The sequence below is a fragment of the Camellia sinensis genome, chromosome 2 (genome assembly GCF_055761805.1).
Source record: "Camellia sinensis isolate YWXY chromosome 2, ASM5576180v1, whole genome shotgun sequence".
Taxonomy (NCBI): Eukaryota; Viridiplantae; Streptophyta; class Magnoliopsida; order Ericales; family Theaceae; genus Camellia; species Camellia sinensis.
Genome location: NC_138962.1, coordinates 96,566,786 through 96,638,874, shown reverse-complemented (window position 1 = coordinate 96,638,874; position 72,089 = coordinate 96,566,786). Strand labels below are relative to the sequence as shown.

The 72,089-nt window shown below is 35.0% G+C and overlaps 1 protein-coding gene and 2 long non-coding RNA genes across 4 annotated transcripts; 2 read left to right on the top strand and 1 right to left on the bottom strand.

Moving 5' to 3' along the window:
• Nucleotides 1-4,275: 4,275 nt before the first annotated feature.
• Nucleotides 4,276-8,389, top strand: LOC145820206 (uncharacterized). Its single transcript, XR_014361381.1, has 4 exons — nt 4,276-4,795; nt 6,289-6,366; nt 7,294-7,347; nt 8,112-8,389. It is a non-coding gene; the product is annotated as an uncharacterized LOC145820206 (long non-coding RNA).
• A 3,356-nt stretch (nt 8,390-11,745) lies between these two features.
• On the bottom strand, nt 11,746-13,576 carry LOC114268844 (uncharacterized). Its single transcript, XR_003631415.2, has 2 exons — nt 13,184-13,576; nt 11,746-12,131 (listed from the first exon to the last, which is right to left on the bottom strand). It is a non-coding gene; the product is annotated as an uncharacterized LOC114268844 (long non-coding RNA).
• A 27,346-nt stretch (nt 13,577-40,922) lies between these two features.
• Nucleotides 40,923-49,334, top strand: LOC114268837 (putative serine/threonine-protein kinase At1g54610). 2 transcript variants are annotated; one of them, XM_028210069.2, is made up of 9 exons: nt 40,928-41,224; nt 41,443-41,938; nt 42,405-42,479; nt 42,627-42,689; nt 42,807-43,124; nt 45,870-46,097; nt 46,959-47,059; nt 47,804-47,921; nt 48,731-49,334. In XM_028210069.2, exons 2-9 carry the CDS (start codon nt 41,552-41,554, stop codon nt 49,013-49,015), a joined length of 1,575 nt encoding a protein of 524 aa, XP_028065870.2. In that variant the 5' UTR covers nt 40,928-41,224; nt 41,443-41,551; the 3' UTR covers nt 49,016-49,334. The 2 variants fall into 2 exon arrangements, with proteins under 2 accessions (XP_028065869.2, XP_028065870.2); XM_028210068.2 differs by having other exon boundaries at nt 40,923-41,224; nt 42,405-42,689.
• The last annotated feature ends 22,755 nt before the right edge of the window (nt 49,335-72,089 follow it).

The following is a 72,089-nucleotide window of genomic DNA, read 5'->3' as shown; positions in this document are numbered from 1 at the left end:
GGCCTCAAACAAACATGTTTAGAAGCTCAAAACAAGACTTTTTTCAGTTTATGAAAAAGCCTAAATATGCTTGCAAACTAGGCTAAAAGATGAAGCAAAATAGTGCTACAAAGAGGGAAATGGAGAGTTACCCTTGTAGAGCAGACCTCCAGCAACTTCTGGACCAATGTAGCAGCCCTTCAACCTCTGAGAAACAGCTCCAAGGTGCTCGGATGGATGGTGGAAAGGTTAAGCTAAGGTTTGGTGTGTGATAGGCCAAGAACTATGGAGTTTTGGAGGTAATATAGAGATACCTGAGGGAGATATATGCATGTATGCTCCAGCACTTTTCTGACCCAAGGCCAAGGAGGGGAGGCCCTTCCTTTGTAGAGGAGAAGGTCTAAAGCTTCTCAAAGAAGCTTAAAAGCTAGGCCAAACATCCTCCATAGTGTATGGAGGATGCACCAAATGCCTCCCAACTGGCACAGCTGGAACACACTCAGAGAGAGGAAAAAGCAGATGGTTGGCCGACCAGTTCAGGTGGTCGGCCGACCATGCCCCCTGGTCGGCCGACCAGGTTCAAAAGGGTCAAGCTCAAAAGGTGGTCGGCCAACCCATATTGGTGGTCTCCCAGGTGAATGCAACTCAGTGGTGGTATGGGAGACCAGAAATTGTGGCTTAAAAGTGAGGGAGACCACTTACCTGTCAAGAAAATCAGCCGACCAGGAAAAGGTGGTCTCCAAGAAGAAAAGGTGGTCTCCCACCTTACTACCACCTTCCTAATAATGAAACTAGGGTCCATGCCAAAAATGAACCCACACCGATGCGAAACGAAGGTTCAGGGGCCAAAACGCGCAGCCGGGGGCCCCCAAAACTAACTATTAAGCATCGAAAGTGGCGTGCGACCATGAAGGTGGTCTCCCGGGCCATAGTGTCCCTCTAAGGAGATGAAACAAGGTGTGTGCCAAAAACCGGAGCAAACGGAGGTAGTTAAGCGGTCCCGAACCGAGACACACGGCCGACGGCTTTGAAAACCGGAAACTGGTCTCCAAACGAGAAAAATGGCCCACGACCACGAAACGTAGCCTACGGCCACTGAGAGATGGTCTACGAGACCTCTCCCTCCCTTCAGGAAGAGAAAACAAAGAAAACATGACCTAATTCGCAAACCAAGATAAGGCACGAAAACGTTCCGAAGCCCGGAGGCAAGGCTCTCAGCCGAGACTTTGCAACCTCAGAACGAGCACAATATGCAACATCACCGAGTGCTCAGTTGGTGACGTCTGTGTCTTAAAGTCGGTCAAAAATAGGGTGTCTACACACCTCCATAGAACAATGCCATCGCCATATTCTACTATGGAACAATACCAACATCGTTGATATACCACCAACGATCAGCGTTGATTGCCATTATCAATTTTTTTTAGAGAAGACATATTAAGATTCAAAGGAAGGGAGATTGAAGAGGCCAAAGGTTTTTGGAGGAGAGAGAAAGTCGAAACACATGAGAGAGAGAGAGATGACCAGTGTAATGGAAGAGAGAAGGATATTTAATGAAAGAGAGAAAGAAATATAAAATAGAGATGTACCCTTCAATGAGAAAGAGAGAGCAAATGAAATGAAATGAAAGAGTGGAGAGAGAAATCAATGAATTAATGGAAGAGATATACAAAGATTTTTTTTGGAAAAATGAGAGAGGTTAGATGAAACAGTGGAGAGATGGTCAGCATTTTGTGGGAAGATGAGTCAAAGGTAATGAATGCCTCAAGGAGAGAGCCATCAATGTTGAGAGAGAGCATGTCAGCTTAATTAATGTATATTGCAGAGAAAGGGTCGTAGTTTCAATGACAAAGAGAGAGGGACAGTCAGAAATTGGTGAAGATCCCTAGATTACATAAAAAAATAAAATTGAATTGCACCAATAACAATACAATAGGTGGGGGAAATGTTATATAATATATGGATATGTGTCTGTCGGGTTAGGTTCTCGAGTTTATTTATATAAAACTGTCATTTGACCTAAATCAACTAAAAATGTTCAATTTTACCCATAGCCGACTGAAGGGTTGTTTGGGGTGTCTTAAATAAGTATACTTTTTCACTTTTTATGAAATATGGGTTGGATATGGGTTGGGTTTGAAGTGATGTGATAGGGAGGTGATGTGACTTAAATAAGATGATGTGACTCAAATAGGATAGTGACTTTTTGACTTTTTAGATTTTTTTAGAAATGCCAAACTTGACCTGAATAGCTTTTCGAAATCACCCATTTTTGGTTGGGCCAGTCGAATTCATCGGTTTAATCAGATCTTTGCACAGCCCTACTGGGCATCAAGAGCTTGGTCTCTATTGTTCCGCTCTCTCTCTCTTTTCCTTATTTCTCTCATTTCTCTCATCTCTTTCTAGAACATTACTACAAACTTTCTCTTCCTCTCTTGATCTAACAAGATCCATTGAGTTTTTAACCATAGTTATTAAGGTCAAATTGAAGAACATTTTAAGAGTTTGGTTTTATGCCGTGGAGATATTTTTTGACACAATCAATTTTGGAGCTTTTCTTTCTTCTCCTCTTCTAAAATTTGAGATAGGAATTTTCTAAATATTATATATGTATTTTAACTTTATTATGTGTTATTTTAATAGTATGATATTTGAAAAGATTAAAGTCTTATTTGAAAATATTAGAGTTTTATTAATGGTACTTTCAAGTGGGAAGTTCTCAACTTTTTTGAAAATTCCTTATTAGTTGAGTATGATTTTGGTATGACACATGGGTTTTGAGGAATGTATTTTTTTTTTTTAAATGGGAAATTCCTAAATTCTAGTAAAACCATAGAAATTTAAAATGTTAAGATTTAGACTTTTTTGGTTAAGTTTGTGAAAAGCTTATAAGTGTTAAAAATATATGTTCATTTGAATAAATGAGAATTTGAAAGTGGGTGTTCAAAGGGATGAGATTGATGAAAATATTGTTAGAAATATTAGAAACCATTGAGGTTGCTTTTGGAAATTGTTTAATCTGAAAATATTGAACTCTTGAGAAAGATGAAAATATTTATCATGTTAAGGTATTAAGAAAAGTTGAAAGAAACAAATGTTTATTTTGGCATTATGAAAATTTTTGGTGAATTTTTGAGTTTGAATAAAAAGGAAAAATTGATAAAATTTTTGGAAGAATATTATGATTCTTGATTGAGTTGGGAAAAAGGAGATTGAACATGTGATTATTACTCCTATTTGAAATTATTTAAAATTTGAGACTATGAGTTATATTTGTCTCTTAAAATTGATATTTTGTCTCTTAAAATTGATATTTTGTATAAAGATAATTGTTTTGGCAACAGGTAGAGGGTTGTATTAATTGTTGTAAAAATTGCATGTGAATTAGGTAAATTGAAATATTTATAAATTCATGTATAGCATTGAACATTGTATAATCTCATGATTTAAGTCTCACATTGGATTTGAGAAATTAATTTTCAAATTGATTTATTGAGAATATTTGAAATATGTTGAGTTATGGGGTAAATACGCTTGGTAAGTGTGAATAAGGAGTGTAGATTGGTACTGTTTAAGTTTTCCTGAGTGTCCAGTGTGAAAGATCAAAAACACGCGCAGACTAAATACCACGTTCCTTCCGGTTAGGAGCCGATAAAGTGAACATTGGTAGTGCTAGTTATGCGTATTTGCAGACACCAACGTAGGGATTACCAGTGTCGTAGTTACCACCCCTTGCTCTATCAAATGGATGATTGAATTGGTTATGTTTTTGAGCAAGTGCATGTCATAAGAATTTCAAAATGAGGAAACCTATGATTGTGGCATTGTCATCTCATATGCATTGCACCTCATGATATTGTTAAATTACGTGCACTTTATCTAGATTATCGTTGTTGTGCTTTATGATCATCCCTTAGTAGAAACCATTTTTCAAGTGATTATGGTGCACCTTTGCCGAAGTGAAGGCATAGAGGATTTTTTTAGAGTACAAGGCCCAATTATTTATTTGTTTTGTTTTGTTTTGCAAGCCAAGAGTTATCTATGTATAGGTTTAAAAACCTTTTGTTGTAACCGGGCAAAGCCTTGGAAGTTGTAGTTAATTAGGTATTAATTTCTATTTAAATTGTTTTGACTTATTATCATCACCTGCTATAGATTCATATCTTAGGAATGATAAAAATATTAATGTATGTGATCACTCTTTTGTTAAATCTCACATTAAATATTATTAAGAGAATGATGGGGATTTAGCATAAATATTGGTTATGGAAATGTCTATAGTACTCAATGTTCTTGTATGTTAATAATTTGAAGTAATGGGGTTTGGACTGTATAAATGAGTTAATCTAGATATATCAGATGTCAATATTTTGGGAACGTTATAGTATTCTTGCGCTTTGAAGAATAAATAGTTTAGGCTTTTACGTTTTAAGGTCATTTTTTACTATTTATTTCAAAAAAAAATTCTTATTCTTATAACAGTCTCGCTACATAGCTCAAAATAACTCAGCTCGAATGGCCGAATGTGTTGGCAAGGGGTCTTGTCTTTCGCCCAATCACACACCTTCGTAGAAGCACGTGTTTGATTCCCAAAAACAGAGATGAAAAGAGAGTAGAGAGAGAGGACGAATAAATTGTAGCTTGCGACCTACTGGCCAACCTGTGTGCCGCTATTGACCACCGACCTGGTTAGTGCTGCTGACCATCGACCTGGGTGACCATCGACGACTACCAAAATTCTCCTTTTTCCGCCACTAACCATCGACCTATTCTAGAATCGCCTTTCGCCTGTGTGTGTCTTCAATTCCTTGCACAGGTATGTATTGCTCTTCAACTCCTCCTTACCCTCTTCTGTAATATGTATGTATATATATATGTCTGTGAAAAGTTGAATGTAAGCCCCTGGATTTTCTGCTCTCAAGGTGTTCGATGATTTGCTTGTGTTGAAATGGTGGGGTAATGACCTAGGATAGTTAAGGGTTACAAACATATTGATTAATGATCAGAAATTTGTGGGAGAAATCTTGAAACAAATTGAGATTTTGTGGGAGAAATCTTGATACAAATTGAGATTTTGAAACAAATCATGGTGGAGTAATGATCTAAAATTTGTGAGAGAAATCTTGAAAATGTTGATGATATACTATGATTTGGTAATGATTTGTACCTACGATATACTGTGTGATTTTGAAACCTGAATGACTAATATTATACAAACATATTGATCTGTTGGCGTTGGTATACAAACAAATTGAGACTTTTGGTTTAAACTGAATCTTGAAACAAGTTGTTTTTTTGCCTCTATTTAATTGTTTCTTTCCGTGGAAATAAAAACAGTTGTAAAGGTTTAGTTTTTGTAACTATTGTTAGATAGGTAGTTATTGGAACTGTTATCTGATTTGGTTGTTTGCGTACTATCAATTTTTAGTTGCAAAAATGTATTCATGGTTCCTGCTTGGGCTGCTTTTTACTTAATTTCTTTTCAAATAAAAGTGTGTTGATTGGATTATGCTTTATTGAGTACATAAAGGTTTGGCCTTATTTAGGATTGTATAATCTTTCTCAGTTTCTCTTTCTGAATCTATATTTCAATTGTAAGTTATAATGGACATTGATTCAAATAATACTTCATTCAATGGGATTGAGGAAGTTGAAGAACCAGAGAACAATCTTTCATTAAATGAGAGTGGTGAAGTTGAAAAATCGAAGAAGGGTATGTATTTTATCTCAAAGCAAGAAGTGTACGCGTTTTATGCTAAATATGAGAAACACCTTGGATTTGCTATAGCTTATAGAACACAAAATATTGGAAATCATGGAGAGGTAAAATACTTTGGAATTGAATGTACTCGAGCGCGGAAAAGAACAAAAAGATCAGAAGTAAATCCCATGAAACCATCTTTGTTGTGAGAACCCGAATATACAAATCAAGTAAATATTTAAATAATAATAACATTACAATCTCGAATATTTTGGTGGTGAATCCTAAAGTGCAAATTAAATATTTGGAGGGTCTTTCAATTAATTTTTAAACCTAAAATAAATTTATGGTGAAAGTCTTTAATTTAGAGGCAAGATTTATAATCTAAAAAATAAATAAATAAAGTAAATAGAGAGGAGGGTGTGACTTGAACTCTAGACCACAAACTTAATAAATAAGGCTTTACCATTTGAGTTGCATATAACTTATATATATATATTGTATATTTATCTATTTATTTGACTTATGTGTGCCCACCACTAGTATAAATAAAATAAACACAAACCCTAATTATTATGATATTGTTTTCCCACAACTTTTCTGAGCAGCCGTGAGAGGTAAAGGGAGAGAGAAACATCTAGGTCATTGGGTGAACATTGTTGAGTTTTGTGGTGGCCATTGGCAAGGTAAATCCCTTACTATTTTTATTCATTCACTATCTTTTTCTTCTTCTTGTGAGTTGCTGTGTAGTTGATGAATCAAATCGGTGAAGTAGGTTCATGTGTTGGGTATGGCTATGAAATATTTGGCTGATTGGGATAGTGCTTTATGTATAAAGAATGGTGTAATTCTTAGCCTAAAAATTCTGCACAGAATCACAAACTTTAAAAATCAAGAAACCATATCAAACGGATGAATTTTAATCTGAAATTTTTACAGTAGATTAATTACATATTGAATTGCATATTTAAATTTTTTCATAATTTTTGGGAGTCAAAATCCATATAAACTGATGCATTCAAATCTGTCTAGAAAACTGGTTTTAAACAGTAAATTCGGGAGTGTTGTTCTCTTTGGGTATAAATCTAAAAATTATCAAATCAGTGTCATTAGAACCGGTTACGAGTCTAGTTTCTTGAATTTTTGACCTTGCATTGATTTCTCATATATACTAAGAGAACCATCAATTTCTTTAAAGTGCTGCAGAAAACAACCTGTTTAGATATAATTAATTGTAGATAATTATTTTGATAAGCAAATCAAGTGAAACCAATTGGGTTTGAAACTTAGGATATATTAGTTGATATCTGGAGGTTTTTGGAATTTTTCGAATAGCGTGGAGTGGGTTTTGTAATTTTCAAAATTAGCGAATAGATTGGAAAAACTTGTTTAAAACTCTATTTTATCTTAAAGTTATTTTTAGTTAAGTTTCGATCGAAACCCATGTCTTGGGTGATTTTAGACCTTGAAGAATATGAACTTAGGTAATATTTAAGAGTAACAGTGAGTTGGGTTGAACCGTGTTAGTGCGCTTTAGTTTGGGATTACTTAGTTCTTATTCTTTAGTATTTTTTTAAATTAGTAGTGACGTGTAGTTTTCATACTTGGTTCAGGGCACTAGTTGGACTTTTATACTCTATTCGAGGATTATATTATTTCGGTTTCAGGTGAGTAGTTTCATGCTACATATTTTTATAAATGTTTCCCTACCCTGAACTGTTGGAAAATTAAATTGTTGTTTCATGACTAAATTGTTTTGATAAATTATTATATTATCAATTGAATCAAATTATTTCTGAAACATGTGTGAACTTGGCATACTGTAAACTATTTGTTTTGGTCTCATGTTTATAATGATAAACTACCATGTTTTGCGAAACTGACGTGTATTGATTATTAGGACCATATGTGTATTTAGTCCAGGGAAATTATTTCACTGTGTGTGGTGACTCTAGCCACTAGGGAATAGATCCGGGTTGGGCCATGATGACTCTAGTGCTGAACGATTGTAAGGAAAAGACCTTAAAAAAAACTAGGTGACCTTCAATCGGATCGTCTTTGAGAAAAGGCCCAAGTGCCACCCTGAGGATGACTTTTAGTTTGGTATTGGATCTAACGGGACTTATAGCCTTAAGAACTGTGTGGCATATTATTTGTTTTTATTGGTACCCAGAAAATTATTGGTGTTCATGTTATAATCTGTTTTAAGTGGAAAATGTCATTTATTATGTTCTTGCGAGACATGAGTATTTTAAGTGTTGAACTGTGGAACCTTTTTTTTGAAACAGATTATATTTGCCAAACTGTATGTCAATCTAGTTTCTGTGATATATATCTTATTTTGGAATTGAGTCATGTTTTCAAAACTGTATTTACTATCCATGTTGCTACTCACTGAGTTATCAGCTGACTTAGTTTTTATCACTTCCAGGTGTTAGAAGGACTTAGGGTGGACTCATGGCGTAGCTGAGACTCAATTGCATGGACCTCTAGGACATACATTTATTTTGTTTTAGATTGTTATGTCAAGTTTGTGCATATTTATTTATTTCTTTTTATTTTTATTGAGGTTCGTTTAGGATTATTTTGACATGTGGGCAGTTTATATCCCATAAGTTTGGATGATATTGATTACGGTTGGTTTTGCCGTTTATACTTGTGGCATGTCACTGGATTGAGTTTGGTTATTTATTACTGGACTTTTGTATAGTTGCTCATTGTGATTATGGATTAGTAGTTAGGCTTACGTGTGCCTTGGGCTGAGTCCCTGTGGGCCACGGCCGATCATACCCGGATTTGGGGTGTGACATTTGTCATAAAAAATTGAATGTAAAGTAAGGGTAAGAGCTAGTCTACAAAAGGATGGAAGATATAAGTTAACCATAGTTGTGCTTAAGCATACTCATGACTTGATTCCTAGCGACTCACGACATTTTGCAATGAATAAGAGGATTCTTACTCCTGTGAAAAGGAGACTAGAAATAAATGATGCAGTAGGGATAGGGGTGGCTAAGAATTTTCATTCTATAGTTGTTAAAGCGGGGAGATATGAGTCATTAACATTTGATGAACGAGATGCAGGGGATCACATTGAGAATGCTAGAAGATTGAGATGTGGGGTAGGAGATGCCGAATCAATTGCACTTTATTTTCATAACACGTAAAAAACAAAATTTGAACTTCTATTCTGCAATTGGCTTTGATGAAAATGATCGCATGCGAAACTTGTTTTGGGCAGATGCAAGGAGTAGGGTGGCTTATAAAGCATTTGGGGATGTTGTCTCATTTGACACAACATATTTGATAAACAAATTTGATATGTTGTTTGCTCCGTTTGTAGGAGTTAATCACCATGGACAGTCAATTTTGTTTGGTTGTAGGCTGTTATGTAATAAGAACACAAAGACATTTGTTTGGCTATTTAGAAAATGGTTAAGTTGCATGTCAGATGCTTACCCAAAAGTCATAATAACTTACCAGTGCAGAGCTATGAAAAATGCCATAGAAATTGTATTCCCACAGGCTCGACATCGTTAGTGCTTATGGCATATAATGAAGAAAATTTTGGAGAAATTGAGATGATATTCCCAATATGAATTTATAAAGTTCGCTTTGCAAAATGAAGTTTATGATTCTTTCATAAAAAATGAATTTGATGAAGAATGGCAAGCAATGCTTGCAAAGTTCAATCTATATGATAATGAATGGTTGGGGGTATTATACAATCAGCGACATAAGTGGATTCATGTCTATGTGAAAGACATTTTTTGGGCTGGCATGTCAACTACGCAATGAAGTGAGAGCATAAATGCATTTTTTGATGGATATGTGAACTCGACGACTACTTTAAAGTAATTTGTTAAGCAATATGACAATGTCTTGAGAGGAGACCAAAGGAGACGTCAGATCTCGTAACAAATTGCATGATTGGTTAACGGTGTATCGTTTTGAGAAGCAATTTCGTGAAGCCTACACAAATGCAAAATTTAAAGAGGTTCAAGCAGAATTGAAGCATCTATTGTACTGTAATGTGACTCTTCTGAAAAATGAGGGATCAATTAGTACCTATCATGTCAAGGAGGTTGTTCTAGTTGGTGGTTTGAGTTTAGGGACATTATGTGCGCCCATTCATTTAGTGTGCTCATTGAGAGGTGCATCTATGTGGTTCCAAATAAACACAATGTCGAGAGATGGAGAAAACATTTGGAAAAAGGGTACACATGCATTCCAATCACACATACTAACTTCGGGGTTGCTCTCAATGCAAAGTTGGATAACACGTATCACAAGACGTTAGAACTTGCTACCAATGATGATGGTAAACACAAAGTGATTCAACTTGGGTTGAAGGAAATCAAGAATAGAGTGAGAAAAAAAATATCGGGTTGTGCGAGTAATGTGCCACGTAGTAGTACTGTACCACCTCTTACTAGTGCACCACCTTCTAATACTTCCCTGAAAAGTTCACCTGGTCACAGTACTACAAAAGCAAGCATGACTCACCAGGTGCTGAGTCCTTTGGTTGCTCGCCAAAAAGGTTGTCCATGTATCAAATGGAAAGTTAGTAAAGTGAATGAAATCGTGAATCAGTTGAAGGGAAAGAATAAGAAGGCTACGAATGTTTAGGTAAAGTTTTAATTATATATTTTGTTTGTTTGTTTTTATTTTAATCTGTCAAATTGTTAATCGAATTGTGCTACTATTTGATCATAAGGTGCCGCAATCTCAACTTTACTACTTTTCTTACATGGATGGCATACAAGAGAGTATGTATGTACCAATATGTGTTGAAGATATGAGTACAAATATTTTTTGTAATATTTAAATTTCATATTACTCAAGATGTTTGTGGACAATATTTGTAATATGTACTTTGTTTTTATAGGTAGGGTTACCCTAATGCAAATGGTGGATAATATTGAAAGCACATCTCATACTCAATCAAGAATGAATATAAGCAATCAAAGTTCTACACTAGCTTCAAAATTTCTTAACTTTAATATAGATGCGAATCCAAATGCCCCATTTTATTCTTAGTGCCAAATCAATTATTTTATGGCTATTATTTGTAAACTTTGGATAGTTTGGTTTCATTTGCATTGGATATGTTAGCCCCAAGGTTATTTACATTTTAATTTTATTGATTTTGATTATTGATAAATATATTGAGCTTATTAAATTATTCAAAGTTTTCAAGATATTTCCATATCTTTGCTCTTCAAAGATGTATGCTTCTAAATTATTATATCCTCACAAGTATTGGTACCTCAAAGCAATAGAATATGTTTACTTGTGCAAATGTTACTCTTGCTTAAAACGGGTCAAAGGGTTGACACTAAGACATGTTAGGGTTGACACCAAAAAACAGTGAGCAAAGCTTTGGTGTTCAGTAGCAAAAGGTGACACCAAAAACATGACAAGGTCGACACCCAAAAACAGTGAGCAAAGCTTTGGTGTTCAGCAGCAAAATGTGACACCAAAAACATGACAGGGTCGACACCCAAAAACAGTGAGCAAAGCTTTGGCTATTCAACAGTAAAGGGTTGACACCAAAAACATGATAAGGTCGACACGAAAAGACAGAGAACAAAGTTTAAGTCTTCCAGCAACAAAGGGTTGACACCAAAACTGCAAGGGTCGACACCCTTAAATCTGGGTTTCAAAACCTAGCCGCCATTTCTAATCTATTAGCAGACTTTGCTAATTATGATGTGGGTTTATTTTTTTCCTATTTGTGATGTGGGTTTATTTTCTTTGTTGATGGTTATATTTTTTTTTCCTGTTACTCAAGATGTGGGTCATTGGGTTTATTTTGTTGGTCTCAACCTGTAAATAAAGTAGGTATTTGTATGTTTATGATTATAAATTCAAGCTCATTTATTTTATCAAAAATAGAGAGTCGTTCAAGCTCATTTATTTTATCAAAAATAGAGACTAGCTCTGAGGAACACAGCGACAGTAAATACTAGAGGATGATAGAACACTAGAGAAACAAAGGTGACCAAATAAATTTCTGACCAATTCTGGGGCTCCAACAACATATACTCCTAATCCACATCAACAACTATTGAAAATAGAACAGTTTTTTCATTACTGATATACCCACATTCAATTTATCACAACACATACACACAATCCATCAATTCAATCCATAAATACATTCATGAAATTCCCCAAAAGCTAACAACTCAGTAGTTTACATTATAAAGTACGAAACGATACAAAATACAAAGACATAAAACATCACCTTGAAATTCTTCTCCATCTTTCGAAGCCTTCTATCATGCTCATGAATTTCATTGTCCATCTCTGAAAGCCTTGTTCTTATATTGTTAAATTCTTCGGTTCTTATAGGTTTACAAGGTCCAGAATTTGAATGGATTATGGAGGTCATGTCGTCGTCGTCATCATCATCTGTGAACTTGAAGTAATTACAGTATTCCTTATTACTCTACAATGCACAACAATCAATTAATCAAATCACACTAATAAATTTCCTTACTGCTTACATATTTTGAAGGGCAAACAAAGAACAAACGCGCTTGATTTCTATTCTCATTGGTTCGTACAATATACATGGCAGTTGTTCTCCCACAATCACAAAATCTTGGTTTTAATCTTATGTTATTGTTAACAGATGAAGAAGCCATTTTTTAATATGCATACAAAATACAAAATAGAGACATGATACATAGATAGCTACTGTTGAAATTTTAACTAAAAAATGAAGAAAAAAAAAATGTTTCTTGGTTATAACTATGGTCTCTAACCCAACACTATGATACCAGTTCAACCTGATGATGGGATACAATTGAACAAAGACACTAAAAAGCAATTAAAAAGTAAAGACAAACCTACAACAGATTTATGACCTTAAGTTAACTACATTTCAACATTTCCAGATTTCAACCATTTAGGGATGTTCATTAACATTGGTCATCAAATTGAGTTAGAGAATAATGGGTAAAGAATAGATTTCATCAACAAATATCCACATTTCAAATGCACAGATTTTAGAACATTGTATTGTCCATGCTTTTGTAATTGAACCTTGTGGAGTAAATTGAAGTAATTAAAAAGTAAAGATAACCCCACAATAGATTTATGACCTTAAGTTAACCACATTTCAACATTTCCAGATTTCAACCATTTAGGGATGCTCATTAACATTGGCCATCAAATTGATCAGAAAATAATGGGTAAAGAATAAATTTCATCAACAGATATCCACATTTCAAATGCACAGATTTCAGAAGTTAGAATAATGGTTTACAATCAAAATCAAAATGACAATAAAAAATTGAAGGCAAAACCCATAATGCCCAAACCCTAACAATCATAAATTCATAAGTCCCAAAAACATGTTCTAAAAATTCAAGGCAAAACCAAAATCCTAACACAAATTGTAGGCAAAATCCAAACACAAGCAGTCTACTATGACGAATTTGTTTGGGAATTGAAGCCAACACATAAACCCTAGTTTTTTTGAGATTCTGGATTCACCTTTTGTTCTGGTAGGTAAACTACTTTCTGGAATCGTTAATGTATGAGATACATCGCACATCCAGTAGGTGAAGCGTTTTTGGTCGTCCTTCGCTATCTGTGAGTCGACACCGGTAGCTAAGCACCTTCTCTATGCTTTCACAGAGATGGATGTTTCATAGAGGGATGAGAGATGAGATGATACAAGAGCGATGAGAGGATGAGAGGATTTCGAAGAGATGAAGGGATCAAATGCTTTTGGAGTTTGAGAAGAGCGATGCTTTTGGAGTCTGAGTTTGGAGTGAGTAGAGAGAGATGCTTTTGAAGTCTGAGGAGGGAGAATAGTCATTGCTTGTGTTCAGGCAATTTGAGCTCATTTATTTCGAGCTACAAATCATTTTTGTTCTTACAAAATGTAAAATCCTAGGAACTTCAACTATAAATAAACATTTAGGTCAAGTTTAGCTATCCTAAATAAGTATATATTTTTTATCTTTTTATCTTTTTTTCATCACATTATCTCTCTATTTTTCTGCACATCTTTTCATAAAAAGACAAAAAATATACTTATTTAGGTCATCCTAAACAAACCTTTAATATGCTAAAATTCTAACATAAGTATATGAAGGGATGTATTCTTAATTTTCTTTTAAAACCCCTATTTTTTCCGAATTTCAATCCAAATTTTAATAAAACTGAATTACCTTGTCTCAATCCTATATAGTTTACAATTATACATTAAAGCCAAACACAAAATATCAAAAAATGAAATTGAAATAAAATATGAGTTCACTATACTTTATATCTCTAAACTATTGTCAAATTATCTATTTAGTTCATGAATTATTGATTGAATCTCTAAAGTGTATAAATTAAAATCTACTTAGTCCTTAAACTATCGATTGAATCTATTAAATATTTAATTCAAAAATTTACAAAAATAAAATATAAGCCCATGAGTTTTATAAATTAGGCAAAAACCCTACGTAGTTAAGATTTTATTGCATAAATATTTTAAATTTCTATTATGTCTTTAAAAAGTAGGATTGGGATAAGTGCTATGAGGTTCTGTGGGCGTGTATCCTAAACCTTTTTCGATGATTTAAACCATTTATATTGTAGGATTTGTCGAGTTTATTATTCATAAAAAAAATTCAAGTTAATTAGATATATGTAACCTCAAAATCCGTCCTAATTTTTTTAAAAAAAATTATTAAAATTAGAGAACATTGCTAAAAAAATCCACTCTAGCAATTGTCTCAGGTATTAGGTCCAGTGGATGTTTTTTGTTGGTGAGAGACCCACCATTTCTAAAATAATTTGGTGAGAAGTCGTTTTGTTCATTTTAAAAGACATTTTGTCTTCAAACTTATCCCTTAATTTATCTGTTGACTTTTTTTAACTATCTATTAAAATTTATATCTATCTGTTCAAATTTATTATCTATATATTCAAATTATCTTCTATCTGTTTAAATTTATATCTATCTGTTCAATTTTTTGACTATCTGTTCAATTTTTTCCCCTTTATTTGTTCAAATTTTGTAATCTATTTATTTATTTTTTATCTATTGAAATACTAAGCCAAACAAGATTCTACCTATTGAAATACATAATCAAACCAACCCCTATCTGTTGCAATAACAAGCCCTTATCTTTTTAAATTTTGAATAGATCTATCATATTATCTGTTCAAATCCTATTATTTGTTCAAATTTTGAAGTCCAACAATCTAGATCCAACAATAACAGATCTGTTTCAATGCTATTTACATATTTGTTTTATCATCAACTACAACATAAAGAGTTAAAAAATAAAAAATAAAAAATAAAAAAGGGAGAAATAAGTTCATCAACAACAACAACTACTGTTCATCCTTGAATGTCACCAACTCGAACCTCCTAAATCTGCCAGTCTCACGATCATTGATGATCTAAAAAACCAAATCAACCCACAAATTGATCAAATTTCACACATCTAAAAATAAAATTAAAACTAAAAAGTATGAAATCGGTGGTCACCACCAGACTATCACATCTCAAAACCTCTTTCATTTCATCCAAAGATCACACACAAGCCCTAAGAGAGGGAGAGAGAGAGTTAATATGAAATCAATTATTGAATCTAAGGGTTCGTTTGGAAAGTGGGTTAGCTTTCTGATTTTTTGGCTATTTTAGCATGCAGCTAAAAAGCCTCGTTTGGGAAGGTTTTTTGGGTTTTTTGATTTTTTTGTGAGAGAAAGAATGTAATGATTATGGATTAGATGTAATGTTTTGTTTTATTGGGCTAAAAAGCCTATTTTATTTTTTATGGCTAAAATAGCCAAAAAAAATCCCCAAACTTGGCTTTCCAAACAAAGTCTAAATGACTAAACCTAAGATTGTGGAAGCAATTAAACAGTGCATCGATGGAGTATGCGAATCTAGGAAGAGAAATCGACAGATTTAGGAGTTTAAGAGAGAGAAAGAGAGTTTAGGGTTTGAGAGATCGTACCTATAGAGATGCGGTGGTGGATCGAAAGATACCAAGCAGTGGTTTGAGCAGAGAGCTCTATGTATATGTATCTCGATCCTAGGGCTAAACTATATATGTGTGTGTGTGTGTGTGTATTGTTTGAATTGTGGAGGTCTGATTTGGTGATGATAGTGACAGATCCATCGTCGGTGAAGCATATGTGCGGCGAAAAATGAAGCCAATGCTGAAACAAATGGATGAAGAGGAGAGAGAGAGAGAGAGAAAGAGAGAGAGAGAGAGAGAGAGAAAGAGAGAGAGTAGGGATGCCAATGGGATTAGGCGGGGCCGGGGATCACGTTCCCCGTCCCTAATCCCCGATGATGGAAATTCCCCCCGATGGGGAACCTATCACCGCCCCCGCCTCCTAACGGGGATCGAGTTTTCTCGACCCCAAAAATTTTCCAGCCGAAATAAAAAAAAAAAAAATCAGCTCCAAATCTAATCAGATCCAAGCAGACTGTTTCTTGATTTCCAATTGTAGATCTAACAACACAATCACAAAATTCTATAAGAATACAAGAATTCATCAACAAACAACATCATTACTAAATCATATATGTTCATCATCATCATCATCATCATCAACAACAACACACCCATACACCAGATTTAACACGTATATTCAACAGATCTAAGAGATCTAGGCTCAATTGTAAAAAATAAAAAATTTAACTCATTAAACAGATCATCATTTTCTTTATCTTCATCAACAACAGATCTAAGCTCAAATCTAATATATATATATATATATATATATATTTAAAACATAGAGAGAGAGAGAGAGAGAGAGAGTGTGTGTGTGTGTGTGTGTGTGTGTGTGTGTGTGTGTGTGAGAGAGAGAGAGAGAGAGAGATGGAGATGGATGGGGCAGATTTGAGGGAAGAGAGTGGTGCGAAACCCTAGCCTTAAGTAGAAATGGCGACGGATCTAAAGGGGGACTCCTCAACTTGGATCTTGGCACCAGTGACTAGGGGTGTGCATAATACCGCCAAAACCGCACCGAACCGCACCGCCAAGGCAAATTCGTTATTATTTGCCAATCGAACCGCCGATTTTTTGTAAGAAAAATGGTAATTTCTAGTGACACATTTATCAATCTGCCGGTTTCTATTTTTCTTCCAAACCGCACCGACCCGCACCGCTATTAAATCATGTTTTGTAAGATTCTAAAAATTCTTTTTTACTTAAGTTTGCTTGTTGTTCTATACCTTAGAATATAGTATTACATTACTGCTCGAGGGGAATTCAAGATGTCAGTAATCCAAAATAAAGTTGGATTCCAATTCACTTTTCAATCTTTTTTTTTTCTAGCCATGTTGCAATCTTGCATCAGCTCACTTTTCAATCTAAACACATTTCAACAGTAAACATTTTCAATATATTGTAAACCCTGAATGATATTAATTTTATGTATTGTATTAGATCATTGTAGTTTCCACAGATGCTTGTAATGAGCTGATGGCATAGTCGTTGATAATATCATGTTGTTACTACACTTGCTGCATCAAAAGAAAGTTTCGCAAGATGCTTAACATCACGGTATCTCTCGTCTTTTTTTTACTCTTTGATTTAAGTTTTATAATTTGAATTATATTTTTTATAAACTGTCAATCCGCCCGAACCGCCAAGGCAAATCCTCTATTATTTGCCAACCGAACCGCCGGTTTTTGATAAGGAAAATGAAAAATTCTAGTGATACTTTTATCAATCCGCCACCCGCCATACGGTTTCTATTTTTCTCTCAAACCGTACCGACCCGCACCGCGCACACCCCTACCAGTGACCAGAACTTCCAAATCTGAAGAACAAAAGTAAAAAACAAAGAGAGGACTCCAATATTGATTTACAGTTTATTTGTAGATAAAAAGAGGACTCCAAAAATTATTAAAATTGAAAAAATAAATAAATAAATAAAGATAAGATACCTTTGAAAAATTATGTATGAATATAGTTTTAAATTTGATTAAGAAAATAAAAATAAATTTATAGATAATAAGGAGGACACCAAAAGTTATTAAAATTAAAAATAGATGTTTAATTTTTATTTTTTTTAAATGATCTTTCTCCCTAGTTCTCTCTCAATTTCTTTTTATTTATTTATTTATTTTTCATTTTTCATTTATTATGATATGTAATAAGAAGTTATATTATAAGATAAGGATATTCCAAAATATTTTAAAATTAACAACAAAAAAGAGATAGAATAACTCTAAGATTATGTATGACTAACAGAAAATTTTCAATTTGTTTGTTATATCAGATAAAGTTCAATTTATTTGTTTATTTTTTATATTTATTGATTAACAAGATTCAAAAAAAAATATTTAAAAAAAAAAAGGAGATAAGATACCTTGAAAAATTATGTACAAATATAGTTTTAAATTTGATTGAGTAAATAAAAATAAATTTATAGATAAGAAGAAGGACACCAAAAGTTATTAAAATTAAAAATGGATATTTAATTTTTTTTTCATGATGTTTCTCACAACATTATTTAAATTGTTCTCCAAAAAATAAAAAAATAAAAATGTTTAAAATATACTTGAAGAAAAATCTTTATTTTAATAATTTTTTTTTTTTTAAGTTGCACACACATTGTGTGTGTCTTGCTGCTAGTTCATATAGAAAGTTATTGCTAGCAATTATGATTTGGAAGTTGATCAATCTATTATGAGGAGATAATCGTCAATCGCGCAATAACTTTTAAGTTTTAGGATAAACTACCAATAGGTTCTAATAGTTGGATTTAATTCATATCAACTTCTATTAAAAATAAGTCCTAGTAAAATAGTACTAAAAATAATTTTTGTGACGATTTTTTACATATGTCGCTAAAAATCGATAATTATTGACTTTTTGCTGTCACGGTTTTTGAGTTAATCGAATATTTGTTTGTTCTAGGAAAAATCAAACTTATGGAATAATGAGATCATTACTCCCTTATATATTAATAATATAAAACATATAATAGAAGCCTCAAGGCAAAAATAAGGAAACTATAACTAATGACAGCTAACCAGAATAATAAACCATAATAACAAAGATATTATTTTAACACTCCCCCTCAAGCTGGTGCAAAAATATCTATCATGCTCAGCTTGTTAAGAATATCATGGATCAGTTTACTTACAACTCCCTTGGTGAGAATATTTGACAGCTGTTCTCAAGACTTCACAAAAGGAGTACATATAGTGCCACTAGTGAGTTTCTCATTGATGAATTGACGATTAATCTCAACATGTATTGTCCGATGATGTTGAACTAGATTATGAGTTATGTTGATAGCAGCCTTATTGTCACAGTATAGCCACATGGAGTCTGTCTAATCAATCCCCAGGTATGGATTCTGTTTGGGTTGTAGTTGATAGACTGACTAAATCTGCACATTTTCTGCCTGTCAAAACTACGTGTACCGCTTATAGGTTGGCTACTATTTATGTTGATGAAATTGTCCGTTTACATGGAGTTCCGGTATCCATTGTGTCGGATAGAGATCCGAAATTTGTATCTAGATTGTGGAAGAGTTTGCAGGAAGCTATGGGAACAGAACTAAGGTTCAGCACTGCATTCCACCCACAGACAGATGGGCAGTCAGAACGAACAATACAGACTTTGGAAGATATGCTTCGCATGTGTGCTTTGGATTTTCAGGGGAATTGGGAAGACTACTTGCCACTTGCAGAATTTGCCTATAATAATAGCTTCCACTCCAGCATCGGTATGGCACCATACGAGGCTTTGTATGGTAGGAGGTGTAGATCACCTATTTGTTGGGCAGAGGTCGGAGACAGAGCTTTGCTTGGACCTGAAATTGTACAAGACACCTCTGAAAAGATCAAAACTATTCGGCAAAGGCTCAAAACAGCTCAAGACCGACAGAAGAATTATGCAGACGTTCGGAGAAGACCTCTTGAGTATGAGGTCGGCGACCATGTGTTCATCCGAGTTTCTCCGATGAAAGGCCAAGTCAGGTTTGGGAAAAAGGGCAAGTTGTCGCCCCGTTACATTGGGCCGTTTCAGATTTTGGAGAGGCTTGGCCCAGTTGCTTATAGAGTTGCTTTGCCACCGGGATTCGAGCAAATCCATAACGTATTCCATGTGTCGATGTTGTGGGGTTACCTCCGAGACCCGTTGCATGTGATTGATTATCACCGGGTTGCTATTGATGAAAATATGGAATATGCTGAATGGCCGGAAAGAATTGTTGACCGACAAGTGAAAGAATTGAGAAACAGATCCATTCCAATGGTGAAAGTGGAATGGAAGGAACACTATGGGACAGATGCTACATGGGAAAAAGAGGAGGAAATGTGTCTACGCTATCCACATTTGTTTCCCGACGAAGGTGAATTAAGTTTGGAGGACCAAACTTCCTAAAGGGGGGAAGACTGTAATACCCCTGTTCCGTAATATGCTAATTGGTCCTTAACATGATGTGATTATGTATTTTGATATGATTTTGTGTTCCACTATGTGAAAATATGTGGTTTGAAATTTTATCTGTTCATCGTAGGAATATCTGTTTGAGTAGTCTGCTTTGGAAATTTAATTGAGGGCCTTATCGGCCACGGAATCCGAAATTGATTACGCCATTGTGGTTGGCATAATTTTTAGAGCCTACGGTGAAATTTAATTGAAATTTGATTCTGGTCAATTTAAACTGATTAAATTGATAAATTAAGTACCCCATTATTTTATATTAAAATATTTGTTAGTGGGGCTTGTTGTGTATTTGTATTGCACTCTCCTTTAGCTCTCTTAAAACTCAAAATCTGAGTTAGACAATTGAGAGTGAGAGAGAGGCCGGCCATGGAGAGAAAAAGGGAGAGATTTGTGTAATTTGGGCTCAAGACTTGGGAATTTGAAGATCTAGCTCAAGATTTGGCTAGAGCTTGAGTGTTGAAGCTCTTAGGTAAGTGAATTCATGGACTCTTACTTGTAATTTGTAAGTTCAAGGGTTGTTTGTGATCAAGAACATGTAATGAGTTGATTTTTGTTGAGTTTGAAGTCTTAGAACTCATGCATGTAAGAAATTACTTTGAATTTGCATGTTTGAGCTTGAAACACATGATTCATGTAGAGTTTTGGTTAAAGCTCATGTTGTAATCACCATTTGTACCATCTAAGTTGAGAATGATGAGCATCTCCCACATGCATGTACAAATCATGGGAGTATAAGTCTTGAATGTTTGAATTTGAGCATGTTGATGATGGGTTTGAGATATTTTGGGACATGCATGTAGATAATTCATGTAATTGAGCTTTCCTAATGTTGTAATCTTGCATTGGTAGCATGTTAGCATGTGTAAATGTGTAATTTGAACCATTGCATGCAAGAAATGTAGATGGAAAACCGATTTGGAGCTCAAGAACACGATCTGGGAAACCCAGATTTTTGAGGTCCGCTCGAGCGGGGTAATGGCCGCTCGAGCGGGAAAATCGTGCTCCCAGCATTTTTGCAGAGTTGGATGTCCGCTCGAGCGGGACACTCCACGCTCGAGCATGGATTTTTGTAGACAGGCCTTCAGCTCGAGCGCGCTATTCCACGCTCGAGCGCATATTTCGTGCAACCAGTACTTCTGCAGGCCTTAAGGGTCCGCTCGAGCGGAGAAGTTTACGCTCGAGCGGGGACCCTGTTTCCTGGAATTTTGTTCATGCATTCTGTGATTCGTTTTCCGTTCTCTTTCACTTGTAAGCACTCTTAGGCATATGTTAAGCATTGTAAATGAGTTAATGAGATAAGAACAAAGCCTAAAGAGGAATATGTGAATTAAAGAACGGATTGAACTGTTAGTGACCCTTTGTATTCATGAAATGTGTAGGGTCAAGCTCCAGGGCGCATCCACAAGCCGATCACTGTGAGTAATATCAACATTTGAAAACTTGTCAATGTCCAATTGTTATTCCCCTATAAATATTATGAGTTGTTAATTGGGATTGTGGACAAAAGTCTGACAAGAATAAATGAAAGAGTGGGCCGAAGGCCGTTTTGACATGAATGAGTGGGCCAAAGGCCGTTTTGACATGAATGAGTGGGCCAAAGGCCGTTTTGACATGAATGAGTGGGCCAAAGGCCGTTTTGACATGAAAGAGTGGGCCGAAGGCCGTTTTGACATGAAAGAGTGGGCCAAAGGCCGTTTTGACATGAAAGAGTGGGCCCAAGGCCGTTTTGACATGAAAGAGTGGGCCGAAGGCCGTTTTGACATGAATGAGTGGGCCAAAGGCCGTTTTGACATGAAAGAGTGGGCCGAAGGCCGTTTGACATGAATGAGTGGGCCAAAGGCCGTTTTGACATGAAAGAGTGGGCCGAAGGTCGTTTGACATGAATGAATGGGCCAAAGGCCAGAATGTTTGGAACTACAGTTACTTGACTTGCATTTCGTATAGTTATATATATATTTTGTTGTTAAACAGAAGTATGAATTGGGCCCAAGGCCGTTTGGAGCATGTTGTTCTACATATTGTTATGTAACTGTTACATTTGATATTATTCACTGGGCCATCGCTCACACTCATTCATGTATTTGTAGGTGAGCCAAGGGAAGTCCAAACCCAGTCCCAGTGAAGTCTGCTAGAAACAACAGGAGTTTTGGGAGAGTCAGCCTTGTGCCTCACGCATGAGACCACCCTTGCCCTTTCACTATGTACCTATGTTTTGTCTTGTTGGCAAGGACCTAGTGCATGTCTGTACATAGTCTGTTATAGGTTGACTCATTTTGGACGATCCTGTCTGTAATGAATTTTGTGAAACCGTACTTTTGATGTGAGTTATTAACGTATCTGAGTATGGTTTGTTTGATGTGCATATAAGCACGGCTCTATGGACAAAGTTTTTAATTTTGCTTCCGTTTGGCCCCCATTAACTCTGTTAAAATACGTTTACAACAGTTTGAGGCCGTAGGTAATCTCATGATTACTGGCCGGTTACGTCCTTAACCCACGGGGGCGGGTTTGGGTCGTGACACTTTTCAAAAGAATATTTTAAGTATCTAAGAATCCGCATAACTGCAGCCAGGTGTGCCTCATGAGAAGCATGCATAAATTGACTAACCACACTAACCGCAATGGCAATGTGAGGACATGAATGAGATAACTAAATAAGTTTACTCAATAGTCTCTGATAAATCCCCTTGTCAACAGAAACTCCTTGTCATAACCCAAACCCGCCCATATAGGTTTAGCATCGTAACCGGCCAGTAACCCGTGATTACCGAAGGCCTGATTAACAATAAATTATCAAACAATATAAATGAGCTGGCGGAAGCCAATCAATAGTAATCTACATCATCCAATGAGCTATGAAGACCTAAACGGAAAAACTTCCATGCACATGGCCATATTCATATATCACTTAAAAGAAAAGTGCAAATACATAATAGGGACATAACCCATCATCAAAGAAAATTGTACAATCGATAGTCTTAGACGTTCATTACATTAGCAAAGACCAAAAAGGGTGAATCTGTATCACCCCAAAACAGCCTTAACTCATGCAAGTTTGGGACCTCGATGTGAGGCACAATGGCTGGCTTAACAAAACTAGAGCTTGGGTCGGCGCCTCTAGCTTTGGTCCGGTGCTTGGCCACCTACATATATATATATAAATTGTGAGCTATAACCCAGTGAATAACAAATGTGTAAAGAGGTTAAGAATGATGTCCTTCAATTTTAAAAACAATCAATTAGCATTAGAACGTTTACAATCGATATCACTTGTCAATCAATCATTTAATTCAATCAATTCGATCTATCATATTCACTTAGGCCATACGTGGTACATCCACTAGCAACAATACACTAGGTCTTAAAAGACCAAACAATCAATTGATGGCCATCATACAATAACAATAGTTCTAGGATTTGGAACTGACAGAAATCTCTGTAACAATAGCAATATCAATAACAATAACAATAACAATACGCTATGGATGCCACGAATACGATTCGAAAGAGGATCATCATTCAATCGATAGGAAGTAACCATTTAGAAACAATATAATTTATCGTTCAAAAAATAGATGTAATTTGAACATATCTTTACAACATTGTTACTCACAGAGAACGGGGCTGTAAGCGGGCTATTCAGCTTCCTTGAGGCGCGTACCCTACACAGTTAAAGAACGAATGTTTACTAAATTACACACCCGAAATTGATAACTTGATCTTTCTACTTGTGTTGGTGTGGTTTTAATTCATTATCCTCATTTTAATGTCTTAAACATGGCCTAGGAATGTCTAGGATGAAATGAGGATGCAAAAATGTACTAGCCAATGTTTTTCAAAATTTACTGAAAACAGGGGTCTCGCTCTAGCGTAGCTTCCTTCGCTCGAGCGAGCATACCGAATGTAAGTGGTCGCTCGAGCGTAGACTCCTTCGCTCGAGCGGTCTGCAAAAATGTGAAAAGTTCTGATTGCATGAAATCTCTGCTCGACGCTCACTTGAGCGTAAGACACAATTCTTTACTCGAGCGCAACTCTCGTCGCTCGAGCGTGCTTCCAGACGCACCAACACCTGAGAGCATGCAATTTATGCTCAAGCCAACCTTTTTTCGCTTGAGCGAAAGTATGAAAATGAAGGGGGTCGCTCGAGCGTGGAATGCTTTGCTCGAGCGTGGAAGCAAAATTCTGGGTTTTCCAGATTTGCTCCCAAAGTTCAAACCATGGATTCAATATTCCAAAACTCATCCTTTTGGGTCAAAATTTTGGAAAACACTTAGAAACTCATAACACATCATGATTTAAATATCATTTCATAAAATCAAAGCCCAAAAGTACACCAATTGTACACAAATTCAACTTAAACTTTATGATTGTTTCAAAAGCATGACATGCAAGAATTTTCTTGCACTCCATTATTTCAAAACATGATCAAACTTGGAAATTTGATAGAAAACATGATGATTTCCTATAATTAAGCTCAATCTATGACATACATGAGAAAATTTCATGAACACAACTTCAAAACTACATGATATGGACATGCATGCATGAATTAATATTTCTTCCTACTCCTTAAGCTCAAGTCTCATATCTCATAGCTCAATTCACTTGAATTCATAGATGTTTCAACTTAAATTCAAGACTAGGGACTTGACTTCTTACCTTAGGTGTTCAATTTGGGCTTTAGGTGCTAAATTCTTGAGCTAGATTAACAAATCTTCAAAGTTTCTTCTTTTCTCCTAACAATTGCCTTTGTTTTGAGTTCAATTCTTGAGCCTAGGATCCAAGTCTCCCTATTCTCTCATTTCCTCACGTTTGAGCATCATAAATAAAGAATGAGATGTAAGGCTCAACTTAGTGGGGTCAAAAATGGCCTTATTGGTGGTAATTAATCATAATTAATCACATGGCATTAATTTAATCTAATTTAATCGTTCCGAACCAAATTTTAATTAAACCTACCATAAAATTCTATAAATCCTAATTAGCATATAAATCAAGTCAATTTCTGAATCGGTTGCTGATAAGGCTTTCAATTCGCAAATTAAAATCCAAAACATGAACAGATCTTTCTATATCAAACAAATAAGATTGCATTCAAAGCAACACACTCACACAATCAATCTAGGATTTCATCTTAATCATTTACTTAGTATGCTTAATCATGAATTAGTGTTAACCATGAGTCGGGGTTGTCACACTTCTCCACTATCATCACCAAGTTTCTGGTTTTGCTCTAGCAGTGTGTTACAAGTTTTACTTCCAAGTATATCCTAGTTTCCTTTAATAGGTCACGCACATATTTCCTTTGACAGATGAAGATTCCATCCTTGGACCAAACAACTTTAATACCTAGTAAATACCTCAAGTTCCCCAATTTTTTGATTTCAAACTTGCTTATTCCTTCAACCAAGAAATTTCTTCAACATCATCTCTTGTAAGTACTACGTTATCCACATATACAATGAGAACTATAGTCTTACCCTATAAGGAATGTTTAACAAATAGAGTGTGATTAGCTTGACTTTGTTTGAATCCATATCTAAGCATTGCTGAGTAAATCTCTTACACCAAACCCTTGGAGACAATTAAAGACCATATAATGATTTTCGAAGTGTATACACTTTACCCTTTGTTTTAAGGTCTTCAAAGCCAGGAAGAATGTCCATATACACCTTTTCTTCTAGATCACCATGTAAGAAAGCATTCTTCACATCAAACTGGTGAAGTAACCAATCCAAATTAGTTACAAGAGAGAGGAGTACCCTAACTAAATTCATCTTAGCAATTGGTGCAAATGTCTTTTGATAGTCTACTCCATAAGTTTGAGTAAAACCATTAGCGACAAGCTGAGCCTTATAGCGCTCAATCGAACCATCTGCCTTATGCTTCACAATATACACCCACTTGCATCCCACAATTCGGTTATCCTTAGGTAACTCTGTCAATTCCCAAGTGTCATTCTTATGAAGTGCTTTCATCTCTTCAATCATGGCATGTCTCCACTTAGGGATAGAAAAAGCATCTTCAAAATGACCAGGTATACTAACAGAGGAAATTTTTGACACAGAGGTTTTATATGAGAAAGACAAATGAGAATACGATACAAAATTAAGGATAAGACCTCACATCCTTTCGGTGGGTAATACGAATATCAAGGTCTGTGTATATATTTAGAGCTATTAGAGTTACCTAAACTCTCATCAGTTGAAGGAGACAACAATGGAAGATTAGGAGAAATGGTCTCTTGGATCCAAGTAATCTTCTGTCTTTCTTTGTCCCTGACATAACTTTTCCTTACTCTTGAGTGTATTAGCTTTCTATATTCCCAATAGCTATTCACACCATGGTTCACATGCTACATCCTTAACAACTGGAATAACTGGTAAGGATTCAGAAATAGGGTTCTCTTTACACCAAGGCTCCCTCTGAAGGGATGATTGGGAAACCGAAGAGGACAAGAACTAGGACTGGGACTCAAAGAATGTGATATCCATGGACACAAAGCACTTACGAGAACGATTATGATAACACTTATACCCTTTTTGAATATGTGAGTACCTAGAGTACCCAAAAAAAGCACACTTAATAGAACAGGGATCCATTTTACCACAAGAAAGAGAATGATTGTGAACAAAGCAGACACGTCCAAAAGATTTAAGGGGAATAGAAAACACGGACTAAAAGCCTAGGAATACTTGGAGACGGGTGTCATGACCTAAACCCGCCCCTATAGGTTTAGCATCGTAACCGGCCAGTAATCCGTAGATTACCGAAGGCCTCTTAAGCAAAAATCAAATTATTAGGGGTTAGCAAAAGCAAATAACAAATATACAATGTCCATTGAGCTATGCAGACTTACATGAGATAAAAAAAAAAAAAAAAAAAAAAAAAAAAAAAAAAAAACAACTTTATGTACATATGTCATACATCACCCTTATGACATCACATTTATATGGATAAGACAAAAAGGGACGTAACCTGAGAGAGTAATTTGTAAACAAATTGGGCTGAGCTAGGAAAAGTCTTCTTTGGAAGTTGGGCCACGCAATGAACCGAGATAAGGGCTGGTATAGCTCGGTCTTAGGCTAAGAAGACATCTCATATTACGGATTTGGGCCGAACTATGGGCCGAGGTGTTTGGGCTTCGCATCTGGGCCTCGTCCTTGTTAGTTCGGTTAGAGACTGCTGCAGTTAGCTCGGTCTAAACAGACAAAACCGAGGTAACATCAATAGCGAGAGCCGAGCTGTGTATAGCTCGGCAGGGTGGCATTCGATAGATTGGCTTTCGATCACACGGTCCGAATGGCAGGGGACTGAGATAAGGCAGTTTGGTCAGAAATGTATAACCAAGGTAAAGGGTTCAGCCATCTCACTTGGCTTGCAGTGATGAGACTCCTAGTAGGACTCTGCTAAGGAGAGTTAGAGTCCTACTGGGATTGTACAAATCATCTCACTTGATTGGCAGTGAGTAGGAGTATGACTCCTAGGAGGACTCTGCTAAGGAGAGTAGAGTCCTACTAGGATTGTGCAAAACCATCTCACTTGATTGGTAGTGAGTAGGGTGTGTGATTCCTAGAAGGACTCTCATAGAGAGAGTTAGAATCCTACTAGGATTGTGCCAAAGTAAAGTCCATAAAAGCTCATGACCAGACCTATGGACAGGTATCCCAATTCTTACTCTAGAATACACAGAGCTTATTGTCTATTGTCTAGTTGCTGACTTAGGCATCGGAGGGGTTTCTGGCACACACCCGCCGGTTAGCTCATGTTTGTGTTTTCAGGTGGCAAAGCAACATTGTTTGGAGGAGCGCAAACTTGATCAACAGGATCATACGAGAAGAATTACTTCGTGCTCGTACAATTGGCGCCATCTGTGGGAATTTCACGAAGAGCAAAACCTCTTGATCAAGTTTTCCTCTCTAGTTGAAAGCAATAGCGCACAATGAAGACTTGCCACAATCTGTTATTGATGGGCAAACACCGGAATGGGGTGGGAGGCGCGAAGGTTTACCTTCTATCCCACCCATGGCGGAATTAGATGCCCAGCGAAGGAATCTGCAGAGAGAATCAAGAGAAAGACAGGGCTCAAGTCCACACCGCTCTCAAAGCCCTGATAGACAGAGGCGGAAGATGGATCCACAGGTTCTCAAAGATCACATAAGAGAGCAAGACAAAGTAATAAGAATAATGGCGACTGACATAAAGTCTATGAAGAGCCATATAAAAGGCAAAGGGAAGAAAAAAATGAGTCAGAGATAGAGGAGTAGGATTCGAAGCAGAGAAAGTCGAAGAAGACGAAGACAGAGAAAGAAGATTCGAAGAAAAAGAAGAGCAGTGAAGAAGAAAGACGAGTTAAAAGACGGACTTCTTAGGATGATGATGATGGTTCTGAGTCGGAGGAAGAACAATTGCATGACCAAAGAGAGGGATGCAGCAGTAACAAGGAAGCTAGCTGAGCCAAAATTAACACAGAGGGAGGAAGAAGAAGCTGTTCAGAGGTCTAATGCTTTGGAGAAAGATGGCATTGGAGCTATAAAGAAAGTTTCAAGGCAAGAGTATTTGAAGAAACTGAAGAAGCTCAGAGATTATATAGAAGACGAGCAGTATCTATTTGATGGTGTAAAATTGACTGAAGTAGAATATCGTGAACTGAGTTGAGGGATTCAATGACAATGACGCTGCCCCTTACTATGGAAGCCTGATGGAGAGAGTGCACCAACACATCAGGGTAGAGGAAGATGGGGCACGCACCAATGCAGAGTCTGGCACAACAGCGATGTCGGACAAAACATCTTCGACAAAAGATAACACGATTGACAAGTAGGACCGACCACGCAAAAATCTTTGCCCAACTAAGGGCAAAGTGGGTTGGCAGGTTTGACTAACTCTTTCTGAAAGGTCTTTGCCCGACTGGGGGGGTAACAGAAGAAGTTGGCTGGAATAAACCAACACCCCTCCTAAGCCCAAGATAAGGATCCAGGTTGCAGGACGTTTGGTCGGAATAACCAAACACTTTACTCTAGGTTGGCCGAAACAACCAACTTAGAGGTTGGCTGGAAAAACTAACACTCCTCCTAAGCCCAGGATAAGGATCCAGGCTGCAGGACGTTTGGTCGGAATAACCAAACACTTTACTCTAGGTTGGCAGGAATAACCAACTTAGAGGTTGGCTGGAAAAACCAACACCCCTCCTAAGCCCAGGATAAGGATCCATGCTGTAGGACGTTTGGTCAGGATAACCAAACACTTTACTCTAGGTTGGCAGGAATAACCAGCTTAGAGGTTGGCTGGAAAAACCAACACCCCTCCTAAGCCCAGGATAAGGATCCAGGCTGCAGGACGTTTTGGTCGGAATAACCAAACACTTTACTCTAGGTTGGCAGGAATAACCAACTTAGAGGTTGGCTGGAAAAACCAACACTTATTATTCTTCAGCCGAGATAAAGATCTAGGCTGAAGAGGTTGGCAGGTTTGACCAATAAGTCTTTGCCCATCTGGGGGGCAATCAAGAAGTTTGGCAGGAATGGCCAAACATTTAGCTCTTCTTCAAGCCGAGATAAGGATCCGCGCTGAAGAATGTTGGCAGGAATGACCAACATTTAGCTCTCTTAAGTCGAGATGAGGATCTAGGCTACAGGAAGTTGGCAGGTTTGACCAACAAATTTTTTGAACTCTTTGGCCAGGATGATGGTTACCTCGGCCAAAGCAGGTTGGCAGGTATGACCAACAAATTTTTGAACTCTTTGGCCGGGATGATGGTTACCTCAGCCAAAGGAGGTTGGCAGGTATGACCAACAAAATTTTTGGAACTCTTTGGCCGGGATGATGGTTACCTCGGCCAAAGCAGGTTGGCAGGTATGACCAACAAAATTTTTGAACTCTTTGGCCGGGATGATGGTTACCTCGACCAAAGCAGGTTGGCAGGTTTGACCAACAAATTTTTTCCTAGACCGAGATGGTTATCTCGGCCAAAGCAGGTTGGCAGGGTTATTGTAAACAGAGTTAGTCTACTCGGCGAGACACAGAAAGAATGACTCGCCGTACGATTACAAACTCGAAGAATATATACGTTGAAGGCAAAAAAGTAGGGCTATTCAAATTTTTGGCATGACGGTTGTAATAGGAGAACGGGTCTAATGGGGGCACGTCATGTATCCTCAGAATGACATCGTACCAGATTAGTAGAAGAACTTGTTGAGCGACTGACAAGGCTTATTGGGGGCCGAACAAACTTTTTAGCTCGGCAGAATAGGGCGTTCTTAGCTCGGCTGGAGGAAAAATAATCCCAATCATGCTACGCAGATGGAATTAAGGGGCAATTGAGAGGGTAATTTGTAAACAAATTGGGCCGAGCTAGAAAAAGTCTTCTTTGGAAGTTGGGCCGCGCAATGAACCGAGATAAGGGCTGGTATAGCTCGGTCTTAGGCCAAGAAGACATCTCATATTACGGATTTGGGCCGAACTATGGGCCGAGGTGTTTGGGCTTCGCATCTGGGCCTCGTCCTTGTTAGTTCGGTTAGAGACTACTGCAGTTAGCTCGGTCTAAACAGACAAAACCGAGGTAACATCAATAGCGAGGGCCGAGCTGTGTATAGCTCGGCAGGGTGGCATTCGATAGATTGGCTTTCGATCACACGGTCCGAATGGCAGGGGACCGAGATAAGGCAATTTGGTCAGAAATGTATAACCGAGGTAAAGGGTTCAGCCATCTCACTTGGCTTGCAGTGATGAGACTCCTAGTAGGACTCTGCTAAGGAGAGTTAGAGTCCTACCGGGATTGTGTAAATCATCTCACTTGATTGGCAGTGAGTAGGAGTATGACTCCTAGGAGGACTCTGCTAAGGAGAGTAGAGTCCTACTAGGATTGTGCAAAACCATCTCACTTGGTTGGTAGTGAGTAGGGTGTGTGATTCCTAGAAGGACTCTCATAGAGAGAGTTGGAATCCTACTAGGATTGTGCCAAAGTAAAGTCCATAAAAGCTCATGACCAGACCTATGAACAGGTATCCCAATTCTTACTCTAGAATACACAGAGCTTATTGTCTATTGTCTAGTTGCTGACTTAGGCATCGGAGGGGTTTCCGGCACACACCCGCCGGTTAGCTCATGTTTGTGTTTTCAGGTGGCAAAGCAACATTGTTTGGAGGAGCGCAAACTTGATCAACAGGATCATACGAGAAGAATTATTTCGTGCATCGTAACCGGCCAGTAATCCGTAGATTACGGAAGGCCTCTTAAGCAAAAATCAAATTATTAGGGATTAGCAAAAGCAAATAACAAATATACAATGTCTATTGAGCTGTGCAGACTTACATGAGATTAAAAAAAAAAAAAAAAAAAAAAAAATTTAACTTTATGTACATATGTCATACATCACCCTTATGAAATCACAGTTATATGGATAAGACAAAAAGGGACGTAACCCTAATTACAGAATAAACAAAAACTTGAACTTTAATCACATAGCCATGACCACTTGACATGTCCGGAACCCCCACGGGAGGCACATAGATTGATTGACAAAAATAGAATCCAAGCAGAAGTTCTAGACCTAGTCACGCGCCTAATCGCCTGCATACATAAATAATATAGTGAGCTAGAGCCTAATGAATAACAACAAAGTAAAAGGTTTATGAATGATGTCCAAAACAGAGTCATAAATCAGAATTCATATCAGAAACAGATTCAAATTCTCATACTTATCCAAAAGTCATAAGCAATTATATGTGGTACATCCATTAGCTATCAAATCAAATTGGTCATAAGACCCACATGCATAGTCGGTACCGAAGACTATAAAGGTCCATATCTATCGTGCAAGTAGCCATGGTATTGTATCCCGCAGGCGAGGGCCATGTGAACATAGACCACGATATTGTTTTCCCCGGGCAAAGGCCATATGATCATAAGCCACGGTATTGTTTCCCCCGGGCAAGGGCTATGTGCATGTTGTCCACAGTATTGTTTCTCCTGGGCGAGAGCCATATGAACTAAGGATGCCACAAATAAATTTCAGAAAATAGGACATTCATTCATGATTCATAAAATAGCATTTCATAAAACAGGTCATATCATTTTAGTCAGAAAATACATATAATCAAGCATAGCTTCACAGGGTTGTTACTCATAGATAGCTCCAGAAGAAGATCAAACAATTAGACAGATTAGGTAGATGATAGCGCGTGACCTATACAAACACATAACATTTACACATTATAACACAATATCACTTCCTTGATTAAATTTGACTTCTCCTGTCTTTTCTGTCTAAATAATCCGAAGTTCTATTACGCTTATTCTTTCTTTATTCAAATAAATTAGGTTCTCATTTCACATATTATTTCATTACTAAATCTTTCTTTTATAAATAAACCAATTTCTTGCTTGGCTTCTTAATCAATTATTACAAGTCAATGATTTGTTCTTTGACCAACTAATTTATGTTGATTGTTAGTTTATTAATCTTCATTGAGTCATAAATCATGTCTAGAATTGCTTTGGAAAGAGATGAGATCGAAATATGAGCAAAGTGTAGTTTTTCAAAATATGCTGAAAATACTTGACTGCTCGAGCAACCACTTAGTCGCTCGAGCGGACTGTATTGTCTATAAAAATACTAGAAGCTTGTAGTGTTCGCTCGAGCCACTAATTGGTCGCTCGAGTGGTCTGTAATTTTTTTGGGTTTTCAAAACTGAAGATTTAGCTTCCAAATTTCATTTCAAATTTAGATTTATGCATGACTCAATTTAAACATGTAATATCATTAATAAATATGAACACATGACTAATTTCCAAATCTCAATACAAAAACCTTCTTAATTTGTCCAAATTTGAATGTAATTCATTTTATCCATATCAAACCTAATTTCAAACTCATAAGTTTGAAAATATGAATTAAGCTTTCAAAATATAATTCCAAAACTTAGGTTTAAACATGGCTTGTCTAAAAATATACAAACTCTTAAATAATTAAGAAAACTTGATCAATTTTAAACTCAAAACTCCTTTAATATAAAATTAAAGCTCATTCTTCATAAACTCATATTTTTTAACCCAAAACTTAATTATAGATTGTAGGAGAGGGTTCAAGAAAGGAGTTGAAAAATTCGAAGATCTTCGAAGATCTTCAAAGATCCTTGAAGAACAACTTCAAATTCTCTAGAATATGATGAGAGGCTTAGATTCTTCAATAATCTCAACTTAGGAACACAACAACAAAGGAGATGATGGAGATAAGAGATTGGGTGAAGAAGAAGGCAAAATGGCTAGAGAATAGAATAATGGCAAGGCTCTCCCATTGATCTCCCACTTTCACTTTCAAGGTTGATAATGGAGAAGGGAAATTAGTTCTTTCCCAAGAGTTAAAAATCTCCAAAATCCATCCCTTGTAAAGCTATGGGTGGGTGCTATTTATAGGCACCTCATGATGTAGGATGGAGCCCATGTGCAAGGCACATGGGGGATATTCTCTCTAACCACCTTGTCCGAGGAGGTGACCTCTCCGAGGAGGTGACTTCTCCGAGGATGAGAAAACCCCGAAGAGGAGATCAATCCCTCGGCGAACCCTTCTTCTTAGCCACACCTAACCAATGATCCCCAATCATCCTAAAGGGTCAGGGGTAGTCCCAGAGGACGTCCTGCCGCAAAATATTGCCGAGTCTCATGGACCCCCCGGGGTCGTGCCACCTCGACCCGGGTATAGGCTAGTTTAACCGAAGAGTGAATTTATCTCCACTCACCGTCCTCGGGATCGGGTCCTTTGTTCGAACTCCATTACGCCCATGGTTCTGGTGCGTAGATCCCGGAAAGCTCCGAGCCCGCAAGTGTTCTGGGACTCATTAACGGAGCGACTTCTGGATTGCGTCTAAATCCGTTCGAAGCCAAGTGTTTAGGACCTCTAGGTTCGTGGATCCGAACCCTTTCGAGTCCGAGTGCCTCGGATCTCTAGACTTGCTTAATACCCTTTCGAGTCCGGGCCCGAGTAAGTCTCTAGGTTCGTGGATCCGAACCCTTTCGAGGCTTAGAGCCATTTAGCCCGTTTGATGGTGATAAATTCGGGCCCATCAATCTTGGACTATTGGGCCTAATTAATTTAATGGGCTCAAATTAGCCCCTCTTACATAGATATTTCAAAATATGTTTAATTTGAATTAAGTATTTAAATTGAATTACACGCATGGATTCAAAATTAAAATTAAACCAATTCCTATCTTTCATAATAAAATCAAAACCTTGTCTAACTTTAGGTTAACCCCAAATTTCCATAAACTTGATTCTCACAAAATTTTTTCCTTCTTCTCTTCAAAACATGAAATTGATTATCTTAAATTCTTCAAAATCCATGATACATGTATAAAACACTTATCAAAATCCAACCAATTCTACATTATCAAACTCAAACTATAATTTGACTTTTTAATTTATATCACAACTTAATCCCAAACTCATAAACTTTAAAATATGAATTAAATTCTAAAATCTTGAAAATCCACAATGCATGTAAGGATAACCTTCAAATTTCTAAAGGATGACAAAGATCAAACTCAAATATTAAATTACAACATCAATTTCTTAATTATCAAACCTAACTCAAATTTTCTTCATTCTTTTTCTAATTCTTTCTATTTCCATGAAATTAAACCCATTTTCTTCTTGATTTTAGTTGTTAAGCAATTAATCTATAAGGATTAAGCTTAAACTTTCTAACCAAAAGTCTTCAATTTGTTAAGTCTCTTGACAAAGCTTGAGATTCTTCCCTTTGTCATCAATTTTTTATCTCCCCTTTTCTAGAGTTAAGCTTCCACCACAACCTTCTCTCTCTCTCTCGATCTCGATTCCTCTCTCTCCCTCTCTAAAGCTTTTCCAACAAAAGTATTCTCTCAAAATTGAGTTCATCACTCTTCTTTACGAAGTTAACACAACATACATACACCCACTTTCAACTCCTTGTACATGTGTACACACACACTTGTCAACACACACCCACAAAATTGCTCAATACACCCATACCCACATGCACCCTCAATTCTAGATTCTTTCATAATTCAATTTATGTTTATGATTAATTTAATTAAGAAACATCTAAGGGGTTGTTTGGGATGTCCTAAATAAGTGCACTTTTTGACTTTTTGAACTAAAAAGTTGAGAAAAAAATATGGTCGTTTGGGTTAACTTTTAAACTTTTTATGGAAAAATGTGTATTAAAAAATTGTATAAATTAGTGTGTAGGAGAAAATTAGGATTGGAAGTTGTGCAGCCGTAATTTTTGACTTTTGGTGAATAGTGATAACTTTTTAACTTTTTGAGTAACTTTTTGACTTTTTGGCCACATGCTAAACTTGGCCTTAGTCTTAATAAATATTGATTAACACATAATTAATCAATCATGACTAATCACATATCCCACATAATTCAATTAGTTTAATTTGATTTCCAATAAGGCCCAATTAATTTGATTTAATTTTACCAATCTAAATCAGATTTTTAAAAAACTCCTAAAAAGCTCCAAATATCAAATTAAACTTATTTCCATTATCAGTTTTGGTTTCTCAAATTATTTAAGCCTTTAATTTCAAACCAAACTCAAAATCTCTGTCAATAAATTACATATTCAATTAAACACTTCATAAATAAATTTAATTCATGATAATCTTAATTCTCAATCCTCATCATCACCTCATAATTTAATTAACTCCAATTCGGACCCAATTGATCAAATCTTAATTTTACTAAATTGAATCAAATATTTAATTAAACTCCCATACAGTCTGATACTCGAAATTAAAATAATTCAATTCGCCAATTATACTCTCTTGAGCCATTTAGGCTTTCAATTTCTAATTCTAAAATAAATCCTCAATAGAATCACATACGAATCAGTCTCCACAATTTTCATAAATCCCAAATTAAATCAGAATAATGGGCAATTAAAATTCAAATCTCCTTAATTAATTAAATGCTAATTAATATACGTGGTGGGGTTGTCACAAGGGGTTTTCTTGTGCAACACTTGAATAGGAAAGCAATTGATAAGATAGGCAATGGTAAGAACAGCTTAACCCCAGTAGGATCGAGGTATGTGCATAAAAAAAATTCATGCAGTGAGTTATAACAACAAGATGACGATTCTTGCATTCTGCAATCCCATTTTGTTAAGAGGTGTTGGTACAAGATGTCTGATGAGTAATGCCATCAATGTTGAAATATTACCCTAACCTTGAATCAATATACTCACCCCTATTGTCAAAATTAAAATGCAAAATTTTGACAATAGCCCCAAATTGAGTGCAAATCATTTAATGAAAGGTATGGAATATAGAGAAAACCTCACTCTTTTCTTTTAGTAAATACACCTAAGTAGTGTAAGAAAAATCATCAATAAACGTGACAAACCATCTATGGCTTTTTAATGAAATAACACGAGAAGGATCCCAAACATCAGAATGAATCAATGAAAAAGGAACAAAAGCTTTTATTAACACTTGCAGCAAAAGAAACTCGGTGTTGTTTGCCAAGTTAACACGACTCATAATTAAGCTCATAAACTTTATTATTCATAAAAGAATAATACGGTCAATTTCTGGAAAGAGTCTATAGTTTTGATGCCTATAAACTATAAGCATCAAAATTTGAAGCTCATAAACTTTATTATTCATAAAAGAAAAATACGGTCAATTTTCGTTTTTGTCGCCTCTATGGCCTTCAATTTAATCTTATAGCATCAAAATTTATAAGAATAATTGAACAATCTTATCAACATATATAGTGGCTAATCTGTAAGCATCAAAAGTAGTCTTTACAGGCAAAAAATGTGCAGATTTAGTTAATTTATCAACTATAACCCAAATAGAATCCATACCTCTAGGAGTTCGAGATAGGCAAACAACAAAGTCCATGGTCAAATGCTCAGAATGTGTGCTTTAGATGTTCAAGGGAGCTGGGAGGACTATTTGCCACTAGCTGAATTTGCATACGATAATAGTTTCCACTCCAGCCTCAGTGAAGAATGTAAGAGGAGTCCAAGTTTTTGTGGAGTTGGCCTAAACGTCTCACGCACGAGACTTTGTTTTTGTTCTTTGATTTACCCATTTTTTCTATTATGATGGATCCGTTGGATCACCTATGTTTATTTTGATTTATGGCATGAGTTATTATGACATATGTGAAAAATGTTTTGGTATGCCATGTAAGCATAGCTAAATGAACAAAACTTTTAAGACTGCTTTCATTTGGCCCCCCTTTACTATTAATGTATGTTTGGTTTTGTTTGAGGCCGTAGGTAATCTTATGATTACTGGCCGGTTATGACCTTAACCTATTAGGGTGGGTTCGTATCATGACAATTAAATAGAGAGGTGGTGATTTTGAGGCTATGATTCTAGTTCTCAGATGTAGTAGTCATAATGGGACTCTCTCCTTTAGGTGGGTGAGAAGTAGTAGTACAGTAGTACAGTCACTAGACGGGTTAGCCATTTATACTCTACTAGCACAACAACAACAAAAAAATGCACTAATCAGAATTATGAGAAGTTGGAATGGAAGCAAAATCAAGCACAAACCACTATGGGAGCATACCAATCAAATTAATGGGGCTATATAATGACCCAAAAAAATAAATTAAATTAAGGAAACAAGGAACCTCCAATCAAAATAAAAGCTGAACTATTCTTAGAAAAATAGGAAAAAAGTTATAGGTTTAAAACAGGTTTGTAGATGGACCAATCAATACATATGATGAACTAAGCCTCAAAGGGACATCAACGACAGCCGAAAGGAGGCAGAGGGACTGCCGACTAGGTTGAAACAGACAAAGAAGTTGTCAGCTAGTCCTAGGTGACCTTTAGCTGGTGTTAGCTTGGCCTGGGTAGCCTCTGGCTAGTGTTGATTGGGCCTGATGGCCTCCTACTACTGTCGGCTAGTGATGGGTAATGATGGGTGATGGCTGGTTGTTGTTGAAAGGTATATGGGTGATGGGATTAGGGTTTTAACTTTGATACCATATTTGTTTTATGGAAAATAAAAGTTAGGGATTAATGAGACCATCAGTCCCTTAGATATTAATAATATGAAACGTACAATAGAAGTCTCAAGGCACAAATAAGAAAATTATAACTAATGACAGCAAACTAAAATAATAATATTATTCTAACAATATCCGTAATCCCATAATCACATTCTAAATGTTTTTGAAAACATTATTAAAATTATGATAGTTTTTTTTTGGAAAATTTACTCATAAGTCCTAGTTTCTTAAAAGTTGAACCATTTAGTCCTAAAAGATTTCTTATGCTCCATTTAATCCCATTTGCACATCAATTTAATGTTTGAAACATTAATATGATGTTCGAAATCTAATGTTCGAAACATTAATCTGATGTTCGAAATCTAATGTTCGAAACATTAATCTGATATTTGAAACATTGTAATGGGACCTTTCACTCTATAAGAAAACTTTTAGGACTAAACAGTGTATAAGTTATTAATTTGGGATTTATTGGTGCATCCCCATTTTTCTTTTTTTTTTTTAAATATATGGTCTTATTATAGAGTTACAAATATCCAATTAATTTGATATTTTTTTATGAATTATCTACTCAATGAATCTTATAATATGAACAATTCGAATTATCAAAATAAACTTAAAATAAGCTTTCACGGCTCACAACAATTACTATTTCATTGATAACAAAAAGTGGATTTTCCCAACATGCATCTTTCATTTTTGGGTAAATTACATTGACATTTTTTAGATTTGAAAAAAATATAGGGGGATGCACCAATAAATCCCAAATTAATAACTTATGCACTGTTTAGTCCTAAAAGTTTTCTTATAGACTGAAAGGTCCCATTACAATGTTAATAACATCAGAGTCATGTTACAAACATTGGATTTCAAACATCTAATGTTCATCAAATTTCAATAATGTTTGAAAATATAGGATGAAAAACATCTAATGTTCATCAGATTTCAATAAATTTTGAAATTATAGAATGAAACATCAGATCATTTACATCATTCACATCATGTTGATGTAAAAATGGGACTAAATGGAGCATAAGAAAACTTTTAGGACTAAATGGTTCAACGTTTCAAAAACTAGGACTTATGGATAAATTTTCAAAAAATATATATATAAGTCATTTCATTGTTTTGGTATAATTTTATATATATATATATATATATATATATATTAGGTTAGAAAAATTAAAATTAATGCAAATAATGCGAAGACACGAGAATCAATAAGAAAAAACATAATCATTTTAGTATAAAAAATATGATAATATCATTTTTTAATTAATATGACTGATAAATTATTGATTGAAAAAAGATAAGTGTTATTAAATTATGATAAAAAAAATTCAAACACCAAAAGAGATCAATGTAATTCATTTTGTAAAATTATTTAAAAAAGAATTAGAGTGGCTGTTATGCGGGGCACATTAGCCATAGTTTTGCAGCCCTTGGTATTTATTTCGGAACTCAATTTTGATAATTATAACCGTTCATTTTTTAGAGTATTGAGTAAAACATACTGTAAAAAAATTAAATTAATAGAATATCAATAATTCTTTCATCGAATTGCATTTGTATCTAAAATAATAATAATAAACATAACTTAAATTATAAATCTAAATATAAATGTAATTTAATAAAAAAAATTATTAATATATATTTTAAAAATTAAATAATTTAAATTATCAAACATAAGACCTCCTTTGGAAAGTAAGAATTTTAGTTTAAAAGTCAAAAAGTTATAAAAAAATCAAAAAACTTATAATTTATACTAAAAAATTAAAGGTTCTATTTTCTCTCTATTTTTTGTACATCTTTCTATAAAAAATTAAAAAATCATTACAAACATATAATTTTTTATTAAAATATAAAATAACATGTTCTTAAATGAGCCTAAAATCCCAAAATAAACGGCACATTTACCACGCACACGACAGCCACCCTTGGTCCATTTAAAACCAAAAGTTAAACCCCACCAAAAAGTTGAGCCATGAGGTATTTATGAAGGGTTATTTACATGGAAATTTTTTAAATTATTAAAAAAATATTATTTTAATTTTTTAAATTAAAAAATGATATATATAAATTTTTTAAATTATTAAAAATTATCATTTTGATCTTTAAAATTATAAAAGTATATAAATAGATTCTCTAAGTTATAAAAATATAATAATTAGACTCTTAACCAAAGGAATCAAAGCAACACACATCGATAATTTAAAAGGTTAATTTTAATATTTTTATAATTTAAGAAACGAAATAATCAGTGTGTTTGGCTTGAATTTTTTAGATTAAGTTTTTTGAAAATTAAATTTTTTGATTTTCATATCCTTTTGTTTTTAGTGAATATTTTTTAAATTTTAAATATTTTTTTTTACTTTTTTAGATACACCTTAGTTAGATGTATCTAAAAAATAAAAAATTTATGAAAAAATATTTTAAAAAATTAATAAATACATAGAAATATAAAAAATGTACTGAATTCTTGTATTTTTTTTATATTTTTGGTATTTAGTGAAATTTAAAAAAAAAATTATATTTTTTTTACTTTTTAGGTGTATTTATGTTAGGTGTGTCTAAAAAATAAAAAAAAATACTTAAAATATTAAAAAAAATCAATAAACATAAAAAAATAAAAAATACGAAAGTAGAATTTTTTTAAAAATATTTTCTGAAAAATAAAAATAAGCAAGCTGAATAATTTTTAATAATTTAAATGATGTTTTTAATAATTTAAGAGTTTCTAGATAAATAATTCTATTTAAAAGATCTTAATAGCTCTCTCCCTATAAAATATTACCAAAACAGGTAATGTTTCCAAAAAACCAAATGCTTTTCGCTCTGACAGTTCCACAGTAGAGCTTTGACTTGCAGAGATCGGCAACTAAACCTATACACATATATATACGAAATATGTATGTATGGAAAATTCTATAATAGCTTGTGATCTCTTCTTGTTTACAGTAGTCCTTTTCCGAAAGCAAGCTAGAGACAGCGCAGACATACACAGAAAATATACAGAAAATTTCAAAATTATATATGCTCTCTCTCTCTCTCTCTCCTCCGTTCTCTTTTACCAGATTCAATCAAGTATGTAACTTTTCTCTCTGCAATTCCCGCATTCTTTTGGAACACTTTTCTGTTTCCTCAATTAGGGTTTATATTATTGTCTATGTATCTACTGTATTAAACATATAAACACGTGTGTGCGTGTGTGTGTGTGCGTGTGTGTGTGTTTTTGTATTTATGTCAGTTTGATCAATTGAAAGTTTGAATTGAAATAGGGATTTTTTTTTTTTTTTTTGCAGGTTGTTATGCTTGTTAGTTTAGTGGGTTGATTTGTATTTGGTTAATTGATTGATGACTAGAGAGATTACTAATATGAATATGGTGAGAGATGAATTGTAGATTCCACAAATGGGGTGTGTTTTTGGTCGAGAGGTTTCGTCGGGCGTAGTTTACGAGTCTAAGGAAGAGAATAGGGAAGCTGAGAATGGAAGGAGGAGTAAGAATTTGAGTGTTGAATCTAGGGAGACATTAAGGGTTGGGGAGAGAAAGATTGACAATGATAAGGGTGGGGCTAATAGTGCTGTGACCCAGGAGGAAAAGGATGACGGTGATCAGTGGTCACAGGGTGAGAGGAGGAGGAGATCAAGGCAGAATCCAAGGCTAAGTAACCTCCCAAAGCATAAACATGGAGAACAAGTTGCAGCAGGATGGCCATCTTGGCTTTCTGCACATGTTGGTGAGGCAATTGATGGTTGGCTTCCTCGACGTGCCGACACTTTTGAGAAGATTGACAAAGTGAGTCATTTGTCTTTATCATTCATTCATTCATATTCTTTAAGTTAGCATCTCCAATGGTTGGATAGACAAAAAACTAGTTTTTGGCTATAATTTAGCAATGAATAGTGTTAAAATGTTTTATTTTAACAATATTGCTCCAATGGTATAATCACAGTGCAAAATTTTTCAAATTTTTTCACCAAATGTCAAATTCAAGTGTTATTTGTGGATCCCCAGAGGAAAAAAGATATAGACACAAAGATTTTAGCTATAGGTAAACATTCTGCTATTTGGCACAATGTTTACCTATAAGTAATATATAACAAGCCATATGCCCTACCATTGGAGTGAAAATTTGGAAGTTTCAAAGTAAAAAATAGCAATCGCAAACCATATAGCACAGACCATTTGGAGAAGCTCTTGGAGTGTTTTATCCCATAGACATAGCTATTTATTTATTTATTTGTTCTTTTTTGTGTATTAGATTGGGTCAGGAACATATAGCAATGTGTACAAAGCAAGAGACAATATGACAGGGAAAATTGTTGCGTTGAAGAAGGTACGCTTCGATAATTTGGAACCAGAAAGCGTGAGATTTATGTGCAGAGAGATTATTATTTTGAGGCGACTTGATCATCCCAATGTTATAAAATTGGAGGGTTTGGTCACTTCAAGAATGTCGTGTAGTTTGTATTTGGTGTTTCAGTATATGGAGCATGATTTGGCCGGACTAGCAGCTAGCCCAGAAATTAAGTTTACAGAAGCACAGGTTAGACTTAAATTTCTACAATTTGTGAACTACAATACTAGCTTGGTATGTTTCCTTGGCAGCATACCCAACTAAGAAGGTATGCTACTTTTTATTCTGCATTTGTTATTACTGCAGGTTAAGTGTTATATGCATCAGTTATTATCTGGGCTTGAGCACTGTCACAACCATGGTGTACTCCACCGTGACATTAAAGGTTCAAATCTTCTTATTGACAATGAAGGAATACTTAAGATAGCTGATTTTGGGTTGGCTACCATTGTGGATCCTAGCCACAAGCACCCGTTGACTAGTCGAGTGGTTACACTGTGGTATCGAGCTCCAGAGCTGCTTCTTGGGGCTACTGACTATGGTGTAGGCATAGACCTGTGGAGTGCAGGTTGCATTTTAGCTGAATTATTGGCTGGGAAGCCTATCATGCCTGGTCGCACGGAGGTATTAACCCACTTCTATGTTCTATCATGAAATTTTTATCTTTATGTCATTTGAAATTCACCATTTTTTTTCCTGTTTTGTAATTTCTTCTTCATGTTTGTGTTAATACATTCTCTAAGTTAAATTTAAAATGGTTCAAGATATGTATTTTTGTTTCTAGGATGATGGGGATAAGTATAACGAATGGTGTTGATGGCTAGAGTGAAGGTTGCATTGTGAGTGTACATAATTTTGGATATAAAAACAAAAAATATGTTTTGTAGGCATGTGTTTTCATTTCAGGGTTGATGACATCTTAGGGGTAGAAAAAATTTGCACTCTGTTTTGTTGCTCGTAGGAGGAGTTGGAACCTGCAAGACCTACTGGGAATCAAATCTTACCAACCTGCTTCTAGTTTCCCAAACAAGTTAAATATCATATGTTGTGTTTCCAACTTTCCAGTCTCCAGAATCTGGTAACAGTTTTTGGACGAAAAGAGGAAACTTGTTTGGCAAACTTTTTGTTTTCTTCAGATTTTGTGTTTCTCCCCCCAAGCGATGATAAGTACGATGCACTTGCCACGTCCCAGTTGGTGCTCAAACCTTGCAATTCTGTTCCTTCGCAGCTGGGAGTAGCAGGAGATACCACTTAACCTAGTAATAGCTGGTGGTGAATTGGCCATAACACATTTTTTGTGAAGGTTTAAATTTAATGTGTTTTATATGGATGTTGAAAATCTAAAAATAACGTGAACATGAAATAGGTAAAACATGTACAGCTGAAAGCATCCTTTCTCTCAGTTCACACCATTGCTTAATTTTTTTAATTACCATTGTGCCCCTCAAGTGAATTACATTTTTGGACATAACCCTAAAATTCAATCTCTCAAATACACACCACCAGCCACCACCATCAACATCAGCCATCGCCATGAACCCCTTCCCTCCTCACCAACCACATCTGCCCAAAGCCACACCCGTCCCACTCCCATCACTGCCCCACCACACCACCATTGCAATGACCACCCCCAATGACCCACCATCTATGAAGCACGGATACGGACACGAACACGGGACACAGCAATTTCCAAACAGTGGGGACACGGACACTGCGGGGGACGCGGCAAATTTTATTGTATTTATTTTTTATATATTTTTGTGTTATGCAGATTCATATTACATTCATCCTAAATCAAAATTAGCAAACACTAACATAGTAACATTAATTCAATAAATATAATCACTACATTTAAACAAATTAATAGATCATCCAATTCACCAAAAAAATCATAATAAACGATAATAAGACCTAAGACGAGAAGGGAAAAATATTCAACATCAACAATATTTTTCACAAAAGTACTAAATAAGAGATGCAAAAGAGAAAAAATAAATAAATAAATAAATAAAAAATGAGCCATGCCGTGTCCCCATATGGACGCTCGTGTCCCCGGCGTGTCTGCGTGTCGAACACCGCCACGGTATCGATTTTGGAGTATCCATACTTCATAGCCCACCATCATCGCAACACTCACTATGCCGCAACCACCACCATCGCAACTCCACCCTTGGGGGCCCACCACCCCCGCGACACACAATCTATGCTACCCCCCTCCCCACCCCCACCCCCACCCCCACCTCTATCTCTGTGATCACCACCATTGCAACTCCATGCCCAGGGACCCTTCTTCTTCTTAGAGGGTTTCAAGGTTAGAGGAGTTGGGTGGCGACAAGGGGCGCTGGAGAGGGAGTGGTGACGAGAGGGAGCTATGACAGGAGGGGAGGGAGGCTGGGGAAGGGGCGGCAACGGGAGGCGAGGGAAGGGGCTGAGGGGATTGCAATGAAGAGGGGAGGCAACTATGGGGTGGCAGCCGGCATTGGCAGTCGTTAGGGTTAGGGTCAGGTTAGAGTTTGAAAGTTGGAGTAGAGTGTATTTTGGTAGTATTTGGATATTGATGGAGTGAATCGAGAAAAAAAAAATCAAAAGCCTCAAATTTTGTGTGGTGTGAACTAAGAAAGTGGTGTGTACTGAGAGAGTATGTGGTGTGCATTTAGAAGCTCCCTATAGACAAAGTTATCAAAAGAGATAAAATTATTTAATTGCCCTCCAATACCGAAAGAAAATTACCTTACTAGCTTCATTTCCTTCATCCCTTGCCCTATACCTGTCCCACCCACACCAAGCCACTGCCATTTGAACTGTCAAAACTCAAAATCCATCAACAAACCAAAAGCCTCCAGTACCCACACAAAATTAGCTCAACTTTACCACTCAAGTCGTTTACAATAAGATTGGGATGTTCAAGATGGTCAAGTTGAGAGATTGAGCTTGGAATGTTGCCCTGCAATTGATTGGCTGAAAGGTGTAGAGAAGTTAAGAATCATAAGCCAAAATGGTATATGACCAACCAACTAATTCATTTGAGCTCATTGACAGATAGAATGTGTATGTTTAGTAGCTGGAAAAGTTTGGTGGGACACGTTCAGATGTTGGATTTTTCCAGCATCGGAGTCATGCTTTCATTGAGTTTAGCCTTCTATTGTTGAACTGGATGTTCTCTGCATGTAACTGTTTGCTTTCTTTCAGCATTTTAATCTTGCACCACGAAATTGTTGAACTTTTAGAATATCAGTTGAGAGCTTATATTGCATAATGCCTGGAATTTTATGTGGGGTACTGCTTTTTAGCTTTCTAAATGCTGTCATAAACTGAGAATTGTTTCTCCCTCTTTTATGCTATTAACATTTGTCTTTTTCTGTCACCAAGGTAGAACAATTGCATAAAATTTACAAGCTATGTGGCTCACCTTCTGATGAATATTGGAAAAAATCGAAGTTGCCAAATGCAACCTTATTCAAGCCCCGGGAGCCTTACAGGCGATGCGTTTCACATACATTCAAACATTTCCCTACAGCATCACTTCCTTTAATTGAAACTCTTCTTGCAAATGATCCAGCTGACCGTAAAACTGCAACAATTGCATTAAGGAGTGAAGTCAGTCTCTGTATACCCAACTACTTATTTAATTTATTATGCACATGGCTTTTCTTGGCTTCTATTAAAGTCTTTCCTTGATGCTAATGCTTTTGTTGCTTGTCCTGATACGATTTTCTAACTTATGTCTGGTAGCTTAAATGTTTTGAAATTGTTGAAATATTTACAATATTTGAGAAACACGGAAACAGCCTTTCCAGAAATGGGGGTAAGGCCGCATACATCTTGCCCTTCCCAAACCCCGTGTTAGTTGGAGCCTTGTGCACAGGATAGCCTTTTTATTTGAGAAACACAGTAGTTTAATATTCAATGTGTGTAAAGCAGCAGTGTGAAAGATTTGAAGCAGTTGTTGAAGACTTGAAGTAAATTCGTAATGAAGAAAGTAATTTAATTATTTCACTTAATCTATTTACTTAAAAAATGAGATTCTATGTCAACGTAGAATATATCTATATATGCACATTTAAAGAAGAAGTTGTGAGTGTCTCAGAAGTCAGAAGTGTTAATCCAAAAATGGGGAAACACTGAGCAGTTGAAAAAAACATCAACCAGAAATTGATTTGGTTACAAAATAATGAGTCTTTCAATATTTGATTAGGTGAATCAGCATCGTAATGAGACTTTGCAGACTAGGGTAAGAAGAGTGGAAAGGAAAGAATGCTTTAGTTTGCAGTTAACAGTAAAAAGCAACTTTTAAAAGTCTGATTAATTTTCATTTCTCAAAAGATCCTTTACATAATAAGAATGCCAACTTTGTCAATGAAGTTCTATCATGCTGGCAAGCAGCTTTGAGTTCATATTGTAATGTGTATCCTTTTGATAATTGTCCTGTTTCATTCTTATTTGTTTGTTTGTCTGTAGTTTTTTACTACAGAACCATATGCTTGTGATCCGTCTAGTCTTCCACAATATCCTCCAACCAAAGAGATCGATGCTAAACGGCGTGACAATGAGGCTCGCAGGTAATGATTATCTTTTAACTTCGTTATTGTATGAAGCTCTGAAATCAGGCTGCCACCAGGAGTTTAATTTATAACTTTGTCTCACTTTAGGTGGGACTGTTTGCTACTTATTGGATCATCAAGATCCCTGATGACATGTTTAGGCTTCTGTTTATGATTGTGCTTGTTGGATGAGGCACCTCCTTTGTGTAAACTTAACCATTGGTCAATTTTTTGGGTTAAGTTACTGTATGATTTTGTTTCATTTAATTTGATAACTTTCTCCATCCCATCTTTCATTTATGAACTCAAATTCAAAATACCATCTTGAGTATGGTGGCGATTAAAATAAGTGTTGAAATAAATACAGAATGTTGAAATATAGGGATTGCAACATTTATTTAAACTTCAATCACATCTTTAAGTATGTAGTGATTAGTGAATCAATTACTAACTGAATTTGTAGACTTTTACATCAATTCAACTTGAGTATAATCTTTTTTCACCTTTTTATATGCATTAAGAGAATTAAAACTTTTGATAGTGTTTCTTTTTTCACATTGAGTAACATTTATTTAAACTTCAATCGCATCTTTGTTTAAACTTAACCATTGGTCAATCTTTTTTCACATTCAACTTCCATTTTTTCTTGGTAGTGTTTCTATTTATTAAACTTCTTTTTAAATGTTTCTTTGTTGTGTGCATGTAGTCTTATATTTATTCACTGATTACTTTTGGCAATAATTGAATGTTCTACTTATGCAGGCTAAAAGCTGCTAATAAAGCCCAGGGTGATGGCACTAAGAAAACACGAACACGTGATCGGGCTGTTCGAGCTATTCCTGCTCCAGAAGCCAATGCTGAGCTTCAATCTAATGTCGATGTATGTCAACAAACCGTTTTGTTCAACTATTTTTCCTTTATGTTAGTGACACGAGTGACCATTTTACTACAACCTAGCTGGATTAGTCACTTGGTAGCCAACCAGATACTACTACTTTCAAGAGAAAACAAACATATAATGGTTTGACCTCATATGGCTAGCAAATGGAGAAACATCATGATTTTAAAAAAATATTCTTTTTTGAAGCATTGTGATTCTTGAAACTAGAGACCTTAAAAAGAAAAAGGGGAACATATAAGAATGTCAAGAAATGTAGTATAATTCTCAGTGTCAAGCTGATACATTGATGAATGTACTATAATTCTCTATTTATCCAAAAAAAAAAAAAATGTAGTATAATTCTCAGGGACATAAACTGCCTCATGGTGCTATAGTAGTGTGATGAGGAAAGGATATGCGGTGGAAGTTTGTGGCACAAACAAGTACAGATAAAGATATATATATATATATTAATTCCAATATTATATGTCAAATAAACTGTAGTATTTTTAGTTGGAAATAAGGTGTACTCTGGATAAAATAGATGGTAAGAAAAAAGAAAATTCGGATCAAGTAGTTTTAGAACCAAAGCTGCGGCAATAAGCTACCTAATATAAGAAGACTTGTGGATAAGCACATAATTGCATTTGTTGCCATCCAAAGGTATCTGATTTGGTGTACTTCGAAGGTCTATATGCTTACATGCTGTCAAATTTTCACAATTTAAATATGCTTATTAGTGATTTTTTTTTTTCTTGTTGCTTTTATTAATACATATCTATTTATTTGGTTGGTTTGTCTCTAAGCAGCGCCGGCGTCTAATCAGCCATGCAAATGCGAAAAGCAAGAGTGAGAAGTTTCCTCCACCTCACCAGGATGGAGCGCTTGGAGTCCCCTTAGGTGCTTCACATCACATCAATCCAGCCATCGTTTCCCCTGATATTCCCTTTACTTCCACCTCATTCACACATTCAAAGGAATATGTTCAAACTTGGTCAGGTCCTTTGGTTGACCCTGTGGCTATTGGTGCTTCAAGGAGAAAGAAGCATGGTGCTCGAGAACAAACTAAATCTTTTACGGGCAAAAAAGACTAAAGTAGCAACCCTCGGGTTACATTGAAGTAGAGTTGCATATATTGAGAATTGCATACAGGGCGAGAGTAGCAGCCCTATTCATTTTGCATCTATCTAATCAACTCGGAAATGCAATTTAAGCTTGTTCAGTGGTAAAATTTTATATTTTTTTTTCCCTCTTTCAATTTTCATATTTTTTTTTCCGCTCTATTTGTTGGGATGGTGAGAGGCTTCCTTTATTATGTATATTTTAATTATTTTTTTCCTCTTAGATCCTTGTGTTGGAACCTTATATTGTTTTGATTAATGACAATTTTTAATAGAAAGTTTGAGAGCCCAATTCTGGTGTTTCAGTTTTTGTTGAACATTACAATTTGATCACTCATCCTACTTTGTTGATTGTGTTTTTTGTTTTTTGTTTTTTCATACAAGCAGACTGTTCATATAGAAAGACTCAAGTCTTTGATTAATATCTTTGAAATATGTTATGTTATAACAACATAACTAAAACTAACAATCCACTATTACAATTCTAACAAATCAGATAATGACATGTCATCTAATTATCTAACCAATTTGTAAACTAACTCTAGCTTAGCCAATGATGTAATGACTATTAAACCACATCTTTGAACAGATCGATAGTCTTCCCTGGCTCGTACTAACTGTTTTTTTGGCGGATATAATTTTTGTTTTTTTTTTTGTTGTTTTTTTCTTTTGTTGTTTGGTTGGGATGACCATTTGGAATCTTATTTGTGTACACGTGTTGCTTTATCAATATATTGTTTTCCATGTCCTCAAAAAGAAGGATGTAATGACTCGATGCAACTCAGTAACTCAACCCAGTTTGGCAATGACTCAACTCTGCAATAGCTGAATTCAGCTTCAAATTCAATACCCACTTCTTCACTTCAGCTCTTCTCAAGTACCACAGCATTCCCTGGAAGCCTTTTCATGACAGCACGAACCTGATCTATATCCTCACAGACAGCAAGTTCCTCATGATCGTGGGTGTAAAGTAAACCGAAACTAGAGTACAGGCTTGCCCTCAAATGCTTGAAATGAGAAAATCTGCTGTGAAAGATCATACCATTTTTACCAAGTGACATCTGAGGAAATGAATTAGAAGGGTAAAAAAAAGTCGGTGAAATTTAATACATCTCAGTAGCACAAACTTATTCTATGCAAAAATTGCATGAACAAGTAAATGACAAGGCTTTTCTTCAGTCCAATTAGTGGATTAGAGAGTCCTCAGTGCTTTGTAGGCTTATCTTGGATCCACCTTAGTGGTTTGAACTGTTCTAATTTTAGTGCATTCAAAGTAGACTATCTATGTAAAAAAATTAGGTAGATTGAATATCAATAATCACATATTTAGATCACATTTGTCTTTAAAAAATATTCGACAAATATGATATCAAGAATAAACCTTTTAATTTTATTAATACAAATATGATTCAAACGTGTGGTTATCGACATCCGATTAACTTTATTTTTTAAGTGAATTATTTTATCAAAAGTTTCAAAATTTTAAACAGTTTAGATCACTAAGATAGATCCAAGATAAGTCCACAAAACACTAAACTGGACTTTAGTCTAATTAGTGGAGTGGAAGGGAGCTTCCTCCATAAGTAAATTACTTTGAATTAGAAAATGCAAATCGCAAAATATGTGAATAAATATCATGATGGTTTTTTTATTTTTTATTTTAGGGGATATAATCCTTCCGTTTCAATATAATCCACAAAACAATTAAATTGATGATGTGGGAATAACCAAGTCATCCATTATTGCATGTGTGTATTATAAATTAATTCGGGCAATTAAGGATGGCCATGTGCCGGGTTTATGACAGGTTTGTAGTCTCTCATATTGTATTATATCAAGGCAGGACAAAATTAAAAAAATATATATATAAATAATATAATATATTATGAATAATGATTTATAAAATTAATGAAAGTTAAAAGATATAAGGTGAGAAATCAATAAGTAAAAATAAATTGCTAAGTGTAATATGTTTTTTCCCATATGGAAAAAAGCGTAATATTTTTCTCATAATTCAATCATCATTTGATTTTCAACTAAAAATTTTTTGATTAGTCAAAGCTAAAGATGATGAAAAGGCTTTTAAAAAAATACGGGTCTTGTCAAAATTATGTGACCTAATCCATTTTAATATCTTAGCCGAGAGAAAACGGTTGACCTATTATGACAATATAGGTTAACTAATTAGGAGTCATTCAATGACATCTGTTAGTATTATAAGAGAGAAACGCATTTGGTGAAAATTAATTAAATTTTAAATAAAATTTAATTTAAATTAAAATTCATTGCCAAAAGTCAAGAAGATGATGGGGCTGTTTGGGAAATGAAATTTTAGTTTAATTTAGTCTAAAATTCATAAAAAGATAAAATAGATTAAAATAGTCAATAAGATAAAATATCACATCAAATTTATAATTATTTCACGTTTTCTCTCACAAATATTACATTCAATTACAAAAAAAATCAATCATATTTCCAAACATAAAAATTTTAACCAATTAAAATAGACAAAAACTAAAATAGCCTACTAAAATAGAAACTTTCCAAACAATCACAGTTTTTTATTAAATTGGCAATTAAAGGGCTTTAATTAAGGAATTTTCAAATTAAAATCTCCTTCAACTTATGAATAGAGACTCATTTATTGAAAGACACTTTTTAGTCAAAATATTTCATAGGGACCTTTTAATTGAGGAATTGAGATAAGAGGGGTAATAAAGTCATTTCATTTTTTTAATGGCGTTTTGACCGAGGAAATTAGTGTAATATTTAGAATGTAAAGGGAATATTGGGGAGGTCAACGTAATTTAGCCTATAAAATTTGTTTAACTCTTTTTTTTAAAAAAAAATTGTATTCACCTTACTTGTTTTCACTTTTCAAAAAATATTTTTTAGAAAATTCTACTTTCTTATTTTCCGTATTTTTTTATTTTTACTGAATTTTTTTAATATTTTAAGCAATTTTTTTTACTTTTTAGACACACCTAACATAAATACACCTAAAAAGTAAAAAAAATTGTAAAAAAAATATTTTAAAAATTCACTAAATACCAAAAATATAAGAAAAAAATACAAGAATTCAGTACATTTTTTGTATTTTTATGTATTTATTAATTTTTAAAAATATTTTTTCACAAATTTTTTACTTTTTAAATACATCTAAGTAAGGTACATTTAAAAAAGTAAAAAAATATATTTAAAATTTAAAAAATATTCACTAAAAATAAAAAAAATACGAAAATCAAAAAAGTCAACTTTTAAAAAATTTAATTCAGAAAACTTAAACCAAACACACTGATTACTATTCTACACCCTAAACAAATCCATTGTTAAAAATAAATAAAATTTTAATCTAAAATTTCTCTGTACATACTTCCTCTCTATTCAGTGCCACCTATTGCCAATATTCCCCATCGCTAATGCCACCACCTTTTCCTTCCTTCTACCTAGCTCTCTACGATTGATTGTTTTTGTCCACCACTACCACCTACTCACTCATTTTGTTACTGTCTGCAAGCTTTCTACTTCACCTCGCTACAAACAACCCAACGCCCACAAACCCACGCCATTTTTTTCTCTATAACACACCATAGCCAATTCATCACCCCATCACTCCACCATTGCATCCTACTCCCCTCATTCTATATTGTCACCTGCAACCCCTCTCCCTCCATTCTCCAACATTACCTTGACGTCCACACCCTTCTCTCACCATCATTTCCCATATACAGTCTTGAAACCTTATATCTAAAATCCCTAGATCTCTTTCTTGTGATTTGCTTGCAATAATTGTAATTTAAGAAGGGGTGCTACAATGGTGAGGGGAGAGTGAAGGGGTTAACAAAGGGTTGACAAGAGAAGGATTGGGGAGTTCATAGTGATGAAGGAATGAGACAAAAGTTGTCATGTCCCGATATTTTATTTCAATATTTTATTCTCATTCCCATTTCATAGTAAAAATAAAGTTTTAATAAATATTAAATAGTACATAACCATTTTTAAAATCCTCAAATATTCCTCTTTTTCATTGAACTTCCCAAATTGTTACAAGTTTGGTTTCCATTGTGATCCTTTCAAAATACAAAATATAATTCACAAGCAATTCAATGAGCTAGAGAATTACAAATAAAAATGCTTTAAGAGCTTACAACTTTCAAGATAAGGGCCTTGATAGAATACTATTCGGACAAGTTAGCTTGGTAGCTTTACCTCAAGAAGCACATCAAAACGAGGGTGTGTGCTCCGTCAAAATATCCCCATCATCTAGTCAATGAGATGGAATTCCATCATCTTGACCTGAAAATGTTAATTATGATAAAAATGAGTAAGATTGTCCAATAGAAATACATTTAACAAAATATATATACATTTGATATAATTATGGTCATGCCAATGTAATGGGGGCTATTCTCAAAATAAGCTAAAATAGCAACTTATTTCCCAAATTAGGCCTAGTTTAAACGGAATTTCCAAAATAATTTAAAACGTTATTACAAATCACGCTTTCACCATATTTCTAGCCCAATCGCGAAAAATTGATAAAATCGTAAAAGTGTGGTTACAAATCATGCTTTTAATTAAAAAAAACACGCTTTTAATTAAAAAAGCGTGGTTACAAACCACGCTTTTAAGAAAATCTGTTTTTGTAAAGAAAGTGTGGTTAGAAACCACGCTTTTAAATAAAATTATTTTGTAACCAAAATATAAGACAAGTAGGGAGGCAGCTCAAATGGTAGTGTACTCCTTTCCATGGGAGAGGTACACAGTTCAGTCCCTCACATCTCCAAACCCTTGTTTTTTTCAAATTCAATTCAATTTTATTTTATTTTTTTCCTTCCACTTACTCTACACTTTATATATTTATTCTGTAATTTTTTTTTATCAAAAAAAGTAAAACATTTGTTTGGTTAACTAATATTTATAATAAAAATTATATTTAAAATAAAAAATAAATTTTTTTAAATTTTTTATTATTTAAAATATTAAAAAATATATAACACATAAATGTATGAAATATAATACACATTAAAATAAATAAATAAATAAATATTTATGATTTTTTTAATATTTTAAATATTAAAAAATTTTAAAAATTTTATTTTATAAATATATTTTTAAATATTTTAATTTTTTTTGTTATGTGTTTGGTAACGATTTGAGTGTAAAGTTTTGAAAGTAGTGTAAAATTTCGAGTTATGTGTTTGGTTATGAGGTTTGAAAATAATTTTTTAATTGAGTTTTGAGTTATGAATTTGGTTATGATATGTGTGTGGAAATGTGTCTTGAGTTTAAAATATTAAAATTAAAAAAATTAAAATATTTACAAAATAAAATAAAATATTTAAAAAAAAAAGTATTCTTAAACATTTTTTAATATTTTAAAAAAAATAAATCCAAAAATATTGTTTCAAACGCTTTTCGTATCTTCCAAACATGTCCTCCAATCCAAAAACATTTTTTAATATTTTAAAAGTAAGGACAATAAGGTCATTTATTATAGAAAATAAATATTTAAAAATAAAATAAAATATTTATAATAAAAATTATATATTTATTTATTTATACACTCAAATCGTAACCAAACACATAACAAAAAAATTAAAATATTTAAAAATATATTTATAAAATAAAATAAAATATTTATAATAAAAATTATATACTTAAAATAAAAAAATAATTTTTTTAATATTTAAAATATTAAAAAAATACAACACATAAATATTTATTTATTTATTTTAATGTGCATTATATTTCATACATTTATGTGTTATATTTTTTTAATATTTTAAATATTAAAAAATTAAAAAATTTTATTTTTTATTTTACATATAATTTTTATTATAAATATTAGTTAACCAAACAAATGTTTTACTTTTTCTGATAAAAAAAATTACATAATAAATATATAAAGTATAGAGTAAGTGAAAGGAAAAAAAAAATTTTGAATTAAATTTGAAAAAAACAAGAGTTTGGAGAGGTGAGGGATTGAACCCCATACCTCTCTCATGGAAAGGAACACACTACTATTTGAGCTACCCTACTTGTCTTATATTTTGGTAACAAAACAATTTTATTTAAAAGCGAGATTTCTAACCATACTTTCTTTACAAAAAGAGATTTCTTTAAAAGCTTGGTATGTAACCATACTTTCTTAATTAATAACGTGATTTGTGATTTGTAACCACGCTTTTACGATTTTATTTCTTTACAAAAAGAGATTTCTTTAAAAGCTTGGTATGTAACCATACTTTCTTAATTAATAACGTGATTTGTGATTTGTAACCACGCTTTTAAGATTTTATCAATTTTCAGCGACTGGGTCAGAAATATGGTGAAAGCGTGAAGCTTGGTATGTAACCATACTTTCTTAATTAATAACGTGATTTGTGATTTGTAACCACGCTTTTATAATTTTATCAATTTTTCGAGGTTGGGTCAGAAATATGGTAAAAACGTGATTTGTAATAACGTTTTAGCTTATTTTGGGAATTCCTTCCAAATTAGGTCTAGTTTAAAAAATATATTGCTATTTTAGCTTATTTTGAAAAAAGCCCCAATGTAATGTCATATCCAAAATCCATCTCTTTGTTTCTTTACAAAGGATGATGCATCAGTGGGGCTTTATTCAAAACAAACCCATGGATTACTGGGCGGTAAACATGCACTAGAATCTTAAGAAAAAAGTCAAATACATATATATATATATATATATAGATTTTATATATATCAAAATAGTCTCTCATTTACGGGCTTGCATACGGTAGGTGTTGCGACTTTAAAAATACAATTCCAAGTACAGGATGTCGCGAAATAACACATCTCGGTGAGTTCAAGATTGAATCCTCAAGACCAACTTGTTCAAAGAAATTACTAAGCACTCAAATGAAATAATGAAAAATATGATTTTGAATTTTTCAAATGGTTGGATAATCTGAGAAAAATTAATTAGCTAAGAGATAAATTAAGTTACAATAATGAAAAAAAAAATTAAAAGAAAAGGTGCCAAGGCATCAAGGATTCTCCACCAATGCTTTCTTTAAAATATTTCTTATTCAATTTGTATAACACAATTTAGACATACACAAAGAAGATTCTCAATCGGAAGATAAAAACAATTATTTCATACAAAAATTAATTTCAAAAGATTGATTATTTTCACTGATTGATTACACCGAAAAAATCTAATTATTTAATTTGTAGGAAATGTCAAGTTTCTACCGTGCCCAAAATCTATGATAGAACAAGATATTATAAAACACAAAAAAAAAATCCCAAATAAATAAATCAATCAATTAAAATAATCTAATATTAAGAGCCATGATTGAATTATAAAAATATTTATAAAGAAACCACTGAAATCTCACCACTAACCTTAGTAAAGAAAATTAAAATACCATAAAAACAAAGGAAAATAAACTGTATTGAGGAAACAGTTTCTCGAATGATCCCCTCCACGGATTTACATCTATTTATAGTGATTCAGAGGTCGTAACTTCGTGCAAGTTCAAGCATCATCCAGCAAATTTCTTTATGAAGTGCTTTGCATCATGCTTCAACCTTCCATCATCCATCCAATTAAGTTTGAAACCATGCATCATTCAACCAATAAGCTTCTTCATCCACGTAAGCCACCTCGTTTAATTGGCCGAGTGATGTTGTAGCTGTTGCTGAGCAGGACCGCCCTCAAATTTGTGAGGCTTAAGGCAAATTATAAAAATGGGACTCCCCTAATATATATTTTTTTAATAAAAAATTTATGTATAAAATGATAAGTATCAATAAAAAAAATTTATTTAAATTTATTTGCACATATAATCATTAAAATTATCTCATATCATATCTAACAGTAAGGAAATTATAAAAAAATAATTTAATGAAACAAAATTAGGACAAAAAAATTAGGAAAAAATTATTCAATTAAAACTGATAAAGACCTAGGTAAAAAAATTAGGGTAAAATTATTTATTCTACTAAAATCTAATAGATAAAGAAGGTAAAAGAAAAATAGAGCAAATTTATTATTCCATTAACTGATAAAGAAAGAATGTAAAAAACAATAGGACAACTTTATTTAATAAAATCTGATAGTGAGAGAGAGGACTTACTATGAGAGAGAGAGTGTGTGAGAGAGAGAATGAGTCGCCGACTCGCTCAGTGCTCTCTGTGTCTGCCTTGCTTTATGCTTTCTTTATATATGCTTCCTTCTTCATCACTTCGTGTGAGAGAGAGACAGAGAGCACCGAGCAATGTATTGTATGTATTGTTCTTCTTGAGTTGAGAGCACTGAGCAATGTATTGTTGTATTGTTCTTCTTGGGCCCCAAACACTTTTATATATATATATATATATATATAAATTTTTTCATTTTAATGAATATGGGTCAAACCACACTTATAAATAAATATGGGCTAAACCATACTTATAAATATGGATCCAATAAAATATTTTGGAACCCTTTAAATTGGTCCCTCTAAAAATAAAAATAAAAATAAAAATAAAAAATTAGGCCTATAACATTTTATTAAATTTATAGGCTCCTATTTTGGGTCAAAATTTTAAGGCCTAAGGCACAGGCCTCACTGGCCTTAGGCCTGGGCCGATCCCACTTCCGAGACTTGAATTTGATTTCAATTTAGCTTCATTCCCTTTAATTGCCAATTAGCCCCAAATCTTTATCTTAATTGCAAATTATTCTACAAAAAGTAAAATTAAATCATTAAACTCACAATTAAAAATAAAATGAGAGAATTAATTTAATAAAAGTGTAGTAATGATTAAAAATAAACTTCTAACCATTCATTGGCAGAACAGTTGGGCACCTAAAACAAATATTTTCTTGCATTTACCGGCATCAAGGACGGAAAGGTAATTGAGCACCTTACAAACATATTTTTCCCCATTTATCTAGCATCAAGCATGCGATAGGGCAATTGGGCACCATGTCTCCTTGTACAGGTACCAATACAATATACAACACATTTTTCAAAACCAACTCACTACCTGAATTACTATGCCATTTACTCTCTACCAAATATTCTAAACATTCAATGCAATAAAACAATATGAATTCAAAATCATGAGATGCAATATGATGCATGAGTTTGCAAAATATAACAATTTGGCTAATGTTCCTTTTAATTTTATAAGAAGCAACATTTTAATTCATAGAAAAAATGAATCACAACCTAATAGCTTTCAATAGCTTCAATAATCATCCATCTTTACAACATAATTCCCAAAATTCATATCATCTCAAGATTTCTAAATGTATCAACACAACATCAACTCAATTTCATCATAAATATCAATTTATTCTCAAATCTCTCTTTTAAAACCAAGATCACAAACTAGGGTTTAGTAAAAATTGGAATTTTTTTTTTCATTTTCTTCCTCAATCAAAGAATCATCAAGCAAATAACCATTTTTATGCAAGGACATTCAAAATATTTCAAGAGTTTGGGTGAAACCGCATTTTCAAACTTTGACACCTTTTTAATCAAAGCCAGTTGTCTCATACATCATTTTATCTAAGAAATACTACATATTCATATCAAAATATAGATATATAAGGTTAAATGTATTCGTACCTCAAAAATGAGAGAGAAGGGTTGAAGACCCAAACTTCAACAATGACAAAGACACAATCTAATCGGTCTCAAACGTAGCTCTTGATGTGCTAATTTTTATCTTCAAGAACTAGGGGTAGATTCTACCTCTAAGTAGATGAAACCCAAGTTTTAAAAGCTTAAGGCTCCAACAATGGAGAAATGAAAAGTGAGAGAGTTGAGAAATATTAGTGAAAATGAGAGGAAGACTGAGAGAGTGTTTCTATTTATAGTTGAAAGACAAAGTGAGTTGCAGGGCCCAAGATTATATATATATATATAAAATATACATCAAAAACCCAAAAAAGAAGGCTGCTCTACTTAGCAAAATCTGAAATTTTCTGTTAGGTGTCGACACTTGAAGGAGGGGTGTCAACACCCATGAGCAGTGGCGCGCTTCAACATGTTCAACATAGGTTGAGTGTCAACACCAAGAAGACTAGGTGTAGCGATCCCGGTTTCGATCCTTCTTTCATGCTTTGCCACTTCGACTGGGCCAGTCAGGGATCGAGCTGCTTGTCCCAAGTTACTTGTCCAAAAATGCAAAATGCATTCGAAGTTTCTTGTCCGCTCGAGCGGCCGTTTATGCGCTCGAGCGGAGAATGTTTGGTTTCAGAAGTTTGACATGTCTGCAAAAGTATTGGGTTAGTGTATTTGACACTCGAGCGGGGCATTCCATGCTCGAGCGGACCATGTTATATCAACTCGTGAATCTGATATTTCATATCACTTTTTCAGTCCTCTCTCTCTCTCTCTCTAAAACTCTCTAGAATTTCTGATTGGGAGCTTCTTTCTCTAGAAGTCATCTTCTCTCTTTGATTTCTCCAAATCCATTGGGATTTAGACCTAAATTCTTTACCAAAGCTGGTTATCATCTCGAGGGTTTCGTTGTGTGCGGTGAAGATCAAGTTTCGACACCGTTGATTTTGGGGGTTTCATCTCATTTCTTCTTCAAAACTTGAGGTAGGAATTTTCTTAGAGTTATATATATATATTTTTGCAAGATCTATATGATTTTCGAAATCATCTTTCGATAGTTTTGAAAATTGATTGTTGATTCACGAAGTTGAGTGATTTGAAAAGTGGGTTTGTCTCTTGTTCTTTTAAAATGATATTATGGGTTTTGATCTTCGTTGATTGAAGAAAAGATGATCTTGGAAAGTTTTCTTTCAAAAGATTTGAGTTGTATAGTTTTGGTGAGAAAACCTAGAATTTGGGGATTTTTTTTTTCAGAGACTGAAAATCCATGAATGATATTGTTATATTTATTTTGTGTGTCAAAATAAATGGATGTTTGAAAATTTTCTTATTTATATTCATATAAATGATGAATTTCAGAGAATATGAGAATTATTGTTCATTTTGAAAATTATTGTTCAAAACGTTGAAATAGTCTTGAAATGACTAATTATTGAGGATACTTGAAAATAGAAAATTGTGTTATTCCTTGGATGATGAATTAAAATAACAGTATTTATATTCATCTTGTGTTATTGGCATATCAGTTCATTTGATTACATTAAACTTTGAAAGTAGATTTGAAAACTTGCGCTGAGAAAAGAATGTTGAGAAACAAGTTTTCATGGAATGGTTTTGGGGTAAATACGTTGATAAGTCTTGATAGGTGATGTAGATGATATTGAATAAGTTGGCCTGAGAGTCCAGGGTGAGAGACCGAAAACCCGCGCGGATAGGTGTCGAGCCTTTCGGTTAATACCAGTAAAAATGACAAATTGGTAGTACTTGTATAGTCTACTTGCAGACATCGACTTAGGGATTACCAGAGTCGTATTTACCGTACTTGAAATAAATTGTTAAGTTTTGAAGAATTGAAATTGCATTACCTCATTGAGCATGATGGTTTTCAAAGATGAAGATGTGATTTTCTTTCAAAAGGGCATAACATGGCATGTGCATTTCATCTTTTAAGACTTGTATAAAATGTATAAACTTTGTTAAGGATTTCCTACTGGGCTTTATGCTCAGCCTATGGGATTTTTGTGTAGGAAAAGATGTGGTGATGCCGCCTAACTAAGGCGAGGAAATGTGTGTTGAGAGTACGAGACTCTCATTTTGCTGTGACTTTGTGTGTAAGCCAAGGGCTGTATGTGTGTAGGTTTGAATAACCATTTTGTGTAACTAGGCTCAAGTCTTGGAAACTTGTAAACCCTTGGGGGTATTTATTTGTTTATTTACTTGTTGTTGGATTAATATATTATTGCATGAAGAATTATTGTATCATGTAATATAAATTTGGAGATTTATATTCGGTTTTCCTTGAAAGAACCATGATTGTTGTATTATCATTTGGGCTAGAAATTTGGGGCGTTACACCAGGTGTCAACACCAGAAAGCAGAAAGTTCAATGGAAATAAAATGGATGCAGGTGTCTATCCCAAAGTGTTCAGGTGTCGACACTTCCAAGCAATGTGCACCTGGGTTACTCTAGACCAGACGGTGTTGACACTAAAAAGAGGGAGTGTCAACATCTGCAAGTAGTAAGTTGAAGAGATTGAAGGAATGCAAGTGTCAACACCTAGGAAGCTCAATGTTGACACCCAAATCAAAAATTCAAGGTTCTAAAGCACTTTGCTGAGATCTAAGTGCAAATTAACATCCTTATCAAAGTATAGATCGGATTTTCACTTAACTAGCACCAAGCTTTACTAACCAAAGATTTCAATAACAAAATAATGAAATTAAATGGGTCCCATTGATTTATTATGCACAAGTGTTACAACTTACCCCACTTAAAAAATTTCATCCTCGAAATTGATTATATTAAAACAACAACAACAACAATGATGCCAACAATAAGAACAACCACTAGAAGAGGTGTATCAACTGAAATTTAAACAAGAATATTTCCATTCATTACTCAAAGTTACAACAACGCCCAATATGTGGCATGGATAGAGAAAAGAAATATAAGAAAATAGGAAACTAAGCATCATCAAATAAATTTGGATATTTATCACGGACTTCAGCTTCACGCTCACAGGTTGCTTCCTCAACATCGTGATGTCTCCATAATACATTGACCAAATGGATAGTCTTGTCTCTCAAGACTTTCTCCCAGTTATCTAAGATTTTCACCGATCTCTCCTCATAGGATGCATCCTTCTCTACCTTAATATCGATCCAATCCACAATGTATGAAGGATCAAGTTTATACTTGCGAAGCATAGAAATATCGAATAAATCATGTACCCTAAAAAATTAAGATGGCAAAGCCAGGCGATAGGCTACCTCGCCTACTGTAGACACCCCATTTTGACCGGCCTTAAGAATTGGGCACTTTCTTTCAAATACCCAGTGATGAAAATTGGAATGTGTTATTTTACGAATTTCTTAGCAGAAAAGTCAGGTTTAAGCTTTAATTCAAACCTTACATCCATTTTGGCCAAATTATTTTAGACCTATTCAAAAACATTTTTTTGAATTTTTTTCTTGTTTGGAAAATTTAGCAGTTTTGGAAAAATTGGCTCACATACCACATGGCAAGCCACATGGTTTTAAGAGACCACATGCAAACCAGATGTTTTTGGAAATACCACCTGGTTAGCCATGTGTTTTAGGTGATTTCTAATTCTATAAATATCCCCTCCCCCCCCCCCCCCTCAAAAAAAAAAAATTTGTTGTTTGAGAAAAGAGAAAATTTTGGGAGAGAAAATTTGTTTCAAAAGGAAAAAATAAGAGAATTTTGGTAAAGAAAATTTTAGTTTCGAAAAGTCTTCAAAACCAAAAGCTTCCAATTAACCTTTCTATCCACTGATATATACCACCCAAAATTCCATTAAAGCTAAAATTTGAAAATTCTTGTTGAGATTTCAAAGCATACACCATAACCGTGAGGATGTTATAAAGAAAGTTTGGTAATTAGAAAATTCATCATTTTCTCCAAAAGTGAAGTTTTACACTTGTCTCATTTATTTTCTTTATATTTCTCATCTTTAAATATGTAATACAACATGTAGAAATGGATGGCTGAGCCACCTAATGTTTTCTCTCTTGCATTTGCTTTACTGTTTTAAATCAGTGATTTAACTTGTTAGAAATGGTTGGCTGAGCCACCTGATTTAGTTTATTTATTTTCTAAAATTTTGTTTCTTACTTTACATATGTGATTTAGCTTGTTAGAAATGGTTGGCTGAGCCACCTATCCTTAGATGTTGTAAATAAATTGGTTGTATGTTTTGTTAGATTTAGCTTATTGTAATAATTCCCAATCTCCACTTCTTTCTATCTTTTTTATTTATTCACTTTCCATAGCTGTAAATAATATCATATTTTCTTTTTCATCATACTCATGCTTTGCTTCCATATTTCATGCATTTAGATTCGGCCTCTTTGCATTTGTGGGTTTAATCAATTCTTATGTGATTTTGTGCACTACCCCATGTCTTGAGATGACTCACATATCATGTATTAGTAGTCGAATCTTTAGTTGAATTCTTGTGTATGTATTGCATTAGTATTTTACATATAAGATCATGCATATTTTTCTAACCTTGTTTTGCAGTCTTCCGCGGGACGCCAATAAATATTAGGTGAGTGTCTATAGCTTTAGCATCCTGCCTGTATATGATTTTCTTATTATGTTTAGAATCCTGCCATGCGGCTACATGCTTAAATGATATATCTCTATGAATGCAAGTGGATGGAGGTTGTGTTGCTCAATTTGGAATATTGTTGATTTCTTATGCCTGTTGGCTCAATTTTAATGTGAGTTGCACATATCTCAAAATTCTTTCAAAAATGCATGAAATAAAATCGTTCCAAAATGAATGACATAGTCTATAAGTGATTTCTTCACATAATAAATTTTAGCATTTTTTAAATAATCAGAATATGACCATATAAAGTTTATAAAACTCATATCATGGTTTGGTAGATGTCGATCTTTGATCGGGTCAGTGAGGGTGCTCAATCAATGACCTTCCCCTTCATACCTAAGGTTTCGAACTGAGACATCTTGGATTATGATGAACAGTGGCCTTGGCACGAGTCATGGGTTTCTTAGTTTTTCTAAAAGATTAGGTGGCGACTTTGAGATCTGGTGATGCAGTCCATTTCTGACAAATATTTTGCAATAAAATGGATTTTCTATAAAGTTCTTGAATCCGGACTCTCATTTACGTTTCACTCTACACTCGTGAACTAGATCAAAAAGATCGAGGGTTTGAATTGTCGGGCGTACTCGGATAACCCCCGAAAGCGATGTGACAATTTCTGGTGACTCTGCTAGGGACACTAAGAAACCTTGACTTGAACTCCATGATATGAATTTTTTTTTCAATTATATGTTCATTACACTTCATGCATTGGTGCGCTTAAAGTCTCGGTGTTGCCCAGGTCATGATGGGAACATAGGAAACTTTTTGTGACACTATACCTATTTCCACGTTCCTTATGAGACCTTGTATTAATACCACTTAAGATCTGTCTAAAAGATAGCTCCGTTATATTGACTCTTCTGACTTCCTGGGATCTTACTTGGTTATTAATCAAAGGACTCTTTAGTGACATTACCTTGACCTCAACCCCTAGAATAGAGTGACCTTGTACGTATAGTGAGCTATAACACCTTCCCAACTTAGGACGTGATGCTTTTCCATTTTTAGGATGTGATTATACCACTTGTTTGAATAGCGAAACCTTATCCTCCATAGGAGTGTTTATTCTCTTTCTTGCTATGTGCTATGTATGGGATCTATATAAGGGTTCTCAAATTCATATCAATGATTGAAACATATCAGTTTGGGGTAGTTTGTGAGGCAGAGTTTAGTTTTTCGGTGTGGCATACAGTGGTTTAGCCATGATCAGTTGTGCGAATTGAACCGAAGTGCTACTATAATTCTAATTGGAGGTCTTGTTTTTGGTTTTCTTTTTGCTAAGTAGTTGTAGCACCATAGCTTAAGAAAAGTCTGATATCCCACAAAGTCTACCACCGTGAAATCCTAGAACTTGTGGGATATTAGGCTGTTTTTGTGATCAGGACTGGACCACATGTTGATTACACAAGTTTCATTTTGAAAGTGGTAGATGGCCCGCACTTAAATTGCCAGTTTGAGAGAGGTTTCATTTCAAGTTTTTAGTCAGATGTTGAGTCCGAGTCTGATTCCACCAAGTCTATGGAGTCGAAGTCAAACTCGAGTAGTCTGGTGGGTCTAAGTTTGGTGATTTCGGGAATGGTAATCGGACACTGTTGTTCTATCTAGGCCTTCTTTGTCATTTTCTTTTGAGTCTGTTATAACCGCTGAGTCAGAGGTTCTAAAAATGCTGTAGATTTTGCCTACATCTCTGTGCCTTTACTTTATTGTATTGACCAAAATTTTCAAAATTTTGATAAAAACGAAGAGGAAGAAATTCCTCAAGTTTTGAAAATTTTGATTAGCTGGGAAGAAGAGATACATGCTAAGCCCTTGATGGATGAGATTGTTTTGGTTAATGTGGGTACTGAGAAGGATAATTGCTTGGTCTAGTTTGGTTCCACGTTGTCTTTGGAAAAATGCGAGCGATTAGGCACTTTATTAAAATATTTCAAAAATGTTTTTGTGTAGTCCTACGAAGACATGCCAAGAATTGATCTTGAGAATATACAACATAGGATCCCTCTCAACTTGATACTTGACCTCCTAGCTTTCAAACCTTGATTCAAAGTGTTCAATAATCAACCAGAGTATGAGGCTTGCAAAGTTGGATTGGAAGCAACCCTAGAACTAGGGGCAATAAGGTTGGATGTGATCAGAGATTTAAACTTTTGTTTGTCAAGTGTACCACTAGACTTTAGACATTATGATCCCAAGATTCGAATTTGACATTCACCCACCTAGTCAGAGAGAATAACTGGTTCAACGATGCTTTGGCAACCCCAGCTTCAAAGGTGGGTATACTAATTAGGTTCAGGATGTGTCCAATCCCCATGGAGCATAGGTATACGCCTACATACGAAACAATAGCGCAATAGAAGAGATTCAAGATGAAAATTCTTAGTATCATAGCATTTGAATATTTTTTTGGAAAATGACCTATACCCACAAGGGACAAATGCTAAGAATAAGTTATCAACATGGGACTGCCAGAGTATTCAACAAAAAAAAGTCAAATCTCAAAATATGAGAGAAGAAGATTTAGTGCTGAAGAATAATCGAGTTCCTATCCACGACCTTAGGGGCAAATTCACGCCCAATTGAATGGGTTCCTATAGCATCAAGACTGTTCGGTCAGGAACAGTAATTGTTCCCATGGATTTGGATGGCTTCGAATTCTCACAATCAACATGGACAAGCTGAAAAAAATACTATCCTTGAAAGGTTCACTGGACTGAAAACCTGAAAGGACGACCTAGGCAAAAGTTAAAACGTGAATAAAAGAAAATGAATGAAAATGAAAACATGAAGAAAAAAAAAAACAGGAAAAAAAAAAAAAAGGCTCGCAAGGTCAAAAACCTGGAAGGGCGACTTTGGCAAAAGTTAAAGCACAAAAGAAGAGTGTTAATACCTGAGTGAACTTTTCCCATGAACTACATAAGGCCTGATTCCTATATTTGGGATACGTAAGTAGCTTCATCCTAAAGTCCGCCCCTAACCATTTTTAACTTACTTGTCCCATCCATATTTGATTCGTGCATATTTATTCGACCCAGCTATTCTGTCCATGTTTGATTAGTTTATCTTCATTCGGTTCTATTGTCCTATCTATTTTTCATAGTGGATTCAATTGCAAGACAGATCAAGTTCGATTTGAGGTTGTGCATCTGTAGACGTTCCCGAACGCCCCGGGAGGACGAGTCCCGTTCTGTTCATTTTGGGCTCACTACAGTTCAGGACTCTCAAATCGTCACGGTTCTTAATCTAAACCAAAGAGTCCAATCCGACAAATCGTTTTGGAAAACAGATTTTTAGAAAAGAAGTGCCAAACATGGACTGCTTTGCCAGATACAGAGTCGCCACCTAAATATTTTTTATGGGAGAATTTAGGAAACCCTGACTCATTTACCTAAGGCCATGTGCCCGTCATCACCAAAGTTGCCTCGGCTCGGGAACTTGGGTACGATTGGGGAAGGTCAGCTATGAGCACCCCCTCTCGCCCGATCCGAAGATCGGCCTCTACTAACCATGATATCTTGTTTTGAAAACATTATGCGTTCTTATATCGGTTATTAGCCTAGAATTACTATGTGATGCGTACGGCAAAACAAGTATAGACTAAATTGCCTAAGTCGGAACAAAGCATCGCATTTTCGTTTGTTTGGAAGATGGTTTGAATTTTGCTACTCGTGAGTAGACTAAAATACGGATTTCGATGAATTATCCCAATTCAAACAATCCAACCTTCACCCACTGGCATTCATGCAGTTATATCACATATGCATATAGCCACATGGTAAGCATGCTATCATGGCAACACTTACACTCATGCAAGGATACTAAAACATAAATGCTTACCGAGTACTCTAAGCCAAAACAGAAACTAGTTAATAATCATATGCATGACCCTAGTTCATGTTAAGATGGCTAACGCAACACATGCAAGATGCAACTACAATAGGCTCGGCTATTCTAAGATGGCATATGATGATGCTACAACTAACACATATTCAACTTGGAATTGAAATACAATGCAGTTAATATGATGCGCCGAGCCCGGTGCATGCAAGACAAATGTATGGATGCACGCATGCATAGCATAAGGTATGCTAATTTAAATATGCCCTAATACTAACCATTGAAAGCAGGTAAGTAAAAGGGAGAAAGAAGTGGGGGTTGGAAGACATACACACACTCACCCACACTTATTCCAAATTCGCCCTCGGTCGGAGGGACCAAAAGAATAATACAATTAATTAACCTACAAGCTAATTAATTATTACAGACAAATTAAACTAGTTAAGCAAATTAACTAATCTAATAAAATAGTAAACAGCCTCGGGAAGAGGGCCCAATGTAATGCATGCTCGGTTCCGTTCGGAAGTCCACTGTCATGCACAAGTTGCCTCTGTTTTTACTATTTGGCATCTCTGAAAATTGCACAAACTCCAAGGTTGCTTCTCTGAGTGCTGTGGAGCACCACTGGCCGTGAGGAATAGTCACCAGCCATAGGGAATGGTCATCGACCATAAATCAATCCATCGGCCACTTATGGATGGCCGGTCAGCACTTAAGATGGCTGGCCGGCCAAATATTCCTGCAAAAACTGGTTTGACAGCAGCAGAGGACAGAACTTGGCATGGCAATGCATTTCAAGCAATGTATGCACCAACCACACTCCTTATCATATTTATGACTCAAAGGAGGATGGGCCTCGATTCTTGGGCCACCAATCAAGCATTTCCATGCATGATGGCCCAAAGAATCAAGTGTGCATGTTGATATGGAATGCAATGCACAAAATCAAGCAAATTGAACTCAACCTCTATCACAAGCAATTCAAGAGGCGAAGCATGCATGCCAATGCAATGCAATCCTAAGCATGTTGACTAGTATGCAACATGGACAATGCTAAGAAGCATACAAGGCATACAATGGTCATGCAAGACATAGGGCATGAGACAATGCAACTAACAAGTATGCAAGGCACAATGCGGGTGTTCGAGCATGCAAGCAAGCATGTGACTTCATTCAATCATGCAACTCCAATCATGCAGCAACACACAAATATGCAACAACATACAAGGTGGGCATACAACAACATGCAAAGGGGTGGGCTTAAACTAACATGGGTAGCTTGCAAGCTTGCCAAAATCAGTGGCCAATACTATGGAAGTGAGGTCCAACACACACACACGCATGCATGCAAATATGGTCCAACACTTAAGCATATGAAGACAACTTGTAAGCACAAAAACATGGACTAATGACATGCAACATAAGCTCTGAAAATCATGTTAAAATGGTGCCAAACCAAGCCAACAAGACAAGCATAAGCATGCAATTAGAGGTCCAAAACTCAAGGCAAGCTAAGGAGGTATTGAACTACCCTTAGTAAAACCAAACATGGCATGAATTAAATGACCAAAAACAGAGTTTTAGCATATTAAAACAAAGCCTAAAGACCACTTAGATGGCATCTAAATGACTTAAATTCAAGGGCATGCACAATGACCAAACATGGAGCATAAAGTACAACCTCATAAGGCATCAAAGAGGCATCAAAGGCAAGCATGCAAGCATGTCATGAGGACTGAAATGATGCTATAAGTGGTGTCAAACCACTGAAATAAATCAAACAATGCATGCTCAACACTTCACACATTTAAAGCCTACAAGCTAAACAATGTAAAGGGGCTATGCAATGCATGCCATGGTCGACCAAAACAACTAAAGGTAGACCTTAAGTATGGAAAAACAAGTACAAAAGCTTCACAAAGCAGGGCCTAAAACATGCTTGAACAAGGGTCAAAGCCTAAATGCATGTTAAGGCTAAATGATGGCATTACAAGACATGTATGCAAAGCATGCAAGGTGTGTCCAAACCAAATCAACACAATGCTATTTCATGGCAAAATAAGCATAAATATCAGTCAAGGCATGGTCAACACACACTTAAACTAGATGCTCCCTCAAGAGGCAAAAATAGCCCTTTTCAAGGACAACAAGGAGAGGGGGTGGCCCTCTCCTTCCTAGGACCTCAAGGCACCATCCTCACCTCTGAAATCCCTCAAGATTTCAGTGGTGAGGAGGCCCAAACACAATGGTCCCGGAGCTCAACCAAAATGGCACAAAACAAAGGCCAAACAAGCCTTAAGAGGGGTCAAACAACCCCAAATCTTAAAACACCCTTAACAAACTATTTAGAGTAGACAAAAAAAAGACTTTTATATGCTATATGCTAAGCTCAAAAATAGATGCAAGATAGGCTAAAAAGCTTTGCAAAAATGGGATAAAAAGGGACAAAAGTCTTACCCTTGTAGACCCTCTTCACAAACAATGTTCCAGCAGCTCTTTTGGTTCCAAACTAGTCCAAAAGCTTCAAGGAAAGACCTCTGGTACCTCAGCAACTAAGAAAAGGTGTGATGGTTGGTGTTTGTGCACAAAAATGAGACTAAACACACACTAAACACAAGAGAGAGAGAGATATAGAGATAGAGGATATATGTAAACCCTAACCCTAAAGCTCAAGCTCTGAAAATGTTGTCTAAGTTGTCTAACCCCTGAACAAGAGAGAAGAGGTTCTCTTTTATAGACAATTAGTCTTGTAAAGCTTCCAAAGGAAGCTAACAAGAGGGCAATCCCTCCATACACGTGTATGGAGGGGGTGACAGTGTATGCCAGCTGCACAAAAATATCTGCAAAAGCAGATGCACAGTAGTCGGCCGGCCAAAAATGCAATTGACCAAAAAAAGATAGCCGGCCGGCCATCTATAGTGCCGGCCGGCCAAGCATTTGGCCGGTGGCAACAAAACACAGCCAGTGGCCTCAAGCCATGGCCGGTGGAGTGTGGGGATGGCCCACAAGCCATTCTCTGCCCCTCCAAGGCAAAGCACAAGTGCTTGGTGCAAAACCAGACATAAAACAGTCGAGTCGAGAGATCCTGAGGCAAGGCGCGTAGCCGAGACCTCCGGGAACTCAAGACGAACACAAACATGGATGATCACCAAGTGTTCAAGCGATGACGTCCAAGTCTTGAGGACGGTCAAAAATAGGGTGTCTACAGCATCTCAAGGGTTGATTTCATGCTGATCGGGTAGTGACCATTTGCGAAAATAGGTTTTGATGATTTTTAATGATGTTGACTGATTTTCTCAAAAATTATTATATTTTTCCAAAGCTAGACTATTCATTGGACCAAAAAAAAGGAATTTTTTTTAGTACTCGCAGTTTGACTTACATGATTTCAAAATAGAAAAGTGGAGTAAGCATACTAATCTAACTCTCATGTCGATCAAAACCTTTTTACAAGAAAAAAAAAAAGTCAAAGCAATGAACTAGGGGCACAGTCAAGTCAGGTCTTTTGTCTCATTCTTGCCAAAAGTTCTTAATAGTTGTCTCCGTCAACGTAACAAAACCCTTCAGTTGGCCAGCCAACTTTCTATCTAGTCATACAAATCCTCATCCGGTTGGCACATTTATTGATTCAGTCAGATCAAATTTGCAGAAGCAGAGCAGCCTCGGTGGTTTTTGCTTTGAATCTTGTTTTATGGCATCGCACCTATGGTATTTTAAACCACGCCTGCGATTGTTTTCCTTGGTCATGCTCGCGGGGTTTATAACCGCGCTCGCGATAAAGTTTTGTGTCCTTTCCATTCCAACAAGTACAAATGAGTGTGTTTAGGTTGTTTTTACTTCACTTTTTTTTCCCCATTAAGTCATATTTTGTGTTTTTAATTAGTTGTAGGCTCAACATCCAGTTTAGAACTCATTGAAATGCAACCATTCTCAGTTTCAAATTCAAAACAAAATGTTTCCATGCTCCGGTGTTGTGCCATTCACGCCATGATGTGCAAAATAAAACTCTTTTAATTCAGGGATCAATTCCCAATCAAAGTTTTACAAAATAAAGCAAAAATATACAAAAATACATAAAAGTACAAATAAAAAAAATACATAGTGAAATATTAAAAAAAATTATAAAAAAAAAAAAAAGAGAAGAGGGGAGTCTGTCTCAAATTCTGGTGCTGTCTCAGATTCTAGTGACGTACGAGAGCTTAACGACAAAGGTCAAGAGGCATATTGTGGCTTGAATTTTCGTGCTCCTTTCGAATACGATTAGCCCCACAGTTCAGACTCCTGTGGTTTTAAATCTGATCTCACAAGTGCAATGTGAAATAGATAAACATCAAAGAGTCTAAATTCAGCAAATCTTTTGAAAAAATCGATTTTGAATCAAAAATGCCAAAAATGGACTGCTTTGCTAGATTTCAGAGTCGCCACCTAAATTTTTTTTGGAAAATTTAAGAAACTCGTGACTCGTGCCAAAGGCCACGTGTCTGTCATCACCAAAGTGTTTCAGCTCAGGAACTTAGGTACGAAAGGGGAAGGTCATGAATTGAGCACCCCACTTGCCCGATCAAAGATCGGCCTCTACTAATCATGATGTGATTCTTATTTACATTACACGCTCTTGGTCAGATTATTAGGCTAACTTATTATGTGATGAACACAAGTATAGACTAACTTGCAAAAGCTGGAACACTTTGATTTTATGTTTGTTTCAAAAAATGGTTTTGAGAATGTGCCACTTGAAAAGTGGGCTAAAAATGTACATTAATCAAGTTATCCCAATTTGAGCAATTAGCCTTCATCCACAGACATTCAAACAAGTATATCACTGAAGCATTTAACCTCATGGTAAGCATGCTTTACATGGCAACAATCGCACACATGCAATATGCTAAAGCGGAAACACTCACCTAGTACTCCGAGGCGAGCCAAAACAAGTAAAATAGTTAGAAAAAATGCATGCTCCTAACGATGCAAATAACTAATGCAACACATGCA

What these genes read in the sequence shown, in the direction of transcription:
- LOC114268837 (XM_028210068.2), top strand. Translation starts at nt 41,552, where the DNA reads ATGGGGTGTGTTTTTGGTCGAGAGGTTTCGTCGGGCGTAGTTTACGAG. An exon ending in TCATGCCTGGTCGCACGGAG is followed by an intron (nt 43,125 to 45,869) that starts GTATTAACCCAC and finishes TCTGTCACCAAG; the next exon opens with GTAGAACAATTGCATAAAAT. An exon ending in AGCTTCAATCTAATGTCGAT is followed by an intron (nt 47,922 to 48,730) that starts GTATGTCAACAA and finishes GTCTCTAAGCAG; the next exon opens with CGCCGGCGTCTAATCAGCCA.